This window comes from Capra hircus, chromosome 14 (assembly GCF_001704415.2).
Source record: "Capra hircus breed San Clemente chromosome 14, ASM170441v1, whole genome shotgun sequence".
Lineage (NCBI taxonomy): Eukaryota > Metazoa > Chordata > Mammalia > Artiodactyla > Bovidae > Capra > Capra hircus.
Window position 1 is genome coordinate 51386277 of NC_030821.1, and position 72089 is coordinate 51458365.

The 72089-nt window shown below is 42.6% G+C and overlaps 2 protein-coding genes across 5 annotated transcripts; both read right to left on the reverse strand.

Annotated features, from left to right (window-relative positions):
* On the reverse strand, nucleotides 2630-36155 carry ADHFE1 (alcohol dehydrogenase, iron containing 1). Of its 4 annotated transcripts, none has more exons than XM_018058451.1 (14): nucleotides 35810-36155; nucleotides 33087-33124; nucleotides 31088-31134; nucleotides 29225-29278; nucleotides 28824-28978; nucleotides 28315-28400; nucleotides 26180-26257; nucleotides 24818-24923; nucleotides 20745-20897; nucleotides 18215-18313; nucleotides 15121-15199; nucleotides 14852-14948; nucleotides 12280-12437; nucleotides 2630-3162 (listed from the first exon to the last, which is right to left on the reverse strand). In XM_018058451.1, the coding sequence occupies exons 1-14, from the start codon at nucleotides 35971-35973 to the stop codon at nucleotides 3079-3081; spliced, it is 1398 nt and encodes a 465-aa protein (XP_017913940.1). In that variant the 5' UTR covers nucleotides 35974-36155; the 3' UTR covers nucleotides 2630-3078. The 4 variants fall into 4 exon arrangements, with proteins under 4 accessions (XP_017913940.1, XP_017913938.1, XP_017913939.1 ...); XM_018058449.1 differs by having other exon boundaries at nucleotides 28315-28511; nucleotides 35810-36153; XM_018058450.1 differs by lacking the exon at nucleotides 29225-29278 and having other exon boundaries at nucleotides 28315-28511; nucleotides 35810-36154.
* Nucleotides 37476-39328, reverse strand: RRS1 (ribosome biogenesis regulator homolog). Its single transcript, XM_018058453.1, has one exon. The coding sequence runs from the start codon at nucleotides 39226-39228 to the stop codon at nucleotides 38131-38133; it is 1098 nt and encodes a 365-aa protein (XP_017913942.1). The 5' UTR covers nucleotides 39229-39328; the 3' UTR covers nucleotides 37476-38130.

Consider the following 72089-nt stretch of genomic DNA (forward strand, 5'->3'; position numbering starts at 1 on the left):
CTGTCCTACAAGTAGTTTCATGAGGGATTTCACATGGGACAAAATTACAGTTAGAGCAGTTTTTTTGGGGGGGGGGATATGCATTTATTCAGAGAGTTGTTGGGGTGGCTAGAAAGAACAATAGCATGAGAAAACTAGACCCTCCCACCCCCAGCTGCCGGTAATTCAACCTAGGGCTTTAAGAACCAATTTCTTCCCATTCAAAGTGTGGTTTGTCCCTGGGGACCATCTCCTGTAGGCCATTGTGATGGTGATGGAGCAGGCTGTGGCCTGGCCTCACCAACTCCCAGAGGACCCAGAGTTCAATGGAGGAGCCTGGGCAGCTGTCTCTGTGAGGGGTTGCTGGTCATCAGAGGCCCTGCAGCCTGTGCAATGTTGACCTGGAGGTGAACAACCCCCTTTCTCATACCCACTCCCTAGAGGCAAGAGTCCCTCATTAGAATACAGTTTCTAATCTAAACAACCATTAATCTTTCTCAGGGTTAAAAGGCCAGAAAAGCAGTTTTTGCTCTCTATTTTGATACTGTACTTGTCCCTGTTTTACAAGAGCAGACTTACCTCATTGACCACAGAAAACACCCCCCAGCTATGTCTACAGACACACTCACAAGGACAATCCCAGCACAGCCCTCCTCTGGGCATGGGAAAGGGACAGAAGTGCAACACACCAGCAACTTATTGTGGCTTGTGGAAAAAAATCAAAGAAACAGGACCTGCGTGAAACAAATTGGTGATTTTGTATCAAGAAATAAATTAGGGATGATGTATTTTAAGTGAAAATGCCACCATATGTGATAATATTATATAAACTTTTGAATATGATTCCTTTAATTTTCCTTTCCTTAACAACTAGATTAACCCATGTAAATGGACCCCTAGGAAGAGTTTGATCATTTAAGGAAATCAATCGATAAGTAGGATCCAACTTGAAAAAATGTATGTAATTGTTGTTTCAGATACACAAAAATGTTTGGTTTACAGAAATCGACATGATCTCGTGTCATACTCTTAAGTCAAGAAATACATCTCTTCTGTATTCTCAAATTGTGAGGACTGAAATGATGGGTATTAGGATTAAAAACACGAGGCTTCCTAAATCTGTTTCTTCATGCTTGGCCTTTAAATCCTTCCTCTAAGAGTCATCTCAGCATGAATACCAAGCACCCCTCCTGGTGAGTCACAGTGAGACATCTGTTTACTGGTAAAGAAATGGCATGGAACATTTCAGAGAGATAACGAATGAATTTTCATATCTCAAATGATTTTAAATTTTCCAAACTCAAAATCTCACATTAAGGACAGAGTAGTACCTGAAATCTAGTCAGGGTATTTTCAAGCTTGCGGAGGACTTGGTTGAATAAAGTAAGACTCAGACAGAGAGAGGGGCTGGAAATGGAATCCAGGGTTCTAATGATGCCAAATTATCTTACAACATACATTACAAGAGGTCTCAAATTTACCTGGACTTTCTTGGTGGGGGCCATATATATTTTTGCTATGCCAAATATACTTTTTTCTTTCTTTTAATTTTATTTTTTTTAATTGAAGGATAATTGCTTTACAGAATTTTGTTGGTTTCTGCCATATATCCACATGAATCAGCCATAGGTATACCTATGTCCCCTCCCTCTTGAACCACCCTCCCGCCTTCCTCCCTGACAAATGTATTTTGAAATATTTATTAAACATTTATTTGTTTATTAAAGTTTCCTAAAGGATCTCAGATTGACAGAGAGTTTCACTGTTCTCTACCTTATTCACAAAGCTTCTGCTCTCAGAATCCACGATTCTCCTAAAAGGCTGGTGGGAATTTTAGCTAGATATAGTCTGCAAGGTAGAGCTGAAATTCTACTGACACTGTCTTGTGCTTGCCTTTTGGGCATTTGGCATAAAGAATTTGAACGTTCATTTTATAGGAACTAAAATTACACCTCAGTGATTCTAAGTAAAAAAATATATAAATACATATGTATACATATAATTATCTATAACTATATATGTGCACAAAATTATGGGGAGAACATATATTTTAAATTTTTGTTATTTTTTAGTGGTGATTATCTTCTGTATGGTGCATTGTGAACAAATGTTTTCTTCTGTGTTTCTTTGTATTACCAGGTTTTGGTACTGAACATGTTTTATACGTGTAATTAGAGAAGACCGCCTGCCCAATAAACAATATTTAAATGTTATTTTTAAAATCCCAAGTAAACAAAGATGTTTAAAGAGAGAAACCTGCCCCAGGCAGGTTGAATGGCACAGTAATGCCCTTCCCATCTGTTTTTTTAAAAATCTTGACGTAATTATGTACTTTACTTGATTAAAACTTTAATCCAATTTAAAATACAGATAAATCTGCAAGTACACTGAAACTTAGAACTTTCCAGGTGGTGCTAGTGGTAAAGAACCTACCTGCCAATGCAGAAGATGCAAGAGAATCGGGTTTGATCCCTGGGGTTGGTAAGATATCCTGGAGGAGGAAATGGCAACCAGTTCCAGTATTCTTGCCCAGGAAATCCCATGGACAGAGGGGTGGGCTACAGTCTATGGGGTGGAAAAGAGTTGGACATGACCGAACAACTGAGCACACATGATTTATTTATCTATACACTATTAATAAATACTTAAGTTCTTCCAAATTTTTTATTATTAGAAAATGTGCTGCCAGAAACACTCTTGCCATATTTCTTTACACACTTGTGCTAGAATTTTATAGAATACATTTCTAGATGTGGAGTTGATTACTGGGCAAAAGTACATGCATTAACATTTTTGGTAGATATTGAGTATTTGCCCTTTTGATCCATGGAGCAGGGGCAGTCTGCTGGGTTTGGGGTAGGAACATGGATCCCTGAAGTCTGTCTGAGGGTCCAGCATGGTGGGCATTTGTCCAGCCTGCCCTATGGAAGTAGCTGGACTTGGAGCATCAGGGAATCTTCTACAGGATAAATTTATATCACATTCAAGCTGGTAATGAGGGAGTTATATGTGGAGGCGAAAAGATAAAATTCTTGCTAGATCATCTTCTGTTATCAGAACTACGATGGCCAAGGGTAGGTCTTTCAGTGAAAATGAAAATTAATACAGTTTCATTGATGCTTCAAACAGAGCAGATAGATCCTCTTCTGACTGAGGGCGTGGTGCAAGCTTGGTGACTCTTTCCTGAAACAGTAAACAAAATAGTTACCCAGGGCTTTGCAAAGATGTTTGTAAAAGCTACTCGTATGTAAATTAACTCAGTCATGAGAAACATGATAGTAGTCATAGTTTCAAAAGTCATATTTCTTGTTGGCTTCGTACTCGCTGATTCCCAACTCAGAATTTATCAAGTGATACCTCTTTCCCACAAAGCTTTCAAAAGCCATTACTGTTGCCTGAGGGCCTTCTACCCAAATGTTCAGAAGCTCACCAGCTTTGGGAAAAACACCACCTACATGCTTTTGAATTGTGCTGTTGGAGAAGACTCTTGAGAGTCCCTTGGACTGCAAGGAGATCCAACCAGTCCATTCTGAAGGAGATCAGCCCTGGGATTTCTTTGGAAGGAATGATGCTAAAGCTGAAGCTCCAGTACTTTGGCCACCTCATGCGAAGAGTTGACTCATTGGAAAAGACTCTGATGCTGGGAGGGATTGGGGGCAGGAGGAGAAGGGGACGACAGAGGATGAGATGGCTGGATGGCATCACTGACTCAATGGACGTGAGTCTGAGTGAACTCTGGGAGTTGGTGATGGTCAGGGAGGCCTGGCGTGCTGCGATTCATGGTGTCGCAAAGAGTCGGACATGACTGAGTGACTGAACTGAACTGAACTGAACTGAACAGTGACCAAGCTATGTGGATCAGGCACCCCTGCCAGGCTCTCCTTGTGCAGAGGGCACGGCCCCAAGCCCTGCATGTGCTGCCAAGGAAAATAGAACAGGGTCATCCTTGACTTCAAAGACTTTGCAACTTGGACTTAAGGTATATTAGGAAGGACTTCACCAGGACATTAACTTTCAGGCTGCAGGCAACAAGTAACTTAAAAAAATATATATTAACTAAGATTTTATCTCTACCTCCTCAAACAAATTCCACGATTCCCTTAATTTCTCCAGTGATCATTGAGCCGAGTCAGCAAAGACACCAGCACCTCCTACTGCTATGGTCACTCCTGTCAGTGGCTCCTTAACCCCCAGGTTTCCAGGCCTAAATGAAATTAAGAAACATGCCAGTGTTTGCTTGGGTTTTTGTGGGTCTCTGGATCTGTTTTCTGTGATGAGCACTGGTGTGGGGGCACACCTGGTAGAAGGGGGAAGGTCCATGGGGCAGGGCTGCGGCCAGCACCCCACACAGCAAACAGGTGCTCAACAGTTACTGGATGAATAAAGATGGTGGGAGGGGACATTGGCATCTCAAGGTTCACATATATAAGACAGGACCTGACTCCACCTTCCACTTTTCCTTAGGCAAAAACCTAGAGTCATCCCTTAAAAGAAAAAAAATTATTTGGCTGCTCCAGGGCTTGGTTGTAGCACGAAGGATATTTAGTTGCAACATGTGGGATCTAGTTCATTGACCAGGGATCGAACCCAGGTCCCCTGCATTGGGAACATGAAGTCTTAGCCACTGGACCACCAGCGAAGTCCCTAGGAGTCATCTTTGATTGCTCTTTCTGTTCTCTGCAAGTTCAGTCCATCAGCAAGTCTGTCAGATTTACCTGCCAAATAAATCCCCAGTCAGACTGCTTCTCACCTCTCCATCCACCACAGCCTGTCTTACTCACTGCATGCTCCTGTCCCACTTGAAAGTCCTCTAAGAGCTACTCCACTTTTGCTCCACTCTCAGCCTCTTCAGGCCATTCTCCCCCACGGCAGCCAGAGTGATGGTCCCGCATTACAAGTTTGATCACACCATTTCCTTGCTTAACACCCTCCAATGCAATTAGAAGAACAAAACCATATCCCCTAACCCCAGCCAGACCTGGCCCTGCTTCTCACCCCAGCTCTGATTCTTCTCACACTCACTCAACTCACGTGGACCCACCATCCCTTTTCAGTCCCATGAAAATGCTGTCTTCATCCTATCTCAGGGTCTTTCCCCTCTGCCTGAAATGCTTCTCTCAGCTCTTCACCCATCTGCCTCAGCCTCCAGAGGCCTTCTCTGACCACATCCGCTGGAGTTCCCGCCACACTGTCCCATGTGAAATCACTATCTCATCACCCAGGATTCCTTCAGACTGCTTATCATTATATGAAGTGATTTCATTCATATCTTATTTATAGATTTGATCAGATGTCCATTGTCTGTCTTCCTCACTAGAATGTAAGATCCATGAGGGATGGAAGGGACTTTATTTTCTTAGCTGTATCCCATACAATTCATGATATATATTAAGATGCCAGTAAGTATTTGTGAGGTATAATGAAAAGAAGGAAGGACGCATTAAAAAAAATTAACTTTAAATGCATCTAAATATAAAGACCTAAATGTAAGAGCTAAAACCTTAAAACTCTTAGAAGAAAATGGGAAAATGTTAATGACTGGGTTTGGCAGTGATTTCTTGGATATGACATCAGCAAACAAGCAACAAAAGAAAAAGAGATAAACTGGACTACATCAAAATTTAAAACTTTTATGCCTCAAGGGATACTGTATCAAGAGTGAAAAGACAACTTTACAGAATGGGAGAAAATATTTTCAAATCATATATATATCTGATAAGGGGTTAGTATCCAAAATAGATACATAATTGCTACAACTAAATAGCTAAAAACTCTAAACAACTCAACTCAAAAATAGACAAAGGAGTTGAATAGATGTTTCTTCAAAGAAGATATGTGGCTAACAAGCACATGAAATGATGCTCAATGTCATTAGGAAAATACAAGTGAAAACTGTGAGTTACCATTCATACCTATTGGGATGGCTATCCAAAGAATGGAAAATAATGGTGAAACTGCAGAGAAACTGGATCCCTCGTGCATTGTTGGTGAGAATGTAAATGATACAGCCACTATGGCAGCTTGTCAGTTAAACACAGTATTACCCTGTGATCCAACACGCCTGTTCCTTGGATATATACCCAGGTGAACTGAGAGCGAGGACTAAAACAGATACTTGTACACTGATGTTCATAGTTGCACTATTCACAGTAGCCGACCAGTGGGAACAACCCAAGTGCCCAGCTGCAGTTGAACAGATAAACAAAATGCGGCCTATCCGCATGACGAAATGTTATTCAGCCATAAGAAGGAATGGCATTCTGACACACTGAAGGCATTATGCTAAGTGAAGACATTATGCAGACACAAAAGGACAAATACTGTATGATTGCACTTACATGAAGTACCTAGGATAGGCAAATTCAGAGTGACAGAAAGAATAGAGGCTGCCCCAGGCTGGGACTCTTCCTCTGAGTGTGGGGAGTTACTGCTTACCATTCAGCGATAGAGAAGAGCTGCTATCTGGGGTGATTTAAAAATTCTGGGGGCTTCCCTGGTGGTTAAGAATCTGCCTTGCAGTGCAGCAGACACCGGTGTGATCCCTGATCTGGGGCATGCCCACGAGCGTGCAGTGACTGAGTTATGTGCTACAGCCGCTGAAGCCAGTGCACCCTAGAGCTGGAGCTCCACAGCGAGAGGAGCCACTGAAATGAGAAGCTCGAGCACCGCAGTCAGAGAGTGACCCCTGCTTGCTGCAACCAGAGAAAACCTGCATGCAGCAAGGACAATCCAACACAGCCAAAAAAGAAGTTCTGGAAATGAAAAAACCGAAGTCCTGGAAATGGATAGTGCTGATGGTTGCATACCACTTATGTGTACTTAATGGCATTGAGTTGTACACTTAAAAATGATTAAAATAGTAAATTTTATGTCAGGTATGTTTTACCACAATTGAAAAAACAGGAATGGATGGACAGATAGAAGAAGGCTCAGGGACACTGCTGAAGAGCACGGGTGAAGCCAAGGTAAAACTCTTATCCCAACACATCTTGTACAGATGCTAAAGAATTTTGAAAATCCACAGCATGGCAGAGACTTGTTCACGGTGACTTATGTACACGCTTGTTTGTGGCAGGGTCCAGGACTGCAGCTGGGTATTTGCTGTGGCTGGAGACGGCCACATTCTGTTCATAACAGCAGAGGCTTATCTGATGAGCTCAAGGGCCCTTGTGCACGTGTGCTCAGTCGCTCAGCCGTGTCCAGCTCTTTGCAACCGTAGGGACTGTAGCCTGCCAGGCTCCTCCATCCATGGGATTCTCCAGGCAAGAACACTGGAGTGGGTTGCTATGCCCTCCTCCAGGGAATCTTCTTGACCCAGGGACAAACCTGAATCTCCTGCATTGCAGGCTGAGCCACAGGGGAAGATTCAAGGGCTCTTAAAACAACCCTGTTCATCTTGGGTGACGTAGTTCAGGACTCTCAGCTCAGGCCAAGCTGAGCTCAGTTTCTTTTTCACATTTCTGACTCTCAACAATTGGTTCCAGGCTTCCCTGGTGGCTCAGTGGTAAAGAACCTGCCTGCCAATGCAGGAGACCTAAGAGAGGCAGGTTCGATCCCTGGGTTGGGAAGAACCTCTGCAGAAGGAAATGGCAGCCCACTCCACTGTTCTTGCCTGAGAAATCCCATGGAAAGAGAAGCCTGGCAGGCTACAGTCCAAGGGGTCACAAAACAAACATGACTTCATTGCTAAACAACAACGACAACGGGTTCCACGGGGGTAAGGTCTGTGATATTTCCTTAAAGTGAAGTCGCTCAGTTGTGCCCGACTCTTTGCGACCCCATGAATAGTAGCCTGCACCAAGCTCCTCTGTCCATGATATTTTCAAGGCAAGAGTACTGGAGTGGGTTGCCATTTCCTTCTCTAGGGAATCTTCCCAACCCAGGGATCGAACCCAGGTGTCTCACATTGTAGACAGACGCTTTACCGTCTGAGCTACCAGGGAAGTCAAATTTCCTTAAAGTCTGTGATATTTCCTTGCACGGATCACCTGTGCCCGGTAAAAGCTAATATCTGAGGAATCAGACATGCTCTGCACCATGCTATTATTTATAGACACACAAGACTGAAGGACAAGTGAGTAACGCAGACACTGAAATAAATTCAGACTACCACTTTTAGCTCATTCATAAAGCAACATTTCAATGGTCCTGTCTGCCAGGGAGTGGAAGTGCTCACTTTGGTCTACAGCTCTTCTCAGTAATGAGATGTTTTGATTTGAGATGTAAATGTTTCTTTCCAGAGGTTTCAGAAATCTAGCCTGGAAGATTCATGTATTTTTGCCTGCCCCCAAGCAGCCAGGCTATGGCGATTGGACACCTCTGTCCTCCGGGCTCCTGTGCGCTGCCACCAGTAGGGACTGTGCTGTTTGGTCAGGAATGACTGGCCTGGTTGTTTCTTCCAGCGAAAACCGATTCCCCTTTGCTAAACATAAAAGAAGCCTTATCGAGTGTCGACTACACAAAGCATCCTTTCTGGTGATGTTCTCTGCAGCAACCAGTGAAGCCTGGCAGGCTACAGTCCACCTAACAAGTGAAGATGAGTCTGCTGCGTGTGCGCCATTCTGAAACTGCCACAGCACTCCTGCAAAATGTTTACTGCAAACGTCCCCACTACAAAATCCAAAAACTAAACCAAAATCCTTTAGTAATTCAACTGAAAAATAGATAAGCTTATTCCTAAAATTCCTTTTAAAGTCCTATGACTATTCCCCCCTTCCCCTTATATACACATATAAATCTCTCATGTTGACTTCAAAATTGAACTAGCGCCAGTGAATTCAAATGAACTGTGTTTCTCCTAATCGTGAAAACATGATCAAAGGGAAAAAAGGCAGCATCCGGTTGCGGGCTGCTTTATGAACACAGCTGAAGGAAATCCTGGTTCCCTACTTTACAGACATGACTTGTATTCAAAAGGTTCAATTTACCTCGCATCCTTTGTGAAACTAAGAAATTAGTCTGTTATCTGTCATTTCCCGGTATGGCATGTGCACTGAGTCATTCAGAATGATACCTAATTAACTTGCTATTTTAGTGGATGGTCTCGAGTGTTAGTCTGGACCTGTTGCCATTTGGAACAGCTTTTGAAAGTGGAAGCCTGGGTAGAGTAGAATTAAAACTGTCCACACCTGCTGCTGTGTGCTGATGGCTAGAGATGCACTGTCACTAGCAATTAAATGGCTGAGGCTATCACCCAGTTTCGGGCTTCCCTGGTAGCTCAGCTGGTAAAGAATCCACCTGCAATGCAGGAGATCCTGGTTCTATTCCTGGGTCGGGGAGATCCCCTGGAGAAGGGCTAGGCTACCCATTCCGGTATTCTTGCCTGGAGAATCCCCATGGACAGAGGAGCCTGGCAGGATACAGTCCATGGGGTTGCAAAGAGTCAGACATGACGGAGTGACTAAGCACAGCACAGCACATCATCCGGTTTCATCTGAAAATGATGGATACTATTCTTGGAGGCTAATGAACAACACATATTCCTGGACACTTTCCTGGGATAAATAAGCATAGCTTTTCAGAGGACCTCCTGAAGAGTGGATACTGTTATGACCATGCTATAAGAACTGTAAGAGCCAGTCATCAAAATTATAGTGATCACTTGATCTCTGATGTCACTGAATGGGCTTTCATGGATCTTTGTCATTGGCTGAGTCCTATTAAATCTAAGGAAATTGCTCAAAATGTGTCCACCATTCAGTCATTAAGCTCATATGGACAGAAGATTTAGGGGGAGAGGGCTGCCCCTTTAAGATGTTTGTGAGCTCATAGGTGCTGTAGAAGATGAATGAACAAAACAGGGTCCTAACTTCATGGAACTTTAGTAGGTTTGGATAAAATAATTGTGATGGTTTTTTGTTTTTAAATTTAGTCCCTTGGACTTACAGGTTAGGACAATGGTTTAGAACCAGGGTCTCTTAGAGATTCCTCTTTTTCTCATTCATTTACATTTTTGGATGCAACTGAGCCTACTCTGGACCTGACCCTCAATCAGGAAAACTGGTGCCCATGGGCTATGTTTTGTTTGTGCATTGGGAAATCAGGGAATTCAATACAAACATTCCAACTGCTGACTTCTCTTAAAAATTGAAATTTCTACCATCACTGGGACCTGAATTTATGTTTGGTGATAATAAATTGTAGCTGAAAAGCTGCTCACCCAATGAAATGGATTGTGTGCTTTCCAGTTCACTAAAGTCCTAGTGAACAAAAATTACTTTGTTCATTGCTATTATATACCTGGCTCCTATGGACAGGTAAGTCTGTGAAACCAATCCATACAAATATGATATTATGATATTATGCAAGGTCTTCAACATTCTTAGTACTTGCTAAGTGGAGAAGAAGCAAGTCTGAGACTTTTGCTTAACTGAAATGGGCTGAGGGAAAAGCATTGCCACTGTGGTCAGCAGGATGCTGTGTGAGTGGAGAGCCTAGCTGTTCACTCTGTTCCAATGTCAGTGATGGAGAAGGAAATGGCAACCCACTTCAGTATTCTTGCCTGGAAAATCCTATGGACAGAGGAGCCTGGAAGGCTATACAGTCCATGGAGTCGCAAGAGTCAGACATGACTTAGTGACTAAACAACAATGTCAGGGATAGGTACATGAATGTCATGACTCTGGGGAGAACAGCCTTATCCTCACAGTGTTTTTTTAAATAGGACTATATTTGATTTATAATATTGTGTTAGTCTCAGGGGTATAGCAAAGTATATACATATGTGTATATATATCTATATATGTATAACTGAATATATATACGTACACACATGGGGCTTCCCAGGTGGCTCAGAGGTAAAGAATCTGCCTGCCAATGCAGGAGACATGATTTAATCCCTGGGTTGGAAAGATCCCCTGGAAGAGAGCATGGCAACCCACTCCAGTATTCTTGCCTAGAGAATTCCATGGACAGAGGAGCCCGGTCCATGGGGTCACCAAGAGTCAGACACGACTCAAGAAACATAGCATGCATACACATATATAAACACAGATAATTTTCCACTGTAGACTATTATCAGATAATAAATATAGTTTCCTATGCTATACAATAAATCCTTATTGCTTATCTATTTTATATATAGTAGTTTGTATCTGTTAATCCCATGCATCTAATTTATCCCTTCCTCTTTCCCTTTCCCCTTCGGTAACTATAACTTTGTTTTCTATGTCTGTGAGTCTATTTCTGTTTTGTATATAGATTCATTTGTATTGTTTTTTTTATATTCCACACATAAATGATATCATAAATTTTCTTTCTCTGTCTGACTTACTTCACTTAGTATGATATTCTCTAGGTCATCCATGTTGCTGTAAACGACAATATTTCATTCTTTTACAACTCAGTAATATTCCATTTTATATAGGTACCACGTCTTCTTAAGCCAATACATCTGTTGATGGGCATTTGGGTTTTTTCCATGTCTTGGCTATTGTGAATGGTGCTGCTATGAACATTGGGGTGCATTTATCTTTTTGAATTAGGGTTTTTACCTTTTCTGTGTATCCGTACAGTGTTTAGGTGATCCTTGCCTTCCCCGTCTTGAATAGGAGGACTTAGTGAGTGCTCTGGACCTGGTAAGCATGGTGGCATCTCATGGCTCTGAGCTCTCTATTTTACAGTAAATTACAATGAACAGGGTCTTGGGCTATCAGGTTCTGGTGCTATACCACCTGGGGTATCTGATCTTAAATGGAAATGTCCAAAGGGGAATAAACTCTTTTCATAAGAGCCTTGAGAGGGGAAACTTTACATCTGCTATGGTTCTACCAAGTAAAGGACAGCTGCTCAGGAACATAAAAATAAGACAAAGTGACACAGATATGTATACATATGTATATGTATAGAGTCTACAAGATCTAAAATAAGTTAAAAAGTGATTTCATCATCATCTTCATTTAAAGGCCATGTCTGTTCTTCACAAAGTAGTAGAATTTGTAACTCTTTATACTGGCAAAGAACATTAGTGGTCCTTTTAACTTCACATAGTTTCACAGGGGACTCTTGAAAGAGCAGAAATGGAGAAAAGGAAATTCTGCTATACTCAAGCTTGGTTGTTTTTGTCTTAAGTTTTTATAAAGAATCCCTTCGTTACATCATCAAAGCTGCACACAAGCCACAGTTTATGGAAGAAGACAGGGTGAGGGAGCCTTGACCCCTTTCAATGGGGAAACGGGGAGCTGTTGCCTGGTGTGGGTAGATCTGGGTTTCCATCTCCCCTCTAAGATGCCCCAGATGGACCCCATCTCTCCTGCAGCTCGGTGCTTCTCAGACGGGAGTGAGGGTGGCTGTGTCTCTTACCTGGGGCAGTGTTCCTTTCACCAGCTCAGGGATGTCGGCCTTGGAGTAGCCAATGGCAGCCAGGCCGTCATCCACATCCAGATCGAATAAGAATTTCCGCAGCGTGTCTGCCAAGACAGGCCCAGCATCTGGCCTCCTGGCAGTGCGGGTGTCAGCTCCTGGAAGACACAAAGCGCTGACTGTAGCGAGAGGGGGAAGCCAGGCCTGGGTGTGATTCAGCCCCAGGCTAGCTGAATACATAACCTGCTGCCGGCTCCCTCACCGGAGGACAAGGGCACCGCTGTGCCTTCCTTTGGAGGACCAGCCCAGCGGCCAGCCCCGCCAGTGATGGGCCAGACTGGGAGCCCCTCCAGAGAGAAGCCGGGGTGCGGGCTGGGGGCTCACTTGGCTCTCACATCTCCAATGGGCACCTGGCCCGCTGTGTGGTGGGAAGAGGAACAGAGCCAAGAAAAGAGGCACAGGAAGGAGACCAAGAAAGAAGGCTGGCGTTTGACTGAGGAGGACTGAGAAAATCTGTAGGAGAAAAGTTTATGTAACTTTCAGGGCTTGGAATCTGCTGACATCTAGAGGTCTATGCTTTCAGTGTCCCTTCTCAGAGTCACAGCTGAAGAAAAGAAGACAAGCCCTGTGCAAACACACCTTGTGAGACAAGACAGAAGTTCAAAATACTCTGCCACTGACTGCCAAAAAGGAGGAAAATGAGATGACAAATGGATTCAGTATGGCCAGAGAAGGAATATATCTCCTGTCTACAGCTAGAGAATTTTGGGGGGCTCTGTTGCCAAAGGGCAGGTTCCTTTAAATATCTTTTACAGAACCTTTCAGGCAAATTTAAGAACAAGGCGTCTTTTAGAAAGCAGTATTTAATATGTAGGAAATGGCAACCCACTCCAGTGTTCTTGCTGGGGAAATCCCAGGACAGAGGAGCCAGGTGGGCAACAGTCCGTGGGGTCATTAAGAGTCGGGCATGACTGAGCAGTGAACTTCAATTATATCAGTGAATAAGGAAGAAGGCTGCCAAGGGCTGGAGATTTGCAAGGGCAGAAGATGGCTGGATGGTATCATTGACTCAATGGACATGAGTCTGAGCAAACTCTGGGAGACGGTGATGGACAGGGAAACCTGGCATGCTGCATTTCATGGGGTCGCAAAGAGTTAGATACGACTGAGCGACTGAACAATAATCTGGACATGATTACTAATTAATGCACAAAATCATAGAGATGTCAGTGTGGAAGGGCCAGGGGGTTCTGCCCTCAGGCAGGGTGGCAGTGACATTTCTCAGAGGAAGAGAACCAATCCCAGACCCTTAGCACCCTTGCCCCCCATCTATTCTAGCTAGACACATTCACTGCCAGGAAGTGAAGCAGTCTGTGAACAGATTGTAGCATCATTTATTATCCAAAATGCCCCATGCTATAGCCCAAGTCCACTTTCTCTGTATTGGTCAAAAAGAGCCCAGTGTGTATGGTTTGCCTCCATACAGATTAGGTTTAGCCTCTCTGTTCTCTGACAGAGAGAACTGTTAAGAAATCCAGGCAAAGGTATAAGTAGAACGAGATACAGAGCTAGCTGGGAGAGCAGCTGGACAGAAAGTAAAGCTTGCCTGACAAGGCCAGTCTGTATTACATAGCAGTAGCTCAAATGTGGATTAAGTGGAGGGTGACACACGAAATGGGGTTTATGAGGTTTTTATGTTCTCAAGGTTGCTGCCATAAAACACATCATCCAAACGTCCAGGTTTTTTTTTAGAAAAAAAGAGAAGGTAGGAAAGAGAACAGACAGGTATAAACTTAAAATGATCTAAGATACATTATTGATTTTGATTACAGGGAATCAAAATATATAATGGCCAATTTCCCAGGTGGCTCAGTGATAAAGAATCCGCCTGCCAATGCAAGAGAGGATGGTTTGATTTCTGGGTCAGGAAGATCCCCTGGAGGAGGAAATGGCAACCCACTCCAGTATTCTTACCTGGGAAATTCCAAGGACAGAGGAACCTGGTGGGCTACAGTCCATGGGGTCACAAAGAGTCAGACATGACTGAGCAACTAGGCACACACCCAAAGTGATCATACATGTATTTCTTGTAAGATTCAAAAGGCACGGTGGGTATCTTACTATAGACATGATTTATCAACAGAAGAGCAAACAGATTCTTCTTTGGGGAACTTTTTGTAAAGTTTCTAGTTGTTTAGGTTCTCTATAATTGGGAATTTACTCTTACTTCCTGATTTAGACTCACTTTATTTCCCATTAAAACAAGAATCATTAGTAACATGAATAGTATACAGAATTTAACTTTCCTTGGAGATAAAAACAGTGGAAATATTATTACTATAAACTTAGAGTAAGCAATACTTGGTTCCATTTCATTGTTAATAGACTCTTAGAAACACAAAATTACAGAATTGTAGTGCTAGATAGGAATCTGGGAAGGTCACTGACACTTTATTATTAGATTATCTCAAATCAGTATTTTTGGTATTAATCTTTATGGCTTATCTTCAGAAGCAATCTTAGGAAATGCTCCATAGATGTGGGTCACAGAGTTATGATGAACGGTTCATACCCAATATTTCTGCCACTTCCAAGTGCCGCTCAGGAAACATCTGTGATGTAAACGTGAACACTGCTGGGGAGGTGAGTACCACAGAAAGGCCGTGAGGCTGGGGAGAAAGGAAACATGGTGACTGCTGGGGCAAGGCTGGTCTTCAGCCTGAATATTCTAGATACTGAATTACTTTATCCTGTATTCCAAACAATCAAGAATTGACAAAAAACACTGATGGCAATTGACAGGAATCTAAGATTAAATTAAGGCATTTATTATGATTTTACCACCAGGGGATGATCCACGTCGTAATCCTTTGCTTTATAAGTCTTCACTAAGCCCGAAATTGGGTAAGACATTCCATGGCTAGAAAAAAAATAAAGTCCTTATATTGACATACATCTAACAGAAATTCAAGTTAACAATACAAAGATACTCTTACGGGAGAGCCCCTCACAGTCTCTTGACAGTATTATTAACCCACAAGGTTAGACGTTTTGTTTTCTTTGATTCCTATGAGGATATATTATTATGTAATTGATATTTGGCATATTCATTGACAAAACTGCCGAAATGTTCAAAATCAAATGCTGGTAGAACTACATGCCATTAAAAAGTACTGACGTCGAAGTTGCTCCTTGAGCACATTGGTTAACCTTATGATCATGAAGAAATCAAGAATTCACTTTGAAGTTTCTTTTTGACAGTCTTCAGGGTATGCATTTTCTATCTTGCTCGGCACAGCCTTGGCAATGTGCTCCTTCACAAACTGAATATGTTGGTGGGAGTTTTATGAACCAAGATGTACTGTGCTAGACGTGCAAACTTGTTCCGCCAGTGATCCGTCTTGCCAGTGATTAATACGTTCTTTTAAATGCTACGTACTAATGGGAACTGAGTCATACATGATTATTTCAGTCTGTAAGGCTATCGAGAAAAGGCACCATGGTTTTCATTTGTGGGGATTTTTTCTGTTTGTTTTAATGGGAAAACTCTATACTCTCTCAAATTCTTAGTGAACAAATAGGACAATATTATAGTTTATAAGATGACCCAGAAGATAAACACTGTGAGAAGTTAATATCTTTACAATTAATATTTTGAAAATGAAATGCTTTACTATAGTAAAAGGGTCTGTAAGTCTGATAATGTGGGTTTTATTGGATGACTTTGTTTTTAGTCAGTAAAAAATCTATATTTCATAGAAAGATGAAGTGTTTTGGTGAATTGTATGGTTATCCAAAAAAAAAGGTGCCCTATGCCTGTCATTACTCATAAAGCAGATCAGAAGGTATAAGCTCTCTGAGTTGTTGGAGAGGAACGTGCTTTACCGTTTTCAGGCTCCATAGTATTCAGGAAATTATGGCTTGGTGTTCTTCCACGATATGAAAGGATTCATGTAGCTTTCAAAGTACCTTTCTAACAGTATCCAATATTTTACTTTGATTTCTCTTAACCATTATATATATTTGTTGTAAAAAATAAAAACGATCCATAATCCTATTTCTTCAAGATAACCATTATAGGATATCCCCTTCTAGTCTTCTTACATGTATCTTTAATTTATGATTGTATTGTGCATTCAGTTTTAAACACTGCTGTTGACTTAGGGCTTCCAGGTAAAGAACCTGCCTGCCAATGTAGGAGATGTAAGAGACACAGGTTAGATCTCTGGGTTGAGAAGATCCCCTGGAGGAGGGCATGGCAACCCACTCCAGTATTCTTGCCTGGAGAATCCCCATGGACAGAGGTGCCTGGCGGGCTATAGTCCATGGGGTCACAAAGAGTCAAACATGACTGAAGCAACTTAGCATGCATGCACATAGTTACTTATTATTCTTTAAAAATACTTTCCCATATAATTTTTACTCTTTTAAAACATTACTTTTGATGGTTTATTCTTTGAATACTGAAATTTAGTTAACCATTCTCAAACTGTTGGGAATTTAGGTTACTCTTAAAATATTCAATTATAAATAACTTTTTAGATGAATATCCTCATAAGGAAAGTCTCTGATCATATCATGAGTATTTCTTTCAGCTACATTCCTAAAAGTAGAATTCATGGGGCAAAGGGTAGAGACATTTTCCAAGCTCTGGGTAGATTTTGCTCATTTGCTTCTTAGAAAGTTGGTGCCAATCTGTGCTCCTCTCAGCAGCAGAGTTTGAGGGTGACCATTTCATTGCACTTCCCTAGCAAAGGCCAATTCTTTTAAAAAAACTTTTAATTTTGTATTGGGATATTGCCAATGAACAATGTTGTGATCATTTCAGGTGAACAGCAAAGGGATGCAGCAATACATATACATGTATCCATTCTCTTCCAAACTCCCCTCCCATACAGGGCAAGGGCCAGCTCTTAATTTTCCATGTTCACCGATTTTCAGTTTTAAAGCAACATACCAATACATTTCTGATCAAACAGATTAATTCTGGGCTATCAACAAATATTCCAATCCCTTTCTTTTTGAGAGAGATCAAGGAGAAGAAAATCCTGCATTTGGTGTTTGAAAAATCCATGACAGGTGCCAAGGATGTAGAAATCAGACACTCTATCCACTGCTGGTAGGAATGCAAAATAGTACAGCCTTTTTGGAAGACAGCCTGGCAGTACCTCAGAATTTAAACACAGAGTTACCATGTGACCCAGCAATTTCACTCCTAGGTATATACTCCATAGACGTGAAAACATATGTCCACAGGAACACTTATGCATGATTCTTCATAACAGCACTATTCATAATAGCCAAAAAAGTGGAAACAACCCAAATATCCATCATCTGATGAGTAAATAAAATGCCGTATATCCATGCAATGGAACATTACTTGGCGAGAAAAAGGAAAGAAGTACTGATAACGTGTATGGGATGAACCATGGAAACATGATGCTGAATTTAAGAAGCCAGACAGAAAAGACCGCATATCATTTGCTTCCATTCTATGAAACATCTGGAAAAGGCAAATCTATAGAGACAAAGTAGATTAGTAGTTGTTTAAGACTGAGGGTATAGGAGAATTGGTGGGTGACAGTTAAGATATATGAGATTTCTTTCAAAGGTGATAAAATGTTCTGAATTGATTATTGTAATGGAAGCACAACTTGTGAATATACTAAAGCCCACGGAATTATACATTTTTAAAGGGCAAATTTTATAGGGTATGAATAATATGTCAATAAGGCTGTTACCAAAAAGAAAAAAAAAATCTACGACTCAATAAACTGCATTTGAGCTAAGAAAATATTATGGGACCCTAAGTTAAATTTCTTTTTTCTATAGCATGTTTAAAATCTTACAACACATCCTAAATGATTGATAGACATTAAAATAAAATTTAAGGGCAATAGCTTAGGTGAAGAAATAAAATCTCAGATTTGCTCACCATAGATGAACACCAGCATTTCCAAAGCCAATGCCAGCAAAAGCACTTGCCAAGTGCATATTAGACCTTGCTTCAAGATCATCAGGATTTCTGACAGCCCTGTGGATGATATAAATACATAACAATAACATATCAACATTGGCATTTCCTACTGAAATAAAGAGCTGCCTTAGGGAAAGATCTGGGGGAGGAAAAAGAAAAAGCACTACTCAATAGGAAGAAAAATTAGGCAAGTTATTCAAATGACACCTTGTCTTCTAGATGAAAACCGAAGGGAAATGTATTTTCCCATCAGTGGAGGGAGCAAAGGCATATATTATGCCGTCGGGCTGCTCATGTGATAAAAGTACCAGGGGAAGAAAGCACTGACCCTTAAACTGCATAAGCTGCTCTAGAAAAGTGCCCCGAGACTCATTCTTCTTCACTTGTCAGTGACCTTGACTGTGGTTGCGAGTGGACCGAGGGTAAACACATGCTCAGGATGCATGGGTCTAGGCTGGTTAGATGAAGTGAGTCCCTGTCGCCTGGGGGTACCTACAGGCCAGACAAGCTGCCCAGACATCGTGCTTTCTGTGGCTCCACCCAAATTGGACCCACTGGAGACCTCTTTTGGTATCTGCAAACCGCATGTTATTTTTACACTTTTTACTGTGGAAGTGGCATGTTATTGTAGGGCGAGCCTTCGCTCACTCCATCCCTCCCCAGTGCCATATGGGAAAGGCAAATTCTCAAAGGCCGCTTTCAGATGTAGTTGAGCCTTCCTGCTCCAGGACTCGGAAGCCCTGCCTCAGGGCGGAATGCCTGGGACAGCCAAAGGAACCACTTCCCACTTGCTTTTATGTGATTCTGCCTGGAATAAGGGTTCCTGCTCTGAACTAAAAATGCCACAGCCTTTCTCCTTTTATCTGGAATAGTCAGGCAACTGTCTCTTTCCAAAATCCAGGGTCAGTTCCTTATTCCCAAATAGCAAGATGAAGTAGTGGATGGTGGAGTCGTGGCCTCTCCTCTCTCCATTTTGCCCCCTCACCTTCCACTGCTGCTCTGCTAAGCCCATGTCCCTGCCACACACGCTGGCCGGCCATAATCTGTATCTGCTTCTATGCAGACAGATGCTCCCTGATGCCCCCGCGAGTCCAGGATAGTTCATGATCCTCCCCCAGCTCTGTTGCAAAATGTGGTCCTAGACCCCACCCCTCCAGCCAGAGGGGTAGTCACATCTAGACCAAACCTGCCCTATTCTTTCCCTCCGTTGTGTATAAATACAAAGATGAGTTTGACTTTGCATAAGTCTCAATGTCTTAGGGATCACTTTTCATCTCTAAGTGTATCTTTGCTCTCTCATGAGCCTATTAGGGCTGTTTCATGCATGCTGCTGCTGCTGCTAAGCCGCTTCAGTCGTGTCCGACTCTGTGCAACCCCATAGACAGCAGCCCACCAGGCTTCCCCGTCCCTGGGATTCTCCAGGCAAGAACACTGGAGTGGGTTGCCATTTCCTTCTCCAATGCATGAAAGTGAAAAGTGAAAGTGAAGTTGCTCAGTCGTGTCCGACTCTTAGCAACCCCATGGACCACCGCCCACCAGGCTCCCCTTGTCCATGGGATTTTCCAGGCAAGAGTACTGGAGTGGGGTGCCATTGCCTTCTCCAGTTTCATGCATAAGTCTTTCAAAATCTTGTGGGAATCTTTTCAGGAAGAGTTTTCCATCTCCCAGGACAGACAACTGTACACATTTCTTTCTTTTTTCTTTTTGGTGTGCCACACGACATGTGGAATCTTAGTCCCCTGGTTAGGGATCAAACCTGCACCCCTGCAGAGGAAGGGCCAAGTCTTAACCATTGGACCACCAGGGAAGACCTGACATTTATTTCTTAAATTGAGGTTCATGTGCATTTGCTTATGGGTAGACCTTGTGTGCCTGAGGGGGCAGGACCAACATCTGTCTTATGGTTCTCATTTCTGCCCTTGGTGACCAAATCTCAAAGGACCTCCCCCAGCTTTGGTTTTGAGGTTTTGCTGAACAAACCTACTGCATGTGCTGTGCTAAGTTCCTTCAGTTGTGTCCGACTCTGACCCCACGGACTGTAGCCCGCCAGGCTCCTTTGTCCATGGGATTCTCTAGGCACGAATAATGGAGTAGGTTGCCATGCCGTCCTTCAGGGGACCTTCCCAACCCAGGGATCAAACCGGCATGTCTTATGTCTCCTGCATTGGCAGGCGAGTTCTTTACCACTAGCGCCACCTGGGAAGCCCCTAAAAAACCTTCTAGCTGCGTCCTTTATAAATCAGGCTCCCGTGTTGTCCCCAATCCTGGGCTTTGCCTTTCTAGATCGAGGGATCTGGTTTTCATTTGTCCCCTTGGGGCTCCCTCCAGAGGTTGCTGGTCTCTGGTGCTTCTGTATGCACAGTGACTGCTTTTTTGGGGTGAACAGGCTTGTTCAGGACATTTCAGGATCTAGCAAGCCACATTTCATGAAGGTGGAAACTGTTTTTTTTTTTTTTTGCCCTGTTTCTGTCCCCTCTGGTCAACATACCTCTTCAGATACTTGGCAACAATCCGCAGTGCGTGAACTGCCCAGATGTCGCTGATGGGGTTGCTGCCCTGGTAGGCTGGCCGAGTGATGGGGCTTGAAGGGCAGGGGCTTCGCATGTGATACGGGAGGGCAGTGTAGGACTCCAGGGCATGGCTAGCAAGGAATAGTCAAAATACACAGTTGAAAGCATCCTCTTTTTCCTTCCCTCCATTCAGATCACAAACTGCCTCAGAATGCTTGGTTCTCACTCCCCCGTGGATATGCCTTTGTAGTGCTGATAATCACAAGGCCTCTCACTAATCTGTTTCTTGTCCATGACAGTCATCACTTATTTTAGAAATTAACACAGTGACAGAGGATGAGATGGTTGGATGATATCATCAGCTCAATGGACATGGGTCTGAGCAAACTCCAGGAGACGGTGAAAGACAGGAAGTCTGGCATGCTGCAGTCCATGGTGGTAACAAAGACTTAGACACGACTGGGTGGCTGCACAACAACGCAGGGAAGTTGACATTAACAGCACTACTGTGTTTTTGACCACAGTGTGTTAGGATTACACATGGTTCCTTTCTAGTACCAATACATCTTTATAATGTTGAATTTTTAAACATTTAAGTTGTGTTAAGAAAAGCATTAAATCTGAAAAATGACTTCCTTCTAAAGTATATTTACCATTTTATACCCTGCCTTGATCAGATACCATATTATCCATCCAAAGAGCATCATAATAGTTATACTAGCCTCCTATAAGAGTGCAGAGCAGTGGGTCAGCTCCCAGGTGTGAATTCTGGCACCAGGCTTTCCCAGTGCGGGCCTGGGGCCAGGAGAGTCACCATCCTCCTTGTGATTCTAAGATGAGGATAGCTCATAGTACGTCTTTCTTCATGGTGCTGATGTGAAAATTGACGCATGTAAATTACTTAGCATATCGTACCAGCACTTTGTAAAGTTTATCATTCACCATTATTGTTAATGCTTGGCCTGAAAAAATGTCTACTTTTTTTTCCTATAGGCCCTAAATTCAGGGTTGGCTATTTTAAGAACAAAGTATCAGTTTTCTTTACCTACTGGCCTGCCATGAATTCTAGCTAATCAAGTGCAGAAGATGGGAATAAACATAATCATCCAGATGAGTGACTCACTGGGAACACAGTATAACAGGAACTCCTATGTGTGTGAGTTACACTTTTCAGTCTTAGAATGGAGAGTTTACTCTCCTCTACATGTGAGAGGCAGATAACATCTTTTGAAACAAAGTATTAGAACTTCAAAAGGAATTAGTTGGTAGACAAAAGCTATGGGTTTGTGGTTCTAAATAGGAAACGTGGGCAAAGCAGTAAGGAGGTATCCGTGGGGCGGAGGGGGGGTAACAAGCCTGCCAAGGTGGAGAGTTGAACCTCTGCCCATTGTGTATCTGGATTCTGGGCCCAAGACTGGATCTGTCTTTCTGAGGTAGATTCACTGCACTGAGCTCACAGAAGTGTTAGTCGCTCAGTCATGTCCAGCTCTTTAGGACCCCATGGACTATAGCGTGCCAGGCTCCTCCATCCATGGGATTTTCCAGACAAGAATACTGGAGTGGGTTGCCATTTCCTTCTCCAGGGGATCTTCACCAGGGATTGAACCCAGGTCTCCTGCATGCAGGCAGACTCTTCACCACCTGAGCTACCAGGGAAACTGTGTAAAACTTAGAAGTCTGATTACTGATTTCCAACAAGAAATAGAACCTCTGTCCATGACTGTCCAGTGCTGTGCATGAGTGTCCATGCTGTCCAGCTGAACTGGGTGTCCACTGTGGTCAGCATGGTAAAGAAAGTCATTTCCTTGGTGCAGAGTATTCCTATTAGCCTCTTTACACCGGAGACGGTATTTTTGCTATGACATATCTGCTCATTTTTTAAATAACCTGTCAGGGCTTACTTTATCTCTGGAAAGAAACTGCTTCACTTTAAATTCCATATGTCACTAATAAAATGTATTTTGAAAGAAAAAGAAAAGAGAAAATAGAACCTCTGAGGGGGGCAGACATCTGAGTCTTCTAGATGGCATCTATTCTCCCTGTTGTCAAAGCTGTGGATGCTAACTTATGATCACAAGGCCCATGGAGCCCTAACCAAGGGTCATTGCTTCTAAGGTTGAATATATGGGTGTGTCCATCTTCAGCACAGGCCACTGGGCCTTGGGGGCAGACTTCTCCTTCGACCACGTGTGCTCTCCGGTGGTCAGTCCTTGGAAGGGCCACTGCCATCACTGTCTTTTGTTCTGAGTTCACTCCCCTCCCCTCTGATTGACAGCAAAGTCTCTGGGTCTGTGGGTCATTCACATACACGTGACTGCTTTGGTCTGTTATATTAATATATTTATTATGCAGTTCCCAGCTAGGGAGGGTAATCTCATTTTCCTTATTTCCAAGTTATTAGAGGACAACTCTCCAAAACACTGACAACATCGACCAGGATGGAGTTGGACACAAGTTTTCTCCCATTTCTTGGCAGGCAGTGTAATGCAGTGAGAAAGCAGTCCATGGACTGGGATAGACCTGGACGTGAACCCTAACTCTGCTGCCCCCTGCTCATGTGAATTTTACTCAGCAGGTGTTAACTGAGTACCTATGACGTGACAGCCCCTTTGCTAAGGGACAGGGATGCAGAAGTCCATAAGATGGTCCTGTCCTCGCCAGGCTCACAGTGCAGTGAGAGACAGCACGCAGAGAGGGGCATCTCCAAAGCAAGGCACAGTCCCCCAGTGGGGAGGAGCAAAGCACAGAGTGGTTCTTGAGGAGGCGGGGCAGGCAGCAAAGGCTCCATCAAGGGCAGGATGCCCCAGTGGAAATGAAGAAAGACTTCTCCAAGCAGATAAAGAGCTGAGCACTGGGGACAGTCCAGGGCCAAAGAAACTTGGCTTTAGACAGGAGGTGTGGAAATGCAATGAGAGACTGATAAGGTAGAGGGGTGTGTGTGTGTGTGTGTGTGTGTGTGTGTGTGTGTGTGTGTGTGTGTGTGTGCAGTGGTCATATTGCATTCTGGAAGCTTCTTGAGGCCAGTATGGAGCACAGATGGAAGGAGTATGGGATATGAGCAGGAAAACTGATGATGAGGCTGCTTCCCTGGGTCCAGGCTTGAACTGAGGTGGGGCCATGAGGCTTGAGGGCAGGGAGCAGATGGGAGAGATTCAAGCAGATGAGAGTGAGCTCTGTGGCTAGGTGTAGGCATGAGACAAGGGATAAGCTCATACTATGTCCTGCTGCTCACTAGGGTAAGGAACCCAGGAGGAGGAGCTGTGAAGGGTAAGGGGGTGGTGGTGAGAGAATGGTCAGATTTCATCAACTCCCAGATGCCATGCATTATAAGATGCACCATTTTTAAAAAGTACCACTGAAGAAGAAAACCATACTGCATGCCACAGATATACAGATATGACCTGATTTCAGAGATGTTAAAATGGGGAAAAAATGTACATGTGTAAACAGATGGTAGTCTTTTGGGGCCAGCTGAATGTGAAGTGCCCGTGGGTCCCTGTGATGCCGCTGGAACAGAGTGCCCAGAACTTGAGCAGAAACATGGATGTGGGAGCCATTGGCACATGGCAGCTAAAGCCAGGAGAACACGGGCTGTGGCTCTGGGCAAGCTGCTAAATGTCTCCAGTTCAGTTTTCTTTCCGCCTGGCACAGAGCTGTGGGGAAGTGATGACGTGTAAGTGCTGACAGTGAGCCTGTCCAGCTCAGGAAGTGGACACTCCTGTCCCTGCTCTTTTCCTCTGGCTGCAGCCCGGGCACCCTGGGTTGGTGCAGCAGAGGCGGTGCTGTGGGCCTGAGATGCTGTGTACTTGTCTCTCTCATCCCGTGGTTGCAGCTGTGGCTGGTCCGGTCCAGCAGCTTTGTGACTCACCCAGGACCTCACCTCCTCTTTACAGCTGCAGCCTTGTCATCCAGGCAAGGGGATGATGACAGCCAAAGCCAGGGTGGTTGTGGAGCACAATCAGTGAGAGCTTAGCAAGTGCTTTCAGCAGTCGAGTGCTGTGCATTGACCCGAGTCCCCGAAAGAGCCCCTTCAGGGGCCCTGGGTACCTACCAGAGCACATCGAAGCCACTGTTGGCGACCACCCGCCCAGGCATGTGAAGGGTGTGCAGAGGATCAACCAGGCCCAGTGTGGGTTTGATGGCTCGCGAAGCAATGCCTAAGACAGGGATTTGCAACACAGGCCATAGGTATGGACACGATTTTTTAAAAAATCAAATAACTTTAGGGTAAGAAATTATCCTAAAAAAAAATCAAAATATGAGATAAGATTCATTCTCATTTAGGGAGGCAGCAAGGAGCAGCGGAAAAAGATCTGGAGTCAGAAACCTGGGAATTTCAGGGCAGCTGAAGCTCCCTGCAGTTTACAAAAGCCACTATGCCATCTGGTCCCAGCTCCAGGTTGTAGCTATAGTGGAGTATTTATACCACTCAAACACTACAACTCAGGGCTTATTTATTCATAAAACTCCAAAGAACTGGCTTACCACCACACTGCTTGTTTGGGTCCTGGCTCTGTGACTTACTGCGTGACACTGGTACATGTCTGTACCTCTCTGAGTTCTCTCTCTGAGAGTTCTCTGTAAGCTCAGACTCTGGTGACACAGGGCCTCCATCCCTCCCAGAGATGTTGTAAGGACCACATTAGATAACATGATGGGGAAGTCTTTAAAAAAAAAGTAAGGGAGAATTTAAGTGTTGCTTACTATTATTAATATCTTTAACAATGTCACAGGATACTATAATTTAAAAAGAGAAGTTACCATAAATGTGCGGTTCATTGCTAATTTTTTCTGCTACAAAGCCCTGGAAGAAGGATGCTGAATCATCTCAAGGAGAGGGACATTTCTCCCAGATTAGCTGAGAGTTGGAGAAGATGATAGGATACAGATGACAAAGAAGGTAGACGGCAGAAGAGTGGGTACTTAGGAATGGGGCTGGAGACATTAACTGGGAAGAAGCATGAGGGAACTTTCTGGAGCAGTGGGAATATCTATATTTTGATTAGGGTGGTGGGTACATGTGTGTATATATTTGTCAAAACTCATCAAACCAGATTCTTAAAATTATACATTTTATTATTAAAAAATCACATCTCAAAGAAAATGAGTTAGAATGTAAAAAAGCTGGGAAAGGAAATAACCATTTGTCATTGATATACAGTCACTAACTTGGGCAGAAAAATGGCCCTGGTTCATGGCATTTTAATCTGCTTTCGTAGGTAATTCTCAAAAACAAGATTATTAGACTGCTTCATACTCTTATATGTATATGGGAAAAGAAAGAACATGTGTCTATGTGCATACTCTTTCTTTAATTCTGTAACTCTTTGAATTTTAAATATTAGGATTAAAGAAAAAGGAGTGGAATTGAAAGCTAAGAGAATTAAAAAACATTTATAGAGGAAGTTCTTACCAGTTTTTACTTTCAAGTGTTCGTAGTCAAAAATGGCAACTCCAGTAGTTTCGCTCCCTGTGCCTGAGGTAGTTGGAACTTGAACAACAAAAAAATTAATTTTAATAGAGGATCTAAAGGTCAGTGGAGATACTTAATTCAGCCTCAGGAGATAAGGAGCAAAGTTAGAGAAGAAAGCTTTGTTGCTCTTGTCTACTTGCTTGATGCGTGTATCTGTGTTAACATGTTGCTCTTGTCTACTCGCTTGATGCGTGTATCTGTGTTAACATGTATGTATGCTTAATGTGGATGGCTTCCCAGGTGGTGCTAGTGGTAAAGAATCCACCTGCCAATGCAGGAGACATGGGTTTGATCCCTGGGTTGGGAAGATCCCCTGGAGGAAGACACGGCAACCCACTCCCAACCCATGGCAACCCAAGTATTCTTGCCTGGCGAATCCCATGGACAGAGGAGCCTGGTGGGCTATGGTCTATAGGGTCACAGAGTCAGACACCACTGAAGCAACTTAGCACACACATGCTTGATGTGTATGACTGTGTCTACATTAACATGTGAGGAACAGGTCTGATCCCTGTGCTGGTATTAGCTTTCTGGCACCTGTCTTTAATGTGTGTGTGCTGGCATTAATTACTCATGCATGAATACTCAGTATATATGAGGTACACGGCTACATTAACATGCATGTAAACCTAATGCATGTGTACTTGATATGTATGCATGATGCTTATATCTGTGTCAGCATGTATGTCTGATGTCCATATGGTGCTAACATGTATGTATGCCCCACATGTATGTACCACATCCACATTTGTATTATGCACATGTGTGTTTAATGTGTTCATGTGGTATCTGTTTCTGTATTAACAGGGAGGCACTCTGGGAGCCCTGGGCTCCCCCAGGGCCAGAGTTTAAGCAGCTGCAGCTTGGAATTCAAAAGCAGGCCTCTTGCCATCTCTGGGAAGAAAGCTCATATTTGCCATCTCTAAAAGACATCTTTATTCCCCCTTGGCAGCAAGCACAGTGACACCCTGCCTTTGCTGGGCTCCGCGGTTTTGCAGTTCAGTCAAGTTTCTAAACTTTACTAATCACCCCTCTGTGTGATGCTGACACAGTTTCACCACAGGGTTCCAATCTCCAGACATCAATTATGCTGCGCCCCACTGATCCCTAGTTCATGTCAAAGCCGTTCATCTGCCGTCAACTCACTCCCGTCCCAGCACAATGGGGATGGGGGAGGAGTGGGGAAGATAGAGGACAAGACATTAAGCTGATATTTTCCAGTTAGGGCATTTGAGCTGTAAGGCTTTAAACAGTGATGTGTTAACAGCAATAAAATGGAGGAAAGAAAAGACCAAAAGATCCCCAGGTCTGTGTGGACCAGACGAGGGAGCCTGATTTGGGTTTGCGTGTCTGTGTCCTGTGTTGCCACCGAGCAGATGTTGTCCAGCATGACAAGGCCATAATGGCCACATGTCCCGGGGCAGACAAAGCCCCAGGTCAGCTGAGGAGCCATCATGTGGAAGAAAGGGTTGAGTCAACACCAGAGAAATGACAGGAAACATTCCCCTTAAACTCCCAGATGCCAAAGTGGGACAAAACAGAGAAGGGCTCAGACCAGAGAGGGGTCTGAGCATCTATAAACACTGACCTTCCTTCTCCCAAAAGTGACTTCATAGCTGAGCTCTGCAGACCCCTACCATTGACCCAAATTGCCTCTGTCTGTGCAGTAATGAAGATAAGAATTTTAAACATGAATGAATTTTGAATCTATTTTGATCTCCAAACAAGGTATTGTATTAAAATGAAGAAATCAGAAAACTTTGGAAACATACACCCCAAAATTACTGACTTGTATCTTTCCTAACGGGGCTTCTCAGGTGGCTCAATGGTAAAGAAATCTGCCTGCCAATGCAGGAGATGCGAGTTCGATCCCTGGATTGGGAAGATCCCCTGGAGAAGGAAATAATGACCCACTTCAGTGTTCTTGCCTGGGAGAATGCCATGGACAGAGGTGTCTGGAAGAGTATGGTACAGGGGTCACAAAAGAGTCAGACACAATTTAGCACCTAAACACCACGACCAACGTCTTTCCTAAAGCCTTTTGTCAATTGCAAAATAAAACAGACAGTGTTTACCTGCGATCAGAGGTTTCAGAGGCACAGTCACAGGCTTTCCCTTCCCAATGGGGGCATTGACGTAGTCTAGGAAGTCAGAGTCAGGGCTGGATGAATACAGATTAGCGGCTTTACAGGTGTCTATGGTGGAACCGCCACCCACAGCCAGGAAGGCATCGAAAGCTCCCTTTTTGGCAAATTCAATGGCTTCCATGAAGCTTGGAGAAGGGAAAATGAATGCCATTATGTCAGGACTTCCAGAAATAAATTGCCATGCCATTAAATAGGGCTTTTCTGATGGCTCAGACAGAAGAGAATGCACCTGCAATGCAGGAGATATGGATCTGATCCCTGGGTCGGGAAGATCCCCTGGAGAAGGAAATGGCAACCCACTCCAGTACTCTTGCCTGGAGAATCCCATGGACAGAGGAGCCTGGAGGGCTATACAGTTAGGTCTGGGGCAAATTTTAATCAACACTGATATGTATTGGCTTCCGCTTAAAGTAAATTTAACAACAATAAAAGAATACCTTGTATCAGTTGGTTCCACTCTCACATGATCATAAACCTTAAAGTTTATGCCATTCTTCACTAGTGAATCCATCACTGTCTGTACAGGAGGGAGGTGGGAGAGGTTCTTGTCTGTCATCAAGCAAACATTTTTAGCACCCATGTTTTGTAGGTCCTACAATAACAAAAATAACTTATAAGTTAAGTTTGATTGCACAAGAAATATAATAGACACGTCTCACAAAATTAACATTAAGTCCAAAATAAAGGACTCCCATCCAAGGACTAACCAGGCCTGACCCTGCTTAGTTTCTGAGATCAGATGAGATTAAAACAAAGGATCAACAGTTGTTAATATGTGCTTGTTGTAAAATATATATAACATTTCTGGTAGAAGACTGTAGAAATCCTAAATACTTGCCATGCCCACTTCCTTGGTAACTCCTGCTCCATATCTAATAGTTGAAACAGCCATCTGAGGAAAAATACAAGGTTTAGGTGACAGGTGTTTGGAAAGTTGGTTATTTCATTTCTAAAACCCTGGAACAAAAAAATAAAAAATTAAAATTAAAAAAAAAAAAAAAACAAACCCTGGAACACTTCCTCATTGTCTAGATAATAAAGTATATATGCCCCAGCATGGCCTTCTAAGTCACCCCAATTGGCCTCACACACATCACACTTTTTTAAGCAAACATTCCTTCCAGATACACTAGAATTATGTATTTTTTCCCAAACATTTCATAATCTTCATTTGTTTCCTCAGCTTAACATGCCTGCCCCTTCTTGCCTCCACACCTAAATGATTCTTCAGTATCTTATTTTCCAATGTTAATGTTGTCTTTGTGTATTTTTCATGCCTTCATCCGCTCATCCAATCAGTCATCTCTCCAACCCCCATCACATGCATTTATCTATCCCTCTGTCTATTCATCCTTTCATCCAACCAACACTGCTGAGTGTCTGCTATGTTCCAGGCATGTCCTAGGCTCTGGTAGTACAGCTATGAAGAAGACAAACATGGCTTCATAGTTTACAGCCGAGAGAAGAGCTTTTATACTGATGGATGATAGGTTACTTTTGGCCTGAGGATATGCTTTGTTTGATCCATATTATGTTTAGATTTCTTTTCTTTTTTTGGTTTGGATAGTAACTCTTATTATCCAATTAAAGGAAAAAAAAACAAAACAATGTGACCATCTGGATTTCTGTCTCTTTTGAATAATCAGGCAGCGTGTATGCACACTAAGGTGCTACAGTCATGTTCGACTCTTTGTAACCCCATAGACTGTGCACCAGGCTCCTCTGACCATGGGATTCTCTAGGCAAGAATACTGGAGTGGGTTGACATGCCTGCCTCCAGGGGATCTTCCCTACCCAGGGATTGAACCTACGTCTTTTATGTCACCTGCCTTGTCAAGTGGGTTCTTTACCACTAGCACCACCTGGGAAGACCTCAATCAGGCAGTACTGGCTGCAATCCAGTGTGGCAGCAACCAAGTGGGGCTATGGGCAGATTGCACCCTTCAGATGGGCCTGTGCTCTCAGCCAACTCAGCCCCATCCTCCCAGTCTGCGCCTGGAATGATTAACTGTCAGGCCTCTGATCACATTTTAATTTATGATCCTTGAACTAGGAGGAGACAGAGATTTAACATATAATTATGTAATCACAGTGTGATAAAAAAAATCATCGGAATTAATTGTTCCTTTATTCCTGCTTCAAAGATTACTTGAACCTCTTTGGGGGTTGTTATAGTTACAAAACTAAAGAAGATTCATCATACAACATATAAGATGGAGTCTGTAGAACTGGGAATCTGTCCTGTTTTAATGGGTGTACAGAAGACAGTATTCTAGGCATTACTCGTGTTACCAGAATATTTATACTCCACTATCCTGACAAAATACTTTGCTAAATAGGTGCTGATCAAACAACAAAGTTAGGGAACATCAATTAATAACAGACTTCAAATGAGATAGTAATGCATTAGGGAAATACTCTGGTTGTATTTTCTCAGGGCATTCCTAAAAGAATGAATGAATAGGCACTTCCCTGGTGGTCCAGTGTCTAAGAGTGCTCTCCCAATGCAGTGGGCCTGGCTTCAGTCCCTGGTCAGGGAACTAGATCCCACATGTCAAAACTAAGAGTTTGCATGCTACGACTAAAAAAAGATCCCACTTGCTGCAATAAAGATCCTCCATGTGCAACGAAGATCTGGCAGCCAAATATTATACATACAGAAATAAATATTTTTAAAAAAAGAATGAATAATTAGATCTACCTCAAAGGCATAATCTGTTGTTTTCCCAGAAGGTGAAAGTCCAGGAGCTAGAAGTGCAAAAGTTAGCATCAGAGTAGGCCTTAGAAACAGAGCAAAGATATTGTTATTTAATAGTAAATTGGGATTTCAGCAGTGAATGTAAATATTTCCTTTGAAGCCTTACTTAAAATACACTTCTCAGTTTCATTGTTGCCTATTCAATTCAAATTAAACTCTGCATTTTAAGAGAATGTAATGCTAACTTGGTGCAGACTGTGAAAATAAATTTATTTAAAATATTTTCTCCATTGAAATTAAAATATACTTTTGAAAACATAATGACTAACAATCTGCTATAAAAAAATCCTCTAGATGCTATGGAGTTGATTATTATTAGAGAACAACTATTAGTAAATTCATTCATTAGAGTCCTGCTTACACTTCTTTAATAACTGTGATTATTTAAATAAAACTTCTCTCTATGGAGGGTGCTTATTACACTAAGATATTTTTCAAGCTTATGCCTATGAACTATTAAGTTTTCTCTGGGAAATTTAGTAAAAATTTTTATAAATGGATATTTCTTTGCAAGGTGCCAGGTTTAGTTGTGGCAAAAAAAAATTTTTTTTGTCTTACTGGAACAACAAAAAGTCTCTACTTCGTGGATTTTATCTTTGTTTTCATCTACTTATTGTTATCAGTCTTGACCAGTCATAAGATTGAAAAAAGTCTACGGAACCATTTTCACTACCATTTTTTTTTTTTTTAAAATGAGACAAAGAAAAGAGACCACAACTGGATAACAATCTACCTTTGGTAGAGGGCAAGGGTATCCTTAATCATATTTCAGATTTCTTTGATACTGATAGGGTTTAAAGAAATTGTCTACTACTCCAGTAACTAAAATTTAGGAAAAGACATAAACTGGATCTTAGAAAACACTGAGATTATCTTTCTCTAAATTACTAATTTTATTGCCCCAAATAGGAAACATTACTGATTTGTTGTTGAAACTAAGTTAAGAATTGCAGAAAAGCAGCTAAAGACAAAATTCTGCATGTGTCCATGAGGGCTAAAAAGGCATGGCATGCTTCTGCTTGGTGGATGGCTATTAAAGACTGGGGTGAAAAAAAAAAAAAAAAAGACTGGGGTGGTCCCTTGGCTGGTCCTAAAGAAAGAGTCACTCTCATGGCAGGAAATAGTCCTTGGTTAGTTATTCTATCTTTTCTACTCCCAATCAGCTTCTTGGTGAGTTTCTGCTTAGGCTCCTTTTTCATCCCTTACCACTGTTAGGATGTGACCTTTTCTCCTAAGAGGCAAAATCAGTTTTTGTGTCAGTATAATTCATGTGACATTCTGGGGACATGTTGAACTTACAGTGAGCTCCTGCTGTTCACTGTGGACAATGGACTTGGTAAGGATTAAGATGTCTGTAGGAACTGAAAACTTTTGTCATTTTTAATTATTAAGAAATGGTGTTATTTTAAACATCAATACTTTTTTTTTTTTTTTACTTCTGGGAACCACACTGTTCTTTAGACTCTTTTTTGCAATGTATTAGAACCTTTCGAAGATTTCATCTTGATTAATTCTGTTTGTTGAACTCAGACCATCCTAATATCCTATTTACATTACCATTTTTAGCTTTGGCAAATAATTCTATTTCAAAAAGAAAGACATTATAAATAGCATTAAATATATATTCGAGCCATGCATTCGAGTAGCATACATTCAGCTGACATAATTAGAACTGTTGTTGTTCAGTTGCTCAGTCATGTCCAGCTCTTTTGCAACCCCATGGACTGTTGCCCACCAGGCTCCTCTGTCCATGAGATTCTTCAGGCAAGAATATTGGAGTGGGTTGCCGATCCTTCTCCAGATAATTAGAACCACATGTTACCAGTTTCAAGTGCAAAGCAATCATCTGCATCAATCTTCCTCTCACATGCTTTGACTTTGTCCAAATGCATTGCCAAATGTGGACGCTGAAATTGTGGCTAAACACAAAATGTATTATTACCTTGGGAGTAAGTATGAGAATGACTCGGGCACTGGCATCTAGGGAATCAGAAAAAGAAAAAATAGAGTAAAACCAGAAAATCTGAAGCTAGGAAGTTTTAAAGTAACACACATTGCATTCTAGTTTTAAGATGCTTTCAAAGTAGCAGCTATTGACACCTGCACAACAGAAAAAGCCAGAAATCACCATGGATGAAAAGCCAACTCAGTCTTTCCAGCATTGTAGGAGCATTCTTCTGCGAATTATTCAAGCAGCAGTTAATGCCGTGGGGAACTGAGATGAGTGCTCCTGGGCTACAATAAAGTTTAAGATGAGGTCTCACTTCTTACTAGGTTAGGAGCTTTGGCCAAATTGACCTAGTGTTAACAACTCGCACCTCAGACCCTACCTCTCTCCTCCCGAACTTTCCTTGCATTTTCCCATTGTCTTCAGGGTGTTCAAACAGGCTCTGGGCTGCTTCCTCTGGAAGCCCTCAGTGGCCGGCAGGCCCCCCCTGGTCACCACGTGGCGCCTCCGGCCTTTCTCGGCTCCAGGATTTCGTCCCCTCCCCGGACCCTCCCTCCGTGTCCCCCTAAACCGAGATCACACCTGTCACCTTCTTCTCCCCAATCTCTCACCTCAGTCCGCTCCTCTACAGATATCCCATGTGCTACTCTTTCTAGAGGTTCCCTCCCTTGACTTTCACATCCTGGTCGCCTCCTAGCCCTTGGTCAGACCCTTTTCTGGCTTCCTGTTCTGTCGACCGCCATCCGATTGAGCTTCGCAAAAGGGTTTGTGTTTCTATTGCCCACGGGACCCTGTCCTGGTGGGTCCCGCAGGTAAGCGCGTGCATACCCCGCTCCGCCCCCCGCCGACTGCAGACTTGGACTGAAAACATCTGAGAGGGGAGAGGGCAGAAGGGAAAGGGGAAGGAAGGAAAAGCGTTAAACTCAATGATGGTCAAGATCTCAAAAACTGAATTAAGTGAACACGGGCGTGGTCGGGTGTGAGTCGCCAGAGTGAGTAGAGATTGCCATCTGGTGGGCGCGGCGGAAAACGCCACGTGTAAGGGTTTCTCCTGGAGCATCCCGGAGGGCCTGAGCCATCTGCAGGCTCCCTCGGAGAAAACCGAATAATGCAGGGTCCCAGGGTTGTCCTTCACTTGGCATTACCTTCTAGGTCCTTCGCTGCTTTATGCCCCTCCAGGACAAGAAGAGGGGCTCAAAGGGAAGGAAAATTCGACACTGTGGGAGGATACTCTGCTTCTCTTTTTGTTATATAATTTCCAAGCTCTCAGGCTACCTCAATTCATCATTTCTACTCCTCAGTTGTGGTCTGAATCCCATCCCCTATTGCCTTCTTTGGACCTCCATCTGTCCCGTATGTCCCAGCCTTCCCCTTATTTGATCCTTGTCATCATAGTTAAGAGTTTCATGCTTAAACTTCTCACCCTCCTCTCCCCTCTGGCTTGCTCACCCCTGGTTTCTCTCTTCCTCACTCACATCCTGCTGACTTCATTTCCTTGGCCTCCTGAACTCTGCAAAGTTACAGCCAGGCTCTCATCTACACATCTTCTGGGTCTGGCATAATTATTTTGACTTCCTTCCTGGTATCACTGATAAACTGGCCGTATCTTAGCAAAGGCCAACCTCTCCCCTGCACACTAAATCTCAGCTCTGCTCAGCTTCTCAAAACATCACTACCAACAGTTCTTCCTTTGCTCTCCTGCATCATCAACCCCCTCCCCCCCAATCCCACCACCCCCTCCCCCCACCGCAACCCAGTTTGGGATTGACATGTACACACTGCTGTATTTAAAAAGGATAACCAACAAGGATCTAACGTATAACAAGTACATAGAACTCTGCTCAATGTTATGTGGCAACCTGGATGGAAGGGGAGTTTGGGGGAGAATGTATACATGTATATGTGTGGCTGAGTCCCTTTGCGGTTCACCTCTGTCTTCACATCCCTCCCTCTCTCCTGCATCCTCTGTTCTCTGCATTCTGCACAGACCCCTTTCATCCCTGTGCACGTGCTCAGTGGCTAAGTCATGTCCGACTCTTCGTGACTCCATGGACTGGTCCCTGGGATTTTCCCAAGCAAAAATACTGCAGCAGGTTGCTATTTCCTTCTTCAGGGGATCTTCCCCACCCAGGGACCAAACCCACCGCTCTTGTGTCAGCACTGGCAGAGATTTCTTTACCACTGTGCCACCTCGGAAGCCCCAACATGACATTGCATTGGCCAGGAATCAGAACCCAGGCCTCCCACGTGGAAGGCAAGAATGCTACCACTGAACCAATGCCTAACTTTACTGCTACCCCCTCATGCAATTCTCTGCTAACTTTAAACTGATCTAAAGCCTCTTGTCCTTGTATCCCCAGCACCTAGAATAGTTTCTGGTGCATTACCATACACCCAGTATGTGCTGATTGGATACATGCATTTGTCTTGGACAGCTTGGGCCAAGCTGTCCGCTGTCTGCCTCGACTGGGACCTGGAGCTCTCCTCTCTCGACCTTAGTTTCAACGGTAGATCAAGAGAAGTACAAGCGGCTGCGTCTGGCTGCTTGGCTACTTGGCACACTGACAGCGGAGACCAGGCCGCCGCGCTCTGCGGTACCGCGTCCCGGAAAATGATCCAAGGAAGAACGCGCGGGCCCGGGCGGGTCGTTCCCCGGGGGCTCCGCCGCACCCTAGGGTCCCCTGCCTGCCCGCCCGTCCGGCCGGCCCCGCACTCACGCTGCGCGTTGCAGAAGTCTCAGCAAGTGCACTACCCGGGCGCGAGCGGCGGCCATGGCTGAGCCGAGTCTTCCTCCCGCGGCGACGCCCCCTCCGCCGCCGGCCAATCCCGGCCTCCGCTTCTCCTCCGCCCACCCCAGCCACAGCGCTCGGCAGCAGAACATTTTCCCACTAGTTGAAGCTACGGTTGCCCCAGCCGCAAAGTCTCATCGTCCACGTTCGAAATTGCCATACAGGGAACTGCTCCGTAGGGTTTTGGTCTGCTCCCCTGTCTAGATAAAACGCTCTATTTCACAAGGCAAGGACGTGGGGGAGGGAGAAACAAGGGCAGCGACCTCCACCCCACCCCCGCTCCTTTAAAATGCTCTTTTGCCTTAAGTCTATTTTCAGAATAAACTAACACAACTGCATTTAAATTTGTTTTGACGGTAAATAAGAACTTTGCACCCCCCCCTTTTTTTTAACAAGACTAGTTTTGTGTGCAACTGCTAGATCAAGTCACAAAACAAAAGCCAGAAAAATTCCGAAACAAAGCAAACAACAGAAAATCCCACAGTTGAGAAGAATTTAAAAGGTGTTAAATGCTCTATAAACGGTTTGGTTTGGAAGAAGCTGTTCAGGATACCATTATGTTTTCTTTTTTTAATCAACTGTTAAAACTTGCCATGGTTACATGAGAAGGGAGGGTTTACAGCACCAAGTGCTCCAGGCCCCAGTGGAAACGATGATCAGTGATGGCACAGCTCAACTTTGTCAGAAGGTATGAGAGTAAGTTGAACATCTGTGTTTTTAGTAACCTATTATGAAATCGGAATTAATCTCGTCTTCATAGCAATTTCTAGAAGTAACATATAAAAATTGGACAACAATGGAAAAATGAGACAAACTCTCAATTTCCTATCAGGTGTCTGACCAAAAAGCAAGAGTAGTGTGGCTCCCCAGAGCTATAACAACAGCAGAAAAGCCCCCCATTCTAGATCTGTATACTGTGAATCCTTTTCAGGAGGTATTTAGTTTTACAAAGATTAGTTACTGAAATCTGTTAGGGAGACATCCAGGATAACTGTAAATGTTTCACCTGCTAATTAGATCAGCTCAAGGCAATGGCACCCTACTCCAGTACTCTTGCCTGGAAAATCCCATGGAGGGAGGAGCCTGGTGGGCTGCAGTCCATGGGGTTGCTAACAGTCGCACACGACTGAGCGACTTCACTTTCACTTTCATGCATTGGAGAAGGAAATGGCAACCCACTCCAGTGTTCTTGCCTGGAGAATCCCAGGGACCGGGAAGCCTAGTGGGCTGCGTCTATGGGGTCGCACAGAGTCGGACACGACTGAAGTGACTTAGCAGCAGCAGCAGGTCAATTTGACAAATGAATCAAAAGATAGTAGTAATATTGCAAGTAAGGATTTTGTAGGTTTCTTTCTCTCTTCCCCAAACAGATCCCACTTGAAGCTTAAAAAAAAAAATCTGGGATATAAATACTGATAAAGATTTAAGTATAAAATTAGGATTAGGACTTCCCTGGTGGTCCAGTGGCCAGGATTCCACACTCCCAATACAGGGGACCTGGGTTCAATCCCTAGTCTGGGAACTAGATCCCACATACTGCAACTAAGACCCAGCACAGCCAAATAAATAAACATTAAAAAAAAAAAAACTGAGATTGAGGATTATTACCATTATTTAGTGAAGCCCAAATTTATCATTTACAGTAAATTAATGTTTTCAGTGTTGAAAAGCATCAAATTTTGTTTTTGAAAGAGACACACTTTCAGTATTATATCTGACACCGAAAGCAGGATGAGTTTTTCTAATAAAAGTGGTCTTGCTGAAATCATAATTTAACTGCTATGTTTTCTAGAAAGTAAATGAAAATAATCTGTACCCAGGTATCCAGGTCATTGGTTTTACTTAAAATGTAACCTTTCTGTTCCCACATGCTTTGATAAATACACAAACTTGTCATCAAAATAATGCAGAAACCAGCTATTAAGTCTCTCCCTTAAACCCCATCCAAAGTTTAAAGAAAGAAAAAAAAAAAAGGCTGCTTAAAAGTAAAACTCATTCCTAGTTTTCACAGATTCTTTCCCTAATTCAGATGTTCTTAAATACAACCTTTAATCTCCAGCCAGAGTTTTGGTTGTGGGAAATATATTAATTTGTCCAGTCCAACATTTACATATCATCTTCAGAGGAGGGTAAACCTGGGCCTTTAACCTCAAGCTCAATGAAGGCAGTGGCCAAATCTTGTGCATTTGGGTACTGTATCTAGAACTTAGATACAGTTCTTGGTTTACGAGAAGGTCCAAGGATGAAATTTACTTCCTCCTCTTTCCTCCTTGGTGTTGCCCCCCTTTTCTCTTGCCACTCAGGCCGGGAGGTCCGGAATTCATCTTGCCTCCCAAACCCCCTTTCCTCTTCCCTCCTTGGCTGGGCGGGCCCCCTTTCCTCTTACCCCCGGGACCCTGTCGGCCCCCCTTTCTCTTGCCCTTCTGACTCATTTTCCTCCGCTTAGCCGCCTCCTCCTGGTCCTCCTCTCTCATCTGCTTATTGGTGGCCCTCGTAATGTCCAACTGAGGCTTTTTGCTGTTCATCACTCGCAGCATCTCCAACTGGCTCTTTCTCTCGGCCGCAAAGTCCCCGAAAAGAGGCTGAAACTTCCTCTTCTTGCCAGAGCCCCTGGGAGCCTTCTCCTTGGGCAGGCGCTCCTGGAAGCGCCCCACAGAGGCAGTGGAGACCTTGGCCACCTGCATGGCGCGGCCCAGCTCCTCCTTACTCTGGTGTCCAGTAGGGTGCATGCCGGCCGCGCTGGGCAGCTGCATCTTGTGCGCGCGGGCCAGGTTACGCAGCCGGTTCAGTTCGTTCTTGGCCACCCGTTCCTTCTTAGCCTGAATCCGCTTGGCGAACTGGTCCTCCATGGGGTCGGCATTGCCCGGCACCTCGATCAGCCACTCCTTGGTGTCGTCGCGGGCGCGCTGGTAGCCCCAGCGGCGGCGCCACTGGCCGCTCACCTCGTCCCACACCAGATTGGTTTTCTTTTTGGGACGGATACCCTTGAGGCGCGCAAACTGCTGCCAGCGAGTAAGCGGCCGCGGCCTGGGCACCGGCTTCTCGCGCGGCAGACGAGTGCTGGGTTCCGGCAGCCGTGCCACCAGCGCCTCCTCCACGCGCTCGGTAGGCAGCTGCCACAGCTGGTTGATGAGCAGCTGCGTGTTGCCCCGCGCCAGGGCCCTCAGCTCGGCCTCCTGTGTGGGTCCCGCGTGCCGCAGCCGGGTCGGGGGGTTCCGGTCAGAGGCCAGCAAATTACCCAGGTCGAACTCCAGCTCCAATTCCTTCTGCACCGTGATGCGCTGTAGCTTCTCTGCCTCGTCCCGCTCCGCCTTTGCCAGCAGCTCCTCCACGCTCTGGCCCTCCATGGCTCCGGTTCGGCTCGCTACCTCTGGGAGACAGTTCCAGTAACGTCTCCTCCTACAATGGTTAAAGCCGCGGCACCACAGACACGTGCGACTTCCCGGACGCTCGACCCGGAAGAGAAAGTTCCGCTTCCGGGGCACCCGGAAGGGGCTCAAGGAGCGGGCTACCCGAGGAACGGCCGGCAGAGGGCAGTGTTAGAGAGCAGATGAGATTAGAGGCGGCCTTTGGGGTGGAGCCCGGAGGTAGGCGGAGCCGAATCTACGAATTCCGAGGCCTGATTGGGACCTTGGCTCCCAGGATGCAGCAGCGGGAGGGAGTGGTCCTGTGCGAGCTGGGCAAGTTTGGGGGCCCCGGACTAAGGGCTCCTCGGAGCGACTGTTAGTTTTAGTGTGTGTAAAAGTCAGTTCTCAAGATGTTTAGCCAGTCATTTTCACCAGAGCCCTGACACCTGTTCATGGTGTGCCCCCGGGTGTGGGCACTTCACCCGGGGATGTACAGAAAGCTAAGTGGAGACGGAGACTTGGTTTTCTTTGGGAGCGAGCGGGTCTGGCGGTTAGACCGCCCTGAAGGGGCGCGGCTGTGCCCCCATCCTGGCGACTTCAAGTCTGGTCTCCGGAGCCCGGGGCCACCTCCTCTCCTGGCTGATGGCAGAAGAGCGCGGGGCTCAGCTGTTAGACCGCCTGGATTCCGACCTTGACCGCTCTGGTGTTTGACCTTCGGCTGTGTAACTTGTTTGTGCCTATTCTTAAACCTGTAAGATGGGATTGCAAATATTACCTCCCAGGTCTGCCGTGAAGATAAATGAGTTAATATGCTCCCAAGGGAGCTTACACTGGAGTCTTGAGCATATGAGTGCTCAATAAATGTGAGCTAAATACCAGTTATTGTTTAATTCTCATCATGGCTCTGGGAACTCTGCTGAAAAGGCAGTCTTATACAGTGATTAAACACCAGGTTCTTGAATCAAGCTACCTAGAATAAGATCTGGGTTTCTTGTACCCACATTGGTCAGGTTGTTTAACTTAAGTCCTATTCATAAGTTGATGAATATGAATCATTAGTTCCTGGTACACTGTAAGCATTCAATAAGTGTTGGCTATTGTTATTCACTATATTCCACTGGTGACAGAAGCAGGCTCAGAGAAGTAAAATCACTTGTCTAAGGTTATACAGCCAGGAAGTATGGGAGCAGGAGAAATCTAAACTCTGGCTCTAAAACTACATACATATTCTCTGCAATGTCTTCCAGACTCTTGATACTCAAAAAAGTGTGGTCTGTTGACCAGCAGTACAGCAGCATCTGGGAGCTTATTAGAAATGCAGAATCTCTGGCCTTAGCCCAGATGTTATGACTCAGAACTTTTATTTTAACAAAATATCTTTATGATTAATGGAAATGAAAGGGGTTAGTTGCTCAGTGATCTCCAGAATTCTATGAACAGAGAAGCCCAGCAGGCTACAGTCCATGGGGTCTCAAAGAATTGGATTCAACTGAGCAGCTAACATTTTGACTTTCATGGCTTCCCCGGAGGCTCAGATGGTAAAGAAGCTGCCTGTTGTGTGAACCCAGACCCTAGTTCAATCCCTGGGTTGGCAAGATCCCCTGGAGAGGGGAATGGCAACCCACTCCAGTATTCTTGCCTAAAGAATTCCACAGACTGTATAGTCCATGGAGTTGCAAAGAGTTGGACATGACTGAGTGACTTTCACTTCACTGGGAGTAGTGAAGAAGGGGTTAGCTGAAGAATTAACCCATAGAAATGGACATTATAGCAATTAGGAGATAGATTCACTTGAGTGTCTGCTAAAGAGGGCTTTAGACACACACCTGTCACACTTGCTCCCTAAGTTTGGGCTCTTCTTGAGCTGATTGACTTTTCTCAGCTCTGCTCTGTTCATTCACTCAGCAAACATTTCTTGACTGCAATTTATGCCTCAGGAATTTGACTCTAATATTCTTTCTTCCTCTTTTTAAAAAGCATTTTAGGATTTGCTGGGGATTTTCTGAGTGTTTGCCTTAACACTCAACACCTTAATACCAATCATCCCATGGGGCTGAGGCCAGGTCATAGGTCTTATTAGGCAACCTCCTTGGACCTTAAAGCTCTTGGGGTTTGCCATAGGAGAGTGTTGAGGACACTGATATAACTATTCTGGGTTTGGCTTAGATTCATTCATTTAACAAACATTTGAATGACTACCATGTTTGAGGCACTAGATGCAAAGATTACTGAGACTTTATGGAACAGTGGAGAAGAAAGAAAGGTTAAGAGAAATTTACAATATGGCATGATTAAGCCTTTAACAAGAAGTACAGCTATGTAGAATTGAGCTCTTTTGTCAGTCTTTTGAGTTAGGGAAAAAAAGAGCAGGTGTAGATAGACGTTGAATGGTATGAATTCTCACTGGATGAAATGCTATTTGGTTTGAATCATATAGGTCAACTCTTCATTGAACTTGAATTGTTTTATGTTTCTTTATAATCCAAGTGAATTTTAATTTCCTTGATGAATGGAAACTGATTTTTACTTTCACTTTGCTGAGCCTAGCACTGGATACATAACAGGTGAAAGAATAAGCCTAGTTTCTAAATTAAAAAAGGATTAATGTTGGCTGTTCTAGTCAAGGTAAGCAAAACTAGTAAGACCAGGATTTGGAGCTTTAAGAAATATTAATCTTATTGAGGCAGCTTGCATTTGGATCATGTTTACACTGGGCAAGACTACGCAGTGTTGAGAAAGAGAGCACCTGCCAGGGATGTGCAGATACACGTGACTATGCTATAATAGTATGGTGAAGGGTTGTACATACTGTCTTTTCCTCTTACTGGTTTTCCGCTTTGTCTTTGCTTCTTTGTCCCGTAATGCAGCTAGATCCCAAGTTCGGTCATCAGACCCCTCTTCTTTTCTCTGTATACCTACTCTCAGTGCCATTTCATCCACTCTCATTGTGTCAGCCGCTACTGCTGTGCAGATGATTCTTTTTTTTTTTTTTCTTACATGATAGTATACGAGTTTCAATGCCATTCTCCGAAATCTGTGCAGATGATTCTTAGAGGCACATCTTTTCCTCTTTCCTTCTCAGAGCTCTAGATTCTAATCTCTGATCACCTGCTGGGCCCTTCCACCATACTCTAAATTCAGTATGTCTAAGACTACATAACCCATCATCTTCCTGAAAATGTGCTTCCATCATCCATCCAACTACCTTTTTTTCCCCCTCCAACAAATGTTTATAGAAGGTTTTTTATGGCCAAAACACTGTTCTGGGCTTTGCAAATGCAACAATGAGTAAAACCAGGCTCAGTAATGTAATCATCTATTCTAGTCTAGTAAGGCTTGAAACTATGATATCATCCTTGGCCTTTCTCTTCCCGTCTCTAAATTCAGCCAGTCTGTTGGGCTTCCCTGGTGGTCCAGTGGTCAAGAATCTGTCTTGCAATGCAAGGGACACAGATTCGATCCTTGGTCAGGGAAGATCCCACATGCGGCAGAGGAACTAAGCCCGTGTGCCACAGCTGCTGGGCCCAAGCTCTAGAGCCTGTGAGCTGCAACTGGAACCCGTGCTCTGCAACAAGAGAAGCCACTCGAATGAGAAACTTGAGGACTGGCAAGAAGAGCAGCCCTCACTCTCTGCAGTGGGAGAAGCCTAAGCACAGCAATGAGGACCCACCACAGCCAAAAAATAAAAAGAAATAAATAAATGAATCCAGTCAGCCTATTAAACTTTGTCTCTGTGTTATTCCTTTCTCATCCTCACGACCTTACCCTAGACTGGAACTCTTCTATTTCTCCAGATACTTTCTCCACTTTGCTCTCTGCTCTGGCTTTCGCACATAACCAGCAGGGGGCAGTGACAGATCAGAAGTGAAGAGAGAAGGATGAAGGCGTGTTTCTCCCTTGCATGCTCAGTCCTGTCCGAATCTTTGAGACCCTGTGGACTATGTAGCCTGACAGGCTCCTCTGTCCATGGAATTTCCCAGACAAGCTGGCAGCAATGGAATTTGAACCCACGCCCCCAAAGAGACTGGAGCCTTAACCCAGTACCTTAGACCGCTCAGCCACACTACCCTGCTTGTCCCTAGCCCTCTGCAGACTGGTGTGGGTCGGCTGATTACTAACTGAAAGGCCATAGCTCCAATCAGGCATCTGTCCACATGCAGGCACCTCTCCCAGCTCCTCTAATTGCTTTGCAGGCTTAGGAGTGGTTAAGGCTTTTACCATTGTGGTCCTATTCTTTGTGAATTTCCTTAAGCCATGTCCACATTGTTGTAATATTCCCTTTGTTAATCTGAAATTTCCCGGCCCAACTGCGACCTGTTTCCTGCCAGGACTTGACTAGTACCCAGAGACCAGCAGGAGGAGATCCTAGCAGTTTCCTGCCTCTGTGCTCTCTTAGAGCTCATCTGGAGGATTTATCTTTCACAGATTTAGCCAAATCACTTTTCTCCTCAAAAACTCCTCTATCTTGTTCTTGGTCTTGGATGTCAATGATCTGACCCCAAACTACTCTTTTTACTCACATGGCATGATACTGCTCCTTTTACTTGCTTTCCAGATACTTCTTCCCTATCCTAGTTTCCATCTTAGCTGTTTTCTAGAAGGCAATGGCACCCCACTCCAATATTCTTGCCTGGAAAATCCCATGGACGGAGGAGCCTGGTGGGCTGCAGTTCATGGGGTCGCTAAGAGTCAGACCCGACTGAGCGACTTCACTTTCCACTTTCATGCATTGGAGAAGGAAATGGCAACCCACTCCAGTGTTCTTGCCTGGAGAATCCCAGGGATGGGGGAGCCTGGTAGGCTGCCGTCTATGGGGTCGCACAGAGTCAGACACAACTGAAGCGACTTAGCAGCAGCAGCAGCAGAGCCTTACTTACTTCTCTCAAGAAAGGCAAAGATGAGGGACAGGACAGAAAAAGCAACGGTTTTATTTTTGTAGCAACGTTGAGAAACAATAAGAAAAGTGAACCTATTAGGGAGATTCCCCTCCAGGCAGCCATGGGCAGGAGGGTTAAAGATGGGAAGGTAGTACCTTTCTTGTTCGCTCAAAACATAACTAGATGGTCAGTGAAACATTTTTGTAAGCAATTTCTTCATTCTTTTGATTAACTCAGATTTCCTTTCTAAACATTTCTCAGTTGCCCCTTTTGGTAGCAGAAATCATGGGGAATGATCCAACCATTCTCTAGTCCTGCTGTGAGCAGAGTTATTTTGAGTATTTTTGCCGAGGAAATTCAGTGTTCCCGTAATTTGATACAATAGCAGGAAAAGACTCTTAAAACACATTATATCCACAAGGTTCATTTTCTTTTTTTTTAAACGGATTTATAATTTAATTTAGAAGAACTTGAGGGGAAAATTTAATTTTGAAATTTTCTTAATCATAGATAAAAATCTGTGTATTCATGTAGTTTGGTTTAATCAGAAACCCACACAAAAAATCTATCATTTTGTTTAAAAGGGAAGAAGATATATAATTAAGGTTTTGTGTGGTTAGTGTAGAAGCAGACTGAACATTATGCTATTGCCTAGAAGGAACTGTGGATTTCAGGATAGTAAAAATGACGGTAGCGTTTTAGAACTGACTTAAGTTGTTTTGTTCTCTGTAAAATTGCATTTGCCAAAATCTTATTACCACCTGTAAGATAAGTAAGCACCGCTGGCCGATAGTTTTCATTCATGACTGCATCATTAAATCCAAGGGAATAAAATTGGTTTGAGATTTAGAGTTCAATATAGAATGAAAGAGTGAGATAAAAAGGAAAACTGAAATTCCAGAATTTTATAGATATTTGCACTTTATATTCAATAACGGAAAATTTAGATCTATTTATTAAACTATCACTCTCTGTTATACTTTAACTTACAAAGTAAAATTGCAATGAGTAAGAAATATTTTTTTTTTCAGTTAATGAAATCTGAATAATTTTTGTAAGTAACTTGAGAGTGGATTTACTCCACATCAGGTAAATAAGTCCTGAATTTCTTTCCCCTAATAAAAGCAACTGCATTGCCACCCAGTCTTCAACTTGTCTTTGCAGTCATAGACTATGTGTGACCATATATTGATCTGCCCATCAAAATTTTCTTCTAAATTTCCCATATGAGCAATATCAAGAATGCACAGGGAAATTAGTCCTATACCAAACAAACATTAATTCTTGGCCCTCTTAGCCAAAAATTGTTTCTAAACAATTTGTATAGAAACAAATTGTTTCTCTATTTGTACAACATGTCTGTGAAAAATGAAAAGAACAAACAGAAAACTAAAACTATGACCCCACGTATGGTAAGCTCTGCAGCCCGCACTTTTCTTTCTCTAAGTGTTTTTACTTCCCAGAGGAAGACAGCAAAGCAAAGGATCTCTTAGTGGCAAATAGGTGTGTGGTTGTGTCCTTGCCAGCATCCCAAGAGTGTGTGGCGGTCTCGGCCAGCTCCTGGGGTGCCTGGTGACACAGAAGATCCAGTTGCTTGAGGTGTGTGGACTCTTCCGAAGGCCCAATTAGGAGTCATTATTGTGAATGTATAGATAATGTTCCTGACATTTTCCAGGCATTTCAACTGCCTCATTATCCAAGACAGTGTGGCTTTCAGCTGTGGAATCTCCGTTCCTATGGTGGGTCCTGGGTTTCCTTCTCTAGAAAGCCCTGTGGATTAGGCTTTAAGTCTCAGACTTCAGTTTATTCATCTGGAAAATGAAGGGTTTTGACTAGGTGGCCTTTACAATTCATCTCTATGATCCTTTTCTTTTGTTAAAAAGCTATGTTTTGGGGGACCTCCTTGGTGGTCCAGTGGTTAAAACTCCACGCTGTCAATGCAGGGAGCCTGAATTCAGTCCCTGCTCAGGAAACTAAGATCCCACATGCTATGTAGCTAGGCCAAAAAAATAATAAGAACAAAAGAAAGAAAGCCATTTTTAAAGAAAATGAGAAGTTAAAAAAAAAACTATAAAAGAAAAGCTATACTCTTCTGATGCTCCAGTATTACTTTCTTATAAAGCACTTTCTCTTTTGGTTATTGATTGAATTTTTTGACAGATGTATCCATTTACCAACCTCCCCCTCTTCCTGAGTCATTTATTTCATTTCCTAGGCTGGTTGTATGACTCCACATAGTGAAACAGCTTCCTGTGCGCACAAGGAGACTGTGACTATACAAGTGCTAATCAGTTTTTAATAATGTGGAGGTTGATTATTGTGTTTTGTAGGCTTTTCATGATGCTTTTCCTTTTTTTTTTTTTCTTCTTCCGCTTACCATTAAATTTTGAGAACTCTAAGGCAGAATAGAGAATGAGCCCAGAGTATACACTGTTTTACTATTTGTTATCTGTTCTGGAAAAATGTCTTATAGGGAAGAAGACAGAAGATATATTTTAAAATATTTTTAAGATATTTATATTATGGGGTCAGGTCTGGGAATGAAAGATTATGGTAGATTGGCTTTATTTGTATCTTTTCTGGCCTAAGATCTAGAAGTGATGCTATTCTTTGATTATTACAATTATAGAAAAGTTTTAGAGAAAGCTTCAAAGTTAACTCCCTCAAATAATAAAATCAGGGCAGTTTTGTGTTTTGTGTTGCTTCAGAGAAAGCTAGTCAGAGAATTTCAGCACAAGGAAGGGAAAGCAGGGGCATACCCCATGCGGAGAGACTATAGTTTTCCTTCTAACCCACTGCAAAGAAGGTGAATATTGCAATAACGTGAGTCATCTGATGTTTTTTGTTTCCCAGTGCATATAAAAGATGTTTACATAATACTTTAGTGTTAAGTGTGCAATAGCATTATGTTTAAAAAAAATCAGTATGTGTGTGTGAGTTCAGTCTCAAAGTTTTGTCCAACTCTTTGCAACCTCATGGACTGTAGCCTGCCAGGCTCCTCTATCTGTGGGATTTTCCAGGCAAGAATACTGGAGTGGGTTGCCATTTCCTCCTCCAGGGGATCTTCCTGAATCTGGGATAGAACCCATGTCTCCTGCATCTCTTGCATTGGCAGGCAGATTCCTAACCCCTGAGCAAAAAAAAAAAAAAAAAAAAAAAAAAAATCAATGTGCATACTTAAAAATAATTTATTGCTAAAAAATGCTGACCATCATCTGGTAATTCAGTATTGCCACAAACCTTTCAAGTGGTAAAAACAAAACAAAACAAACACTGTTATCTGCAAAACACAATAAAATAAAGTATTCCTGTAGAATAAAATATAATAATATTTCTGGTATGTTTAGTAATTATTCAAAGAATGTGTCTTGGTGATTTCTGGCCTGATTACCTGGGGACAAATTCCCCAAGGGTTCATCATCCCATCTGAAAAATGAGCTAACATTATTTTGCGGTTTTAGAGTTCTGTGAGTGGAAGACAAGTTATTCAAACACACTTTTGCAAAGAACCCTTGTGAGGTGTCAGGAGACAGGTTCTGACTCCACTTCCCTACTTCATAGTTGTGGGTGGCTTGGTAAGTCACTTCACTTCTCTTTGTCCGTTTCTCTATCCATGACTCGAGCTTCACTAGCTTCTCTCCATGCCCCTTCTAGCTTCGTGTAGCATTGTGCTTTTGTTAATACAGCCTCAAGAGAGAAGTGTGGGTGATGGAAAAACAGACTTAAAGACAGAGATTCTTAATTGGATGAGCTTCAGGGGGACATGAATCCCTTGGTGTTTGGTGCAAACACGTGTAAATATATGTCTGCTCCTTAATGAATAGAAACTTTTTTTTATCCCCATCAGATTCTCTAAAACCTCTGTGACTCTCTACTCCTCACCTACATGGTTGAGAACTATGTAATGTAGAGGAGGAAGATAACGAAGGGAGTAATTGGTGAAAATTTTTGTGTAAGAATAACTTGAGTTGGCCTTTGAGCCAGGGTGGAGTTTAAGTAGATGGGAGGAGGAAGATGGTAGTGATGGGAGGAGAAAGATAGTACCATCCAGTAGATGGTAGTGATATGAGTAAAGACATGTAGCCAATATTTTATGGAGCAAGTGCAATGTTTCAAGCAATGATTATAAATCTTCACAGTGGGCCTAGGAGGTAGATATTACTAGTATACTCACTTTATGCTGCCCCCTGCCCCACCACCTCACTACTACTTTGCTCTCTGAGTCTATGAGTTTTGGATTTTTTGGTAATTTTTTTTTTTTTTTTTAGATTTAAAATATGTGGGTCATGTGGTATTTGTCTTCCTGTGTCTGACTTATTTTACTTAGCATGATGCCTTAAAGCTCCATTTGTGTAGTTGCAAATGGCGAAATTTCATTCTTTTTTTTGCTGAATAATATTCTATCTATATATAGCACATTTAAAAAATCCATTTATACACTGATGGACACTTAGATTGTTTCCTTATTGTGGCTTAATGTAAATAATGATGCAATGAACATGGGGGTACAGAGAATCTTTTTAAGTTAGGGCTTTGTTTCCTTTGGATACTCAGAAGTGGAATGGCTGGGTCATATGATACTTCTATTTTCAGTTTCATTGGCATTATTGGCTACATTGGGGAGAATTCCTCTTTTTCTCATCGCTAGTAGAGTTTGTATAAGTTTGGTATATCTGATTACTTGAAAGCTTGGTAGGATTCACATATAAAATTATGTAGGCTTGGTGTTTTCTCTGTGAGGAGATTTTAAAGTTCTGATTCTTTTTTATGAGTAGAGTCATTTTTCTTCTCCTCAAAACAGTTTTGGTAAGATACATATTTCTAGAAATTTGCCTATTTCTTTTAATGTTTCCAATTTATTGGCATAAAATTTTCATAAGAGCCTCTCAAATATTCTCCTCTTTATCTAAAGGTGTGTCTGTTGCCTCACTCCTAATATTTTTTGTCGTATTCTCTCTTTACTCTTGATCAGTCTTACCAGAGGATTTTCTATTTAGTTTTTTCACACATCTAGTTTTTGACTTGATTGATACTCTCCAGTTTATCTTTATTTTCATTCTATTAATTTTTGCTCTTTTATTCATCTTTCTACAACTTAGATGGTGTTGTTCTGTTTTTAAGAAAACGTCTCTAGTTCAACTTCAGTTCAGTTCAGTTCAGTTGTTCAGTCATGTCCGACTCTTTGTGACCCCATGGATTGCAGCACACCAGGACAGGCCTCCTTGTCCATCACCAACTCCTGGAGCCTACTCAAACTCATGTCCATTGAGTCAGTGATGCCATCCAACCATCTCATCCTCTGTCGTCCCCTTCTCCTCCTGCCTTCAATTTTTCCCAGCATCAGGGTCTTTTCCGATGAGTCAGTTCTTCACATCAGGTGGCCAAAGTATTGGAGTTTCAGCTTCAGCATCAGTCCTTCCAATGAATATGAAGGACTGATTTCCTTTAGGATGGACTGGTTGAATCTCCTTGCAGTCCAAGGGACTCTCAAGAGTCTTCTCCAATACCACAGATCAAAAACATCAATTTTTCAGCATTCAACTTTCTGTGTAGTTCAACTCTCACATCCATACATGACCACTGGAAAAACCATAGCTTTGACTAGATGGACATTTGTTGGCAAAATAATGTCTCTGCTTTTTAATAAGCTGTCTAGGTTGGACATAGCTTTTCTTCCAAGGGGCAAGTGTCTTTTAATTTCATGTCTGCAGTCACCATCTGCAGTGATTTTGGAGCCCAGAAAAATAAAGTCTGTCATTCTTTCCACTGTTTCCCCATCAATTTGCTATGAAGTGATGGGACTGGATGCCATGATCTTAGTTTTCTGGATGTTGAGTTTTAACTCAACTTTTTCACTTTCCTGTTTCACTTTCCTCAAGAGACTCTATAGTTCTTTGCTTTCTGCCATAAGGGTGGTGTCATCTGCATATCTGAGGTTATTGATATTTCTCCCAGCAATCTTGATTCCAGCTTGTGCTTCATCCAGCCCAGCATTTCTCATGATGTACTCTGCATAGAAGTTAAATAAGCAGGGTGACAGTATACAGCCCTGACATACCCCCTTCCCTATTTGGAACCAGTCTGTTGTTCCATGTCCAGTTCTAACTGTTGCTTCCTGACGTGCATACAGATTTCTCAGGAGGCAGGTCAGGTGGTCTGGTATTCTCCTCTCTTTAAGAATTTTCCACAGTTTGTCGTGATCCACACAGTCAAAGGCTTTTGCATAATCAATAAAGCAGAAGTAGATTTTTTTTGTAACTCTCTTGCTTTTTTGATGATCCAGTGGATGTTGGCAATTTGCTCTCTGGTTCCTCTGCCTTTTGTAAACCCAGCTTGAACATCTGGAAGTTCACGGTTCACATACTGCTGAAGCCTGGCTTGGAGAATTTTGAGCATTACTTTACTAGCGTGTGAGATGAGTACAAATGTGCAGTAGTTTGAGCATTCTTTGGCATTGCCTTTCTTTGGGATTGGAATGAAAACTGACCTTTTCCAGTCCTGTGGCCACTGCTGAGTTTTCCAAATTTGCCGGCATATTGGGTGCAGCACTTTCACAGTATCATCTTTCAGGATTTGAAATAGCTCAACTGGAATTCCATCACCTCCATTAGCTTTGTTCGTACTGATGCTTCCTAATGCCCACTTGACTTTGCATTCCACAGTGTCTGGCTCTCAGTGAGTGATCACACCATCATGATTATCCGGGTCATGAAGATCTTTTTTGTATAGTTCTTCTGTGTATTCTTGCCACCTCTTCTTAATATCTTCTGCTTCTGTTAGGTCCATATCATTTCTGTCCTTTATTGTGCCCATTTTTGCATGAAATATTCCCTTCGTATCTCTAATTTTCTTGAAGAGATCTCTAGTCTTTACTATTCTATTGTTTTCCTCTATTTGTTTGCATTGATCACTGAGGAAGGCTTTCTTATCTCATCTTGCTATTCTTTGGAACTCTGCATTCAAATGGGTATATATCTTTCCTTTTGTCCTTTGCCTTTTGCTTCTCTTCTTTTCGTAGCTGTTTGTAAGGCCTCCTCAGACAACCATTTTGCCTTTTTGCATTTCTTTTTCTTGGGGATGGTCTTGATCACCGCCTCTTGTACAATGTCATGAACCTCAGTCCATAGTTCTTCAGGCACTCTGTCTATCAGATCTAATCCCTTGAATCTGTTTGTCACTTCCACTGTATAGTTGTAAGGGATTTGATTTAGGTCATACCTGAATGGTCTAGTGGTTTTCCCTACTTTCTTCAATTTGAGTCTTAATTTGGCAACAAGGAGTTCATAATCTGAGCCACAGTCAGCTTCCATTCTTGTTTTTGGTGAGTGTAGAAAGTTTCTCCATCTTTGGCTGCAAGGAATATCATCAATCTGACTTTAGTATTGACCATCCAGTGATGTCCATGTGTAGAGAATACTGGAGTGGGTAGCCTTTCCCTTCTCCAAGGGATCTTCCCAACCCAGGGATCGAACCCAGGTTTCCTTCATTGCAGGCGGATTCTCTACCAGCTGAGCCACGAGGGAAGTTCCTAATTTTCAGATTTTTTTAAAAGATAGGTAAGTATTTAAAGCTGTACCTTTCCCTTCAAGTAATACTTTTATCATGTCTCACAAAATTTATGGTACTTTGATTTTCATTCAGTTCTCTGTATTTTCCTGAAATAAATATATATTTTTTCCTTTTAAATTTAACTTTCCTGTGTCTTCATTATTTAGGTATGCTTCTTGTGAGTAGTAGATAGGTGGAAAAAATCCACCTGACAATCTCTTTTAACGGGGAAGCTTTATTCATTAACATTCAGTGCGGGATTTCCTTGGTGACCCAGTGGCTAAGACTCCCTGCTCCACATGCAGGGGGCTGGTGTTCGATTACTGATCAGGAGAATTAGTAAACCCCACATACCACAACTAGGAATTTGCTCACTGCATCTGAAGATCCCAGATGCCACAACTAAGACCTGGAGCAGTCAAATAAATAAATATTGAAAAACATTCAATGGAACTTAGAGTATATTTGGATTTGTTTTAATGGTCTCCTTGCTTTTTATTTGTCATTTTCTCTTTCCTATTTTGAATCATTATTTTTTTCTTTCATTCTTTTTTTCTAATTGTTTAGAAGTTAGACATGTTTTTTTTAATTTCAAGGTTGCATCTGGATTTTTTTCCATTTATATTTCACTTCAAGAAGTCTAAGGTTAATCAGTATCTTAACACTCCATGCTGAATAATAGAAGGTTGTGAACTTTGATCATCTCCCATCAAATTATTTACTCTTCTTGGTTAATATTTTAGTTGTATCTTTTTTAAACTCTTAGATTAAACATTATTATAGTTACAGACAATATGTCTAGATTTAACAATTTGTTTAGATATTTATAAATCTCTTTGCTCGTTTTTCCTTCTTGTCTCTTAAAATTCTTTTAGGATCATTTTCTCTCTTCCTGAAGTATATTCTTATAAGATTCCTTCATTAAGTTTTCCTGATGGCAAACTCTTGCAGTTTTTGTTTATCTGAAAATGTCCTAGTTAAAGAAAAACAGTTTAGTTGGATATGCAAGTATAAATCAGTACTTACCTTCTCTCAGGACTTTGAAGATATTATTCACCCTTTTGGTTTCCATTCTGCCTCTTGAGAAGTGGGCTGTCTCTTATGATGTAAACATAACACCACCATGTATTTTGATATAACTATGGATTTTACTAGATTCATGGATCACCATTGTTTCTTATGCTTTAGCACAATTTCCTCAGAAAATGTGGATAGGTGGTATAAATTCTGAATCTTTTTGTATTTGAAAATGCTCTTCTTTGACCTGCTTTGTGGTTTGACACTTCCCACTGCTGGGCTTGCTCTTTCCTCCTTTAAAGATATTCATGCCAGAGCCATGATAGCAGGTAATTTACAGGTTTACTACTCAACTCAGGTGCAGGCAAAGTGAGGAGAGTCTCGGGGGAGGGGACTCACCAATGAGAGGACTAACCGGCTTCCATTAAATGATATTCTGGCCAGGCATAGCGTTCTTGGAGCATAGTTCTTTTCCTTCAATAGTCACTAAATAGTAACTGATGTTGAAGTGTATTTCTTCCCTTTAAATGGATCTACCCAAGCATTGTCATTTCTCCCCCATTGAATCTGTGTTAGTAGGAGCCACCTATTCAGATATGGTCTTTGCTTGCTCGTGTCAGCTGCTGGGATTGGATCAAGATGAAGCAGGATTTGGGGGCTCTTTGAGCAGCATGATTCTCAGTTCTTGGGAGGTTTAGGTCTCAAGCTCTGGTTCTTCTTCAGGCAATCTCTGCATTGCACCAGCCTTGCCTGAAGAAGCCTGTTTTCTCTGCAGTGACTGAGTCCTGCTGGAGTTGTAAACAAGATTCCAGAGGTACACACCCTCCACTGGCTGCTCAGCTCAGTTTCCTTGGGAGCTAACTGTCTCAGATGGGATTGTCTGTGTCTTTCACACACACGTGCAAGCACATGCATGTGCATGTGTGTGAGTACTCAGACACACACACACCTCTTTACCTATTAACTATTTTTTTCTTGTTAATGATATGGAATGAAGTATGACTAACGGACATATTCATAATCCAGCCCCAACGTCCCTTTTATGGTTGCCTTTCCTGCTGCTGCTCCATACACGCAGTGTTTCCTAAGTGTTGAATTATTCTTCTGTTTCCTGAACATATGATATACTTTCTCATTTCCAGATCTTCCATCATAAAGTGGGAGAAATAAGAATGAAAGTGTTAAAAACATTAGACGCAAGCTGACATCGCTCTAGAATCTGTCTCCTGACCACATTTTTAAACGAATAAGGAAACTGAGTCTGGTTCAGGCTCGCAGAGCTTGTTTTAGTTAATGTGAAGATGTGGTGGGATATGACTTTTGACAGGAAGGAGTGAGACACAGAGAACAGCGTTGACAGGGAAGCCCTGCCAGTGAGATGCAGGAGGAGAGGCCAGGTGCTTCTGAGAGTCGTGAGTTCATTCGTTCATTTAGTGTGTATCAGCCTGAACGTCACCAGGTGAGTTAGGTGGTGACAGAACAGAAATCGGTGAGGAATATTAAATAGAGAGCAGCTTCATCAAAGGTTGGAAATGTGAACATGCATGATGCATTTGGGAAGACAGAGCAGTTCAGAATGGCTGAGACATTTGCAGGGCTAGCGGGAAATGAGACTGTGATGATCAGGGGGGCCAGCTTGTGGAGGGGTTTGCTTATCACACTTTGTTCTCTATTTGACCGACAATTACTGAAGACCTACTGTTTGCCAGGAGCTATGCCAGCACTGGAGACAGAAGAGTGAGAAAGACAGTGTTCCTGCTCTCCAGGAGCTACAGGCATGGAGGAGTGGTGTGAGTTAAGGCTGAAGACTGATGGAAAGTTCAGTCTCATGGCAGCCGAGCAGAAGCGGACTGGAGGCAGGGAGTCCAGACAGGTAGGAAATAGCTGCCTGAATTCAAGGGAGAAATGATGCAAGCCTGGACTTTGGAGAGTGATGGTTGATGGTAATGGAAGGGCATCATGGGCCAGGGAGAAGATCAAGGAGGCAGGACCCAGAGAGGGAAGCCTGCCAACAGCCTCTGACTGCATCCATCCTTGTCTGGCCTGAAGATGGTAATGATGTTGCTGTATGTTAGCTTTTGTTTCTGCTTCTTATGGGTTCTCAGAGAGAGAGTCTAATTGCCCATCTTTCTCCCCATGGTTTGAAGCATTGCATCTGTATTTCCAGTAAACACAGAATATTGTTAGCCAGGTTCACAGTCAACTAGTTCATCCTAATTGATTTATTAAAAATATTCCTATGGAGGAAGTCAGTTATTTTCTTAGTTTTTGCTAGAGTAGTTGGACATCCCTTTGAGGAATTTCTGTGAATTGCCATACATAGCTGTTGTAAAGAGTATTGCTGAATAAGGCAATATTGCATAATTTTACATATAAATATATAGTTTGAAATATTTAGGGGCTATTAGTTTTTGTTGTCGCCATCATCTTTAAACAGCTATAAAGTAAAGGGGACATGGCAGTTGCCATTTTAGCAAGGATGTTTTGCCAAATATTCTTTCCCTTTTCTTTCCTTCCTCTTGGCATCATGTTTAAAATTGTTTTCTCAGAGTATGCAACAAAAGGATTTATTTCCTTGGCAACATATTTAATAACAGACAATTTAGCAGACACTATGGATAACTTGTACATCGCAATTTCTTGTAAGTAAATAAGTGTTGAGAACATTTTGTTGCATTATATTTTTCTCCCTGTTTACAGCTCCCAGGTTAGCCTTATAGGTAAACCACACACTGCAGCTCTTCTACAAAACCTCCAGGACAGCTTCTCCTGCTGTTTGCAGGCTTGGAAATGGACACATGATAGGATAGCTTTATTTTTCCTTTCTGGTTTGCATTGATTATGATCAGCAGATACTTAGTGACTGCCTAATGTAACAGGACAAAAGGCAACAGGTGGCCTGCAGTGTAGGGACTGTAGGCATTGGCACTGTGTGCATGCTCAGTTGTGCCTGACTCTTTGTGACCCTTTGGACAGTAGCCCTCCAGGCTCCTCTGTCCATGGGATTCTTCCCGATCCAGGGATTGAATCTGCATCTCCTTCATCTCCTGCATTGGCAGGCAGATTCATTACCACTGAGCCATTGGGAAGGCCCCATAGGAACTGTTACTTTAACTGAAAAGACAAAATGGCATCCTACCAATGGGGTATAAAAAGGGTTTCCCAGAAACTGTGATGTACCCTGGCACATGTATTCACCCCCAACATGCTCCATACTGGTCTCAGTATTTTTCATGACCAAGTGCTTCCTGCTTATCTTGTGTAGAAAAAGAATGGAAACACTCTACCTCCCAATTTTGGAAATAAGATCCAACACCTCCCAAGAGGAAACAAGATCTGAATGCAGTACCATCTAAATTAAAAAGTGTTCGTCGCTCAGTCGTGTCTGACTCTGTGTGACCCCGTGAACTGCAGCCCACCAGGCATCTCTGCCCAAGGGATTCTTCAGGCAAGAATACTGGGCTGAGTTGCCATTTCCTTCTCCAGGGGATCTTCCTAACCCAGGGATCGAACCCAGGTCTCCAACATTGCAGGCAGATTCTTTTATGCACCCAGGGAAGCCCCCATTTAAATATAGTGGAGGATAAAAGTTTAAGGGGTAGCCTAATATATATGCAGTCCTTGTTGACCTGTTTAATAGTAAGCAGTGGAAAAAAATTTTTTTAATGACATAATTTACAAACTTGCTGCCTGTCAAGAGTCATAAGCTCATGAGTTTAATTAGGGAAAGTGAATGTTTCCTTATTTGATGCTGCTGCTCCTTCTGGTTTACATTCAGAGAAGAGGAGTGACTTCCCCAAGGAATCCTGTCCTCCAACTAATGTCTGACTGGGGCCTCCATGTGCTTTCCTCCACCAGGACCAGGGTCTAGGTACTTAGGACAGTGGACGGTGCCAGTGGGTCATCAGAGTCGGCATTTTCTGACTCTGCACCTCCTGGGTCCTGTCCTCTTTGGGTGACAAATGTCTGGTCTGAGCCCATTTGGGAGATGTTACCGATGGTAAAGCATCTGCCTACAATGCAGGAGACCAGGGTTTGATCCCTGTGTTGGGAAGATCTCCTGGAAAAGGAAATGGCAACCCACTCCAGTATTCTTGCTTGGAGAATCCCAGGGACAGAGGAGCATGGTAGGCTACAGTCCATGGGGTCACAAAGAGTCAGACACGACTGAGTGACTTCCACTTTCACTTTCTTTCACAGGCCAGTGAACTTAGACTTGGGCTTTCCCATAAGCACATAATTGTAATTCCTTATGGTTTCCAATTTCAGTTCTGGATTTTCAGTCTCTCTACACTAGATTTAAGTGCTGAATTTAAGTATACCTATCAATCAAACTTAATAGTGTTTTGTACAGAAGAATCATAAAAGCATAGTATGATATTAGTCTAGAATCAAGACAAATGAAAGTGACAACTATAATTTAAAACACAAAACTTTTGTCAAGCAGAACTAGAGTCAGAAATACATAGGGTTTTATAAACTAAGCCCTCCAGATACCACTGGAGGTATCTGGCTCTTTGCAACCCTATGGAGTAGCCCGCCAGGCTCCTCTGTCCATGAGATTCTCCAGGCAAGAATACTGAAGTGGGTTGCCATTTCCTTCTTCAGAGGATTCCCAACCCAGGGATTGATCCCTGGTCTTCTGCATTGCAGGCAGATTCTTTACCATCTGAGCCACCAGGGAAGCCCATCCAGACGCCACACATTTGGGTTTTATCATTTAAAAAGTGGTCTAAGGTAGTTCTATTTGCAATTTTTTAAGGAATCTCCACACTGTTCTCCAAAGTGGCTGTACTAGTTTGCATTCCCACCAACAGTGTAGGAGGGTGCTGGGCATACACAGCGAGGAAACCAGAATTGAAAGAGACACGTGTACCCCAATGTTCATCGCAGCACTGTTTATAATAGCCAGGACATGGAAACAACCTAGATGTCCATCAGCAGATGAATGGATAAGAAAGCTGTGGTACATATACGTAATGGAGTATTACTCAGCCATTAAAAAGAATACATTTGAATAAGTTCTAATGAGATGGATGAAACTGGAGCCGATTATACAGAGTGAAGTAAGCCAGAAAGAAAAATACCAATACAGTATACTAACACATATATATGGAATTTAGAAAGATGGCAATGATGACCCTATATGCAAGACAGCAAAAAAGACACAGATGTGTATAAGGGACTTTTGGACTCAGAGGGAGAGGGAGAGGGTGGGATGATTTGGGAGAATGGCATTGTAACATGTATACTATCATGTAAGAATCGAATCGCCAGTCTATGTCCGACGCAGGATACAGCATGCTTGGGGCTGGTGCACGGTGATGACCCAGAGAGATGTTATGGGGAGGGAGGTGGGAGGGGGGTTCATGTTTGGGAACGCATGTACACCCGTGGTGGATTCATGTCAATGTATGGCAAAACCAATACAGTATTGTAAAGTAAAATAAAGTAAAAAAAAGTAAGCGTAAATTCTGGCCTCTGACTAAAGCTAGCTGTATGACCTTGCCATAATAAGTAAACTTAAAGTTATGTAACATCTCTAGGCCCAGTTGCCTAACCATAAAATGGAGATAATAGTAATGCCTGTGTCTTAGAGTTGCTGTAAGGATTAAACAAAATGTACATAATAAAATGATCCCAGTGCCTGGTTTATGATAAAAAAAAAAAAGTGGTCTAAGTACTTTCTGGGCTTCCCAGGTGGTGCTAGCAGGTTAAGAATCTGCCTGCCAATGCAGGAAACATAAGAGACACAGGTTTGATACCTGGGTCAGGAAGATCCCCTGGAGGAGAGCATGGCAACCCACTCCAGTTTTCTTGCCTGGGAAATCTCATGGACAGGGGAACCTAGTGGGCTACAGTCCATAGTGTCACAAAGAGTTGGACATGCCTGAAGTGACTTAGCACACACACACACAAAACTTTCTAAAGATTCTCTAATACCAGATTCTCCATAGCATGAGTCAGGTGGCTTTTTTCTTTTTCTTTTTGACATAGGAGATTGAAAGAGTAGCTTCAGGATCTCGAACCTATGAGAACAATTGATCTAGGGTAGGAAAGGTAACTTCAGTCTCCAAAACGGTCAGGCAGAAAATGTGCATGAGTGAAGCCCACAGCTGCCAGACATTGTGACAAACTGCTTGAAGAGATCTTTGGGTTTATGGCATCCCTGGTCCAGACATTTCAGATATATTCCTTAGTTTAGGAATTTAGGCCTTAATCTAGGCCTAAAAATGATTAATCAAGAAACCGGTTAAATTGATTTGCACAATCTCCTGGAACTTGCATTTCCGCAAAGGTACATGGCTAATCCTTTCAAGTATCTGCTATGTTTGTTTCTGTGAGTAACCAGTTACTTCATAAGGACTTTTCAGTTCGTTAGATTATAGTATATAGCCTATATTAGACTGTAGTATATAGTCTATATTAGACTATAGTATATAGTCATGTAATGTTCTTAAACTTCATCAGCAAGTGAAAAATAATAAAGGAAAAAAATTGAGATTACAAAGAATTTAAAAACTATCATAGGAATACAGGATTCTAACTGTTGACACCAGAGGATCAGATATGGCTGAGAAACAGCAGCTTCTGTCATGAAGCCTCATGCTTATTGGAACCAAAGTTGTTATAACTGGTAGCAAGAGAGACCCATCACAAAGGCCTAGGCTGAAGGTTGCTACGGAGATGATGCAGAAAATGATTCAGAATATTGCCCAGACATTTATTTGATTGAGGATTGATAAATCCCATACAACATGTGTCAGCCTATTATACCATGCATTGTATATCAGGGGTTCCTAGTGACTCTCCCTAGGCTGTGCAGCCCACTTATGAAAGTGGAAATTTCCAAATGACACTCCATGCCACAGAGTTGCACACACAGAGTGGGTGGTTTTCGGATTTGAGTATGCGTGTGAATCATTAAGTGTGCTGATTACAAAAGTCAGTTTTATTTTGATTCAGGGCATATTGTTGTTGTTCAGTAGCTAAGTCATGTCTTAGGGACCCAATGAACTGCGGCACGCCAGGCTTCCCTGTCCTTCACTGTCTGCAGACCACATTTTGAGATACAATGCTTTAAAATGAAGGAATGGAAAGAATTACAGAGGTTTTGACTTGTTTTCTTGATAAGTGGTCTTATTCACATTCTTTGGAAGCCATTTCTGCAGTTACAAAATGTAAGAATTCCTTACAGAAAGAAAAAATGTTTCATCATTGTCCAGAGCTCTTTTTTCATATATTCATGATGACTCCACAGTTTATACTCCTAACCCAGAACTTTTTCACACTTCAAATGTGTACACACAGCTGTCTGGTGGATACCTCCACTTGAATGTCTAGTGTTCATCTCTTATAGCCCCTAAAATCCTCCTTCCCAGCCTGGTCCACACACAGCTTTCCCTATTTCAGTTAGTGGCAACACCATTCTTCCAGTGGCCCAGACTAAAAACTTGGAGTCATCCCAGAAGTCATTTTCTATTTTCCATTTCCCATATCCAATTGGCTCACCCCTACCCCCCACCAAATGTATACAGAATGTATAAAATGTATACGGTCATTTTCCCCATCCCTTGCTATATCCTGGTCCAAGGTTTTAACTACTTCTTCCCTAATTATTGCAGTTCTCCTTTCTGGTCTCCTTGTTTTCATTCTTAGTCTCTTATAATCTGTTCTCAACAGTCAGAGTGTTCTCCTAAAATGAAAACCATATCTTGTCCTTTTTCTGTCCTGCCCCATGTCACTCAAAATGGCAGTCAGAAGACTGAGATTGACCTGTAGGATTTGAGATCTCTTTGACTTCTTCTCACTCCCCTGTCCTACCTGCTCACACTCTTCTGGGCTCATTCACCATACTCATGCTATTTTTTGAAGCCACTTGACCTTCACACTAGTTGTTTCTTTATTATACTAGTTGCCTGAACTGCTCTTCCCTGGTATATCTGAATGGCTTTCTTCCTCACAACCTTTAAGTCTTTGCTCAAATGGTACCTTCTCAAAAGGCCAACTCTTACCCCTTTCTTTATTTAAAAATTTTGCCCCATTTCCCTACAGCCAATCTTGTCACCATGGGACCCCACCCTCCTTTGCTCTGCACTGGTTTTCCACAGCACCTCTTCCCTCATAACGTACTGGATTAATTTTCTTTTTTTTTTTAATATTGGTTGTTTGATTGACTTAATGTTAGTGGTTTACTTTTCTTTCTCCCACACTAGAATGTAAATGCCCCAGGGAAGTGATTTTTATCCGTTTTATTTACTGAGATGTCCTGGGTGCTTAGAAAGGTGCTTGGCACATATGAGGTGCTCAGTATCTGCTGAGTGAACTCAACGGGATAGTTACGGAGTAGTTACTTAAAGTCAAGCACTGTTCTAAGTTCTAGGAACATAGATGTGAATCCATAGGACAGCTCTGACCTCTTGGAGCTGACATTCTCAGAGGAAACCAGCTATAAGATAGCAGAACATTTTGTGTGGAGGACAGTGGGAAGAGGCTGATAAAACAGCTACAGCAGTCAGAGGTAGAGGAGAACACTTAGTAGTGACTCTGAGCAACAGACTGAAGGGATCTGAAAGGTGTAGTGGGCAGGACAGCTGAAGCTTCCAGAAAGCAGCATGAGGAAGAACGAAGATGCAAGGGATGGGGGGAGGAATAGACAGAAAATGCCTATGTAAACAGCATGTAACAGAGTCTCCAGACAACGATGGCTGACCACACAGTGGTTTCTTCCTCCGCATAAAAGAGCAGGAGGGAGCCAGATTGTACGGGAGCTTCAGGATCCTGTCAATGACCCCACATCTTGTCTCCATCCTCAGCACATGCCTTCTTTCCTCAAAGTCACTTCCAGGAAGGAGGCAAAGGGAAGGGCAAAAGTGTGTGTCTTCTGCCTGAGGAATCTTCTAGAGAATAACACAGTACTTCTCACGGGCTAGAATTTAGTTACCTGGCCATATCTAGCTGGCTATAAAGGAGCCTAATGAAACTGATACTTAAACTTGGGGCATCGCCATCATAAACAGCTATGCCATAGGAATACATCGATAAAGTACAATTTATTAGAAAGGGATCCAAAATTAAAACATAGAACATAAAAGAGCAGGGCCAAGACCTTGACTTGCTAGTGTCTGGAAGTTAAAGTGGTAGTTATAGTTATACTGTCTGCATAATTTGATGTTATTAGTTCTTTTTATTTATATGTTGAAGGGTGATTAGCAGGGAGGGAGATTCCATATTATAAATATTATGTTCTTATAAGAGAGAGTTAGAGTTTCATATTGGGAAGGTGCTTTGGTAGCTATCTGATGAATGCTTCTGACTTGGAACACTGGCTATTTTAAAGTCAGTTGGTAAAGAATCTGCCCATAATACAGGAGACCCCAGTTTGATTCCTGGAAGGGATAGGCTACCTACTCCAGTATTCTTGGGCTTCCCTTATGGTTCAGCTGCTAAAGAATCCACCCACAATGCAGGAGACCTGGGTTCAATCCCTGGGTTGAGAAGATCCCCTGGAGAAGGGAAAGGATACCCACTCCAATATTCTGGCCTAGAGAATTCCATGGACTGGGGTCACAAACAGTCAGAGATGACTGAGCAGCTTTCATTTTTACTTTGAATAAAAGGAGGATAGGAAATGGGTGTCTTTTTCAGACCACATTTAGGGAATTTTTGTAAAGATGATCAGAAGTTATTTGTTCTGAAATTTGTTTTAATATTAGTTTTTTTAAAAGGAATAAATGTACATGATAAAAAAAGGAATAAATTTGTAGTGAAAAGTAAGTAATTTCCTACCCCAGGCCATTAGGTCCCTAACCCTTCGGACTTCCAACTCATCTCCCCGGGAACAGCTGCTCTCACCAGTTTTTTATATAAGAAAGAGTCACAGAAAAGTGGTGAACCATATGAAAAGAAATGTTTGCTTCTTACTGTTATCAGTGAAAACTTTGATTTGTAGGCATTAAAAGGAAGAGCGAGCTCGCACAATTCTGCATCTAGGGACCCTCTTCTTAATTAAGGCAGGCAGATGCTATCACTGCCTTACAAACTCCTTTATGTCTTTTTATAACTATCACTATTTTTTTTTATTGTGGCAAAATGTAGCATTTGCCATTTTAAATATTTTCAAGTGGACAGTTCAGTGGCATTAGGTACATTCACGTTGTATAATTACCATCACTACTGCCCACTTCCAGAACTTTCTCTTCATCCCCAACAGAAACTGTATCCATTGAACTCTACCTCCATTCCTTCTCTCTCCAGTCCGTGGTAACTATCACTCTACTTTTGCCTCTATGAATTTGCCTGTTCTAGGTACCTCATGTCAGTGGGATCATACAATATATGTCCTTTTGTATCTGACTTCACTGTAATGTCTTCAAGGTTCATCCATATTGCATCATATATCAGAATTAACTTCCTTATTAAGGCTGAATAATATTCCACTGTATGAATATACCACATTTTATTTATCCCATTCATCCATTGATGAACATTTGGGTTGTTTCTGCCTTTAACCATTGTGAATACTGTTGCTGTGAACCTTGGTGTACAACCTTCTGTGAGTTTATGCTCTTATTTCTTTTGTATCTTTCATATTTGTTTTTTCTTCTATAACATTCTATGATTTATTGTAGTTGATCCATAGATGCACAGATGCTTGAAAGTCTACATTGTATTCTAATCCCTCGAGAGTAGGACTCATGATATTTTTTCCCCTCACAAACTCCCTTTCTTTGTCATTCAACAATTAGATATTGGACATCTGCTGAGCACCAGGCACTCTGCTAGACTTTGAGGACACAGAGCACAATGTCATGATCTCTATTCTCTGGCAGCATAGGTCTAGTGAGAGACATTTTTTTCTCTCATTGCATCTGGAACAATGCCTTGCGTGTTGTCAATATTCAACAAATATTTGTTGACTTAGTGATTCTGTGTGTCTTTAGTGGTTCCTGAAAGTGTCCTATAGGTGACTGGATGGCAGTAAACATATTTGGAGCAAACATAAGCTCTGTGAGATTAGGAACAAGCCTTTCTTGTTCACTATTGTATTTTTAGCAAATGGTATCTACTACACAGTATGGACTTGATAGTTTCACGAATGCTGATGACATAATTTGTTGTCATGAACTCCGCCAATTTCTAATGAACTCTGCCCAACTAGGGGGGATGGAAAAACGGAGGCATTTAGAAAAGCTGGAAAAGTAATGACCAAGTCAGAAATAGAACCTGGGTCTCATGCATTATGCTCTCAATCACACTAGTATTTAAAATTAGAACCAATGTCCCACCTTTCTGCGAAAGATGTGAACTTTAATTAAGTGTAATCACACACAATATGGAGAAGTTTTAAGGCCTTTTAATTTCCTAAAAATGATAATGAACCAGATTCTAAAATAAGCTTGTTAAATGCTATTCTTAAATAGAGAAGATAGTACCATAAGATGATGAATCGCTATTTCTGCTGTGTGGGGTGAGGTGTTAGTTACCAGGCTGCCTGCTTGGGAAGGCCCCATCAAGCTGTGTCTAACTTTATGTATTATTTCTCCACTCATTCAGCTCAACCCCACTTGGGGTTTAGAAATGATGTCCAATTCTTGGCTGCCAATGAATTATTTAGGCCTTTGGGATCTTTTTGAGCAACCTGGTTTGAAAACATTTAATCTTATGTTATATGAGTTAAATTTCAAATCACTTTGTTTCATTAGGAATTATGGCTAAATTTTTCATGAGGGAGAAGGTTGAGGCCTTTAATTATTAAAAAGCTTTTGGATTATTTGTGGATCTTAAAGCCAAGCTATTCTAAAAATGTTATATATTTCTGTTTCAAAAGGTCCTCTAATATTTAAATGTATAAATTCATTTTAAAACCTAAGAAGAGCACAGATTGGAAACCCAAGGAGAACATAGTATATTCACATCCAGCTTCCGTTGATCACACCCTGAAACTATCACTGGCCCACTGATGGCACAGGAAGTAAGTAGATGGCCTTAAACCGCAAGACAAACCATTGTGTGTGTGAACATATAGAGGGTTTGACATTTTAAGAAGAGTGAATTGAACAACTTGAAGGGAACAGAAGCTACATTGCTGGCCCTAAGTTAAGGATATGGGAGACTTTCCTGACAGTCCAGTGGTTAATAATTTATCTTCTAATGCAGGAGGTGTGGGTTTGATCCCTGGCCAGGGAAGGTAATGGCAACCCACTCCAGTATTCTTGCCTGGAGAATCTCATGCACAGAGGAGCCTGGTGGGCTACAGTCTGTGGGGTTGCAAAGAGTCAGACACAACTGAACACACACATGCACGCAAGCATGCAGTGTGCTGAGAGTCCCACATGCTTCAGGGCCAAAAAAATTAAAACATAAAACAGAAGCAATATTGTAACAAATTCAACAAAGTCTTTAAAAATGGTCCATATTAAAAAAATTTTTTTAAAAAGTATATGTATACAACACCCTATGAAGTAGGCATTTTCCTTTATCTTTACAGATAAGAAAACTGAGATTCCCCCAGAGAAAGTAACTTTTCTAAGATTATGCAGCAAGAAAAGGCAGAAACCAGAATTCAATATGAGGTGTGGTCTGACTTTAAAACCACCCTGGCATTCTGCATCTCCAAAATGAGGTATGCCCTTTCCCTAAGCCTGGACAGCTCTGTGAAAGTCCATATGTGGTCTGAAGACCAGAGCTCTAGGATCAATTAACAGGCCAGCTGGAGCCCAAGCCACTCCTGTGCCTTCAAAGAAGTCAGGCAGAAATAATGACTAGGTATGGATCCTCATAATCTGAATTTCCTTCACATCATGGAAATTGCTTTAGAGAATATTTCAGCTCCCAAACCCACAAAAATCATGCCACTGTTAGAAGAGAGAAGTGTGTTAACTTCTGTTTTCTGGGCTCCACGTATTCTTATGCAGTTGTTATCAAGTTGTTACTTTAATACCACAGTCAATCATATATAATGTTATAGCCAAACACACCTGACATTTTCATTAAAATAAATACCACATTTGCATAATCACTGTCGATAGAGAGATACACACATGGAGCCAGGTGGAAAACTAATGAGGTTTGTTCAGGCAGCAGCCACGCTTCTCATGCACACATGTTCCAGGAACTTCCCTGGGACTCCCCAGCCTCCCCTTGCCTTCCTACCCTCTCTCGCCTTCCTACCCTCACTTCTTTTCGAAGCAGAGACTAGACTAGCACCATTAGCTGGAAAATTGTAGAGAAGGATGGAGGGTGCAATCTGATGAAAATTGAAGATGACAGTGGGAGAAAGTAACATTATGGGGGAAAAGGAGTATTTCAGAGGAGGGTGTTATATTATTGAGGACAAAGGAGGACCTTTGGGCAGGGTCACCCCCTGATATGATGACATGATGGTTTCATGTCTTTGAGGAAGGGGACCATCCACAGTGGACTAAGCTTGAAGGTCCAGGGCCTGCAATGTGACTGATGCTAGGTGATATCCTTTGATCTGAGCTTACACAGTTTCACAATATCGAAAGTAATTTCCAGTTACGAGTCTGTGTTGAGCCCTCCCTCCAAGCAAATACTTTCCCTCTTGGCTCCTCTAACACTACATTCTGGCTTCCCGTCAATGTGTTTCTCCTTTCCAGTCTCTTTCACAGCTCCTGCTTTTTCACTCTGAGGTTAAATTGTGGGGGTTTCTGAGATCTTGGATAGGCCTTCTTCTTTCCTAACTATACTTGCTCTGTACCATGGTTTCAATTACTTTCTATATACCAGTGACTTTCAAATTTATATCTCCAGCTCAGATCCTTTCTCTAACCTCCAGACCTCTCTACTGTCTTGACATCACCATTTGCATATTTTAAAGCACCTCTAACTCTATTTGTCCAAGCTGAACTCATAAACATTGAACAGTTTCTCTTAGACTGGTGCTCTTCCAGTGTTTTCTATTCCAGCCCATGGCATCACCAACCATGCAACTGTCTGGTTGTATGTTGATTTTGTTGATTCTAAAGTATCAACTTCTAAAGAATCATTCTTTACAAGTGCTTCTCTCTACCCTCCATCACAAAATCCTGTTAATTTTGCCTCTTGAGTAGCTCTCAAATCTACCCCCTTACTTCCATCTTTATTGCCATCATTCTAGTCTAAACACTTATATATCACCTAGGCTACTAGAGCTGTTTAAAGTCTGGTTTCCATGCCTCTGCTCTGATCTCCAACCTAAATTCCACAGCACTCTTTCTGAAATATGTATCTGATCACATTACCTCCTTGCTTAAATACTTTAATGAATTATATCCTCTACTGCTCTTAAAGTAAATACCAAAATCTTTGAGGAGACCTACAAGGCATGACCTGGTCATTGCCTACGTGACCAAACCTCCGCCTGCTTTATATGTTACTTCTCCTTCTGAGTTTCAGCTACACTGACTGAAGCCACATGCTCTCCTATGTAGTTCAATCCTCATATATACAGATGAGGCAACAGACTAAGGGATATTAAATGGTTTGCTTGAGGTCAAGCAGACTCGTCTTCCAGGTCAGTGCTCCTTCCACCATGCAGCCCGCCCTGCTTTAGTTCGCGAGTGTCATCCTATTGTAAAGTGACCAAGAGAGGCCAGCAGAGAAGGAAACAATGTGTGACTGCTTATTCAACTCGAGTGAAGCCATTAATTTTACTTAATTAAGTTCTTTAAAATATCTGGAGTCTGGTAAAGCCAATAATAGTGTCTTTCTCTGGTTAAAAAGTCTTTAGAACATCTTCAGTCCATGAAATTGTATTTGAAAAATGCTCGTGTATTATCCTTGGCTAATGATAGGAAGATAATTTAGAATAAAGATGAAAGATCACTTGTCAAATGTGTCTATTAGCCAAAGAATCTTTCAGATAGGGTTTCCTGAAACCTTTTGAGCCTCTACACGGTAGATGAACGAAGTGGGTGAGAGCCGTGAATCATCAGAGCCTCCTGTGTGACAGCATTTCCTTGCGTAGCAGCTTGGATGGGTTCAAGTCCCAAGTTACCTGATGTTCCTTTGTTAAACTGCTTTGGAGTGTACTTTGTCACCCTATTATTGATGGAAGGCCAAAGTGACAGTGCTCAATTGTGAGCTTTGGGAGCTATTAGGGAGAGTGCTTATTTCATGGATTAATTCCCTTCACTGCTGCAGAGACCTGAATTAATGCTTTCATTGAGTTGGGGAGATATGGGCAGTCTATAACAATGATCTTGAGGTGGGCAGTGATGGAGTGAGCATTGTCAGAGACGTAATGGATGTCATAGTGTCAATAACTGTGCTCGGTTCAGTGAATCCATGGCGAGGCATTGAAGAGAAAAGCATTTTCAGCCCCTTTATCCTCAAAGACTTTTGAAAGTTCTAGAATTTTAAAAACAAGCATTAGAAATGACCCTTCCAAAGTACTTTTCAAGTTTACCAAAGATTACCATGGCAACTGAATTACTGCATGACTAAAGGAAGTGTGTCTAGTGAAGTTTTTTCAGCCTATGTATGAGTTCTCTATTTACTAAAGAGGAAATGCCAGGGGTTGAGATAATCATGGTCTTTGTTAAGGAAGAGAATGAACGTTTGGAGGAGGAGGTGTGTACTCTTACTGATATGAAGGGAGTGTGTCAAAAGTCTGCACATTCGCCTTCACATAAGTGCCTGATGACTTTTAAAGGATGAAATTGTTCAATGGGACACTATTGCTCCTTGCGGGAGAGTCAGAAAGGCAGAGTTTTAACTATAGGAATGACTTTGGGATGATTTGGTGGTAGCCTCTTTTCTACCTGCATTTTGGTGTTCACCTGTGTACTATGCACTGAGTTTCATATACTCCTGAGTGATATTTTTTTTTCCCATGATCTGAAAGTACAAGCAGGAACCAAGGTCAACCCTTATTGCACATTTTCAGAGGATGCTATGCAATTGCCACTCTAGGATTTCACTTCTAGTTTTATAGACCAAGTTTTTTCTTTTATTATTTATGAGTGTCTTCTTAGAAAACCCCTTGTTTCTTTGTAATGCACTTCAAGCACTTATCACTAAAACACACTAACCTTTGGTGAAGAAAATAGCAACAAAGCTTTTGAAATGGAAGTTTTTGTTTTATTTTTTAAATTGTGTTTATCACAAGTACAGTTGTGTATTATTTCAACCTGGATTCATTTATTTATACATCCAGTTGATTTTTCTTTCTTGTTTCTGGGTTTGAAATTATTACACTGTTCAGTGCTTGGAAGTATAGATTCTTCTGGTTTGAAGGTACTTTAAAAGTAATCTAATAGTAAAGATAAATGTTTTTGAGACTGTCTCATCAATTTGCTGCACCGTAAACATGACTCGGGGCTTCCCTGGTGGCTCAGTGGTGAAGAATCTGCCTGCAGTGCAGGAGATACAGGAGACGTGGGTTCGGTCTCTGGATTGGGAAGATCCCCATGAGGAGGGCATGACAATCCACTCCAGTATTCTTGCTTGGGAAATCTCATGGACAGAGGAGCCTGGTGGGCTATACAGTCCATGGGGTCCCAAAAAGTTGGGCATGACTGAGCGACTGAGCGTGCTCGTGTGCATGTGCGCGCGCACACACACACACACACACACACACACACACACACACACAACCAAACATGAATCAGTGCCCAATGGACAATTCCATTATAGCATTTGGGAGGCCTTGTGGTGCTCCACGTAGCAGGTTGTGATACTGGGAAAAGTTTCTGGGAAACTCTGGTTCTACTGTCCTTTTAGGTTTCGTTTCTAAATTGTCCCATTGACATTTTGCAAGAAAGAAGAGAGAGGGAGCAAGAGAGAGAGCGATTCACTGTTCTTTTCTTTGAGGGCTAGCATTTCCCCATAGAAAAGTTAAAAGTTACTCAAGTTTGGACACCGAGTGTGCAATCAGCCACTTAGAGTTAATAGAAACCTTAAAATTGATCAGTGTGCCTACATGCAGTTCACACTTTAAGCAGGGTGTGGTATAATATGAACAGAAGGAGAGAAGCCTATGGATTGGTGAATTGGTTGCAGAATTAAACATAAGACATAGATATAATCAAAGTAGAAAAAACTGTATTCTAGGGCCTGATACTGATGTAGATATTAGTCACAACCTCAGTTTTTTTCTCCTCCCAGAATTTGGGCCAAAGCATGGTATGGCAACCCACTCCAGTATTCTTGCCTGGCGAATTCCATGGGCAGAGGAGCCTGGTGGGCTACAGTCCATGGGGTTGCAGAGAGTCAGACACGACTAAGCGGCTAAGCACAGCCCAGCACATGGTATAGTATTGTTTACGCTGAGCAGTTCTAACACATGTTTGATATAATCAGGGGCAGAAATAATCACTAAGATGAGGCTACAGAATGACTTGCAGGTTTCCTTCTGTCATTCTTTCTGGGAAGACGGTAAAGAGTCAAGAGTCAGGGCTGTGGAGTCAGATTATTAGGCACAAGTGAGCTAGAGTCTTTGTGTGCAGGGTAGTTAGAGAGATGGACCCTGTGGGCAGGAGAGGGAGGAAGGCGGGCGGGGGCGGGGGGGGAGGGAGGAGGAGAACTCACTGCAGGTCCAGCAAAGCCCTGTCCCACCCCATGGGGTGAGCTGGGTCAAACTGCCCTGCATGTGTACAACCTGCCTCAGCTGTCCCTCAGAGAGCCCCAAAGGTCAGACCTTTCTACCTGGGCAGTGACCAGCCATTGGGTTTGGGCTGTCCTGGGGAGTGTGCACTCTTGGCAAGGTCCTCTGTACAGCTGAGGGGTCTCTAAAGGAGCTAACAGCTGGAGGCTGTCACAGGCTGGAGGCTGGACAGTGCTCCTACGAGATGAGACAAGTCCTTCCTTGAAGGTGGACCCAGGTGGCACAGCTCTGTATCTACCCCACCAGGCTCTCCTTCAGAAGCTCTGTAACCTTGGATGGGCTTCCCAGGTGGCGCTAGTGGTAAAAGAATCCTCTGCCAATGAAGAAGACACAGCACATGCTGGTTAGATACCTGGGTCCAAAAGATCCCCTGGAGGAAAAAATGGCAACCCACTCCAGTATTCTCACCTGGAAAATCCCATGGACCGAGGAGCCTGGGGAGTTACAGTCCATAGGGTTGCAAAGAATTGGACACGACTGAAGCGACCTGGCACATGCAGGCACAACCTTGGACATGTTGCTTAGCCTCAAGTGGGGACTTGGTGTCCTTATTTGTGCATTGTGCACACATGCTCAGCTGCTCCAGTTGTGTCCAACTCTTTGGGACCCCATGTACTCTAGCCCACCAGGCTCCTCTGTCCATGGGATTCGCCGGGCAAGAAAACTAGAGTGCTTTGCCATTTCCTCCTCCAGGGAATCTTCCCGACCCAGGGATTGAACCCACAACTCCTGTGTTTCCTGCAGTGGCAGGAGGATTCTTTACCACTGAGCCACTGAGGAAGCCCCCCTTCTTCATAAATAGGGATAACAGTACATACCTCATAGGGTTGTGTGTGTGTGTGTGTGTGTGTGTGTGTGTGTGTGTGTGTGTGTATGTGATTTACAACTGTGCCTGGCATGTAGAAAGCAATAAGAAATGTCAACTAGTTTTCCCTTTAGGTAATCTTCCCCTCCCCCCATAGTAGCCCAGTTCATGGAGGAAAGTTTAGCATTCTCAGACTTTGCCAGATAGAGTGCACACTCTCGGGAGGTCACGACAGACCCCCCCACCTTTTTCTTTAAAGGAAATCATAATTAGGGTACTTCGTGTTCTTCCCTTGTCACTTGCTATTATGTGATCTATATTGCTAGCAGAGTGTGCTAATGATCTGAGTAATGGAATATTAACAACTCCTAATAAGTTGAACATCATAGGCATAGAGCTATTTAGAAGTGATTTATTAGTTACAGTCTGTTCTTAAAGCATGTGCATTCCCATTGTAAAATAATATTTTAAGGATCGATAATTAAGGAACTAGGTCTTTAACCCTCTAATGATTCATAAATGCTCATCTCTACTGCTTTGTAAGAGTTTCAATGGAAGTTTAAGCCCAGTTGGAGTTTTTCGGTTTCTATAGCTTTGAATTTTTAAAGTTTTCTTTGAAAACCATTGAATATATCAAATAAAGCCCTTTAAATCGCATTCATGACTGAATTTGAAAGGACTGTGCTCTCATCTGAGAAGTGGCAAATCACCGATGATGATAATGTTATTGAATCATCGGCTAAGGAGAACTGTTGAAGAAAGTGGCTGGGGGATGAGGAACTGGGGAAAGGAGGCGCTAGAAATTACTTACTAAATCAGTTACTTCTTTCCATCTATTTGTTCACTGAAAAAATATTAATGTAGCACCCACTGGTTCCTAGGCAGGACACTCGGTACTAGGATGAATAAAACATGAATCCTTTTGAGGAGTTTATGGTCCGTTAGGGGTTGTGTTTGCAGTGGGGAGTGTGTTGGGGCAATAGACACAATATTATAGCTGTTG

Bases quoted from the DNA above. Each gene is read 5' to 3' on its own strand.
- ADHFE1 (XM_018058449.1), bottom strand. From the start codon at position 35,973: ATGTTCTGCTGCCGAGCGCTGTGGCTGGGGTGGGCGGAGGAGAAGCGG. The intron at 15,200-18,214 runs GTGAGCAAATCT...TTTTTTTTCTAG, and splicing joins AATGCTGGTGTTCATCTATG to CCATGGAATGTCTTACCCAA. The intron at 12,438-14,851 runs GTATGAACCGTT...TGTGTCTTCCAG, and splicing joins GGAAGTGGCAGAAATATTGG to GAGCTGACACCCGCACTGCC.
- RRS1 (XM_018058453.1), bottom strand. From the start codon at position 39,228: ATGGAGGGCCAGAGCGTGGAGGAGCTGCTGGCAAAGGCGGAGCGGGAC.